The 72,089-nt window shown below is 37.7% G+C and overlaps 2 protein-coding genes and 1 pseudogene across 2 annotated transcripts; 1 reads left to right on the top strand and 2 right to left on the bottom strand.

Moving 5' to 3' along the window:
* Positions 1-24,897: 24,897 nt before the first annotated feature.
* Positions 24,898-43,568, bottom strand: LOC145937889 (uncharacterized). Its single transcript, XM_083041249.1, has 10 exons — positions 43,328-43,568; positions 33,753-33,940; positions 33,492-33,558; positions 29,375-29,455; positions 28,931-29,059; positions 28,638-28,694; positions 27,707-28,045; positions 26,540-27,588; positions 25,759-26,034; positions 24,898-25,141 (listed from the first exon to the last, which is right to left on the bottom strand). Exons 1-9 carry the CDS (start codon positions 43,566-43,568, stop codon positions 25,948-25,950), a joined length of 2,238 nt encoding a protein of 745 aa, XP_082897375.1. The 3' UTR covers positions 24,898-25,141; positions 25,759-25,947.
* Positions 43,569-48,840: 5,272 nt separating this feature from the next.
* LOC145937014 (uncharacterized) lies at positions 48,841-49,416 on the top strand. Its single transcript, XM_083039748.1, has one exon. It carries the CDS (start codon positions 48,841-48,843, stop codon positions 49,414-49,416), a length of 576 nt encoding a protein of 191 aa, XP_082895874.1.
* Positions 49,417-65,684: 16,268 nt separating this feature from the next.
* Positions 65,685-69,147, bottom strand: LOC145937890 (uncharacterized; annotated as a pseudogene).
* Between the last annotated feature and the right edge of the window lie 2,942 nt (positions 69,148-72,089).

Raw genomic sequence — 72,089 nt, forward strand, 5'->3', positions numbered from 1 at the left:
GTCTCCTATATTTACCTCCGCGTATGGCATCGCCCTCGCGTTGGTCTTCTCCTGATCCTCCTTAGATAGATCGTCTACTTCGCGAATTATTTCTTTCGTCCTCATAAACGCGATTTTCTTATCGGGTTCTACGTCCTCCTCCGCTTCACTCGTCTCTTCCCTCGTATCGATAGTCGCTACTTGTTTTCGCTGAGCAAGATCGTTTTTGACCGACACTTGTTTGAATGCTTTCTTATCAGCGCTCTTGTCGTATTTGTTGATCCCTTTATTGCCCATTTTACCGACACTTTCTATTGGTTCTGAGGTTTTCGCGGTATCTGGCGTATGTTCCGTATTTTCACGTTTCCCGTTATTAGCTTGATAACCCGTATTGGGTTTCGCGCTTGTTTGATTTCGCTCACTCGTGTTTGCGAATCGTTTGTTATTTACCCTAACCCTATTCGGATATTCGGATTTAGTTTTCGGCGTACGCGTACGGCGTTCGGCGTAGGTTTCGGTACGCGGTTTTTGCGCTTGTATCCTTTTACGCTCGTAATCTAATTCGTCTAGTAGTTTTATAAACTCTTCGACTCTCTTTACCGTAGTCGGTCTAATTTCCCTAGCCACGGTTTCGCCAAAATGCCTTTTTACGCATCTTATGACTTCGTGATCCACCATTGGCGGTGACAAATATTTGGCTTGCTTGGAAACATTTAACGCGTATTCCGACATCGAGATCGCGGAATCGTATTTATATTTCCCGTTGTATACCTCTTCGCGGAATCGCGCCTGTTGTTCCTCGCCCCAAAAATAGTCTCTGAACGCTTCTTTAGCGTCGTTTATATCGTCGGGATCGCGGATCTCATGCCAGCTGGCTGCCGCGCCACGCATGCACCTACCAAAGTAGTAGAGCTGGTCACGCTCGTCTACCCCCTCGTACATTACGATATTCTCGAATTTCCGTAGAAATCTGATAGGATTCTGCGCATCATTCCTCCCGGTGAACTTTAGTTCCTCGAACGGGTTCTTCAACCAACCCCCCTCGGTAACTTAGCTCGTACGATCGTATTTTCACCTATAGTTACGAACGGGCCCCTGGAAACTTCTTCATCGCTCGACGTTGTGTCGCGGACCCTTTCAGTCTCGGCGCGTCTCGCTTCGGTCGTGTTTCCTTTACCTCGAGCCTCAATCGCGTCTAGTCGGTTACTAATTGACCTCAACACTGTCGATAACTTATCGTCCGTCGATTCGTTACCGACCATGCCCTGCCTGACTCGCATGATACGGTCAGTTCCTACCTTACCGACTGTTGGATCGGTTTGGTAGTTATCTACTTTACCGGCGTGCCCGCCGGTCAAGTCCCTTCCTTCTTTATCGACTCGTGACTTTGGAATTGTCTTGGATGACTCTGTCATCATCCTTCCTAACCTCCCTGTCACTTTGTTTAACTGTGCACGCAGCATATCTATTTCCGCGCACTTGACACCCAACATCTCTTCCGCGCTCAACGTTGACTTCGACCGCGTCGTTACTTTGTCGCGTACTTCCGTATATCGCGACGTAATCTCATCATTCGCGTCCGTTTAGGTAGTTTTCCTACCTTTAACACGGTCGCCAGTCCGTTTTTCTACACCACGGACAAGACCTCTGGATCTCCAGAATGAGAACCCCTTCACCAGATGAGTACCGCTGCTGCGTAGTCTACCTGGTCCACAGACAAGACCTCTGGATCCCCAGGATGAGAACCCCTTCTCCAGATGATCACCACTGCTACTTAGTTTACCTTGTCTACAGACAAGACCTTTGGATCCCCAGGATGAGAACCCCCTCTACAGATGAGCACCCTTACTGCTTCACTGCTCGCGGCTACTGCGTAGTTTCCTTTGTCAGAGACAAAGGCACAAGATGACGTCATCCAACTGTCACCTTTGTTCGTTATATGCAATGACGCAACACTCGCGTCACACACTTTGTTAATAATTAATCGCATTAATTATTGTTTCAGGATCCACCAGGATGTAACGGCTTCCAGTCTATGCGTCAGGGCCTGTCCAGGATTCACCGAAGACGTCACCACGCACAGGATTTCGGTTTATGGATAAATAAACGAGCACTCGATTTTATATTATAAATATATAAAATATTTATTTTAATTAAATATAAAATAATACCCTTCACATCTAAACAAAATAAAATATACTTCACGCACAATACAAAATAAAATCTCTTTGGTTAAAATTGCACGACTTGACTCATGTGTCTTTCCGCGTCGGTGGTCGCGAGAGCAAGAGCCCGGAATCCTCTCTCGGCTCTCCCTATATAGCCGAGCCCCCACTCTGCGTCGTCGAGAGCTCCTTGCGCCTGCGCATTCTACAAGTAACGCATACGCTCCTTAAAATCTAGATACATATTATATCGTTTGCGCTTATTAGATATAAATGTTTACAATCCAATAAACGCTTAATGTAACGCAACAAATAATAATTAATAATTAAATATAACTAAATATAATATGGTTATCTCCTCAATGGTAAGTACCATTGATGGTAAGTTCGAGTGTCGGTAAGGTTACCGACTGTGCTCGGTCGGTAAGTCGGTAAGTTTTGTTGTGTACATTTTACAGTCGGTCACTTATCGTCCGTCGGTAAGTGGTCAGACTCGACGTGTAAAATATTTTTCCTCGGGTCGGTTAGTTACCGATCGTCGGCTGTCGGTAACTGTTTATCTTCTGTCACTTAGTTACCTCAGAAGAAGTCTGCAGCGGCTGACCTCTTTCCCTGGTCCCGGATCTGGTCTGTCGGGACCCCTTCGGCCGTCTTCTCCTCTGTAGACGGGCTTGGCGGTTGTTTGGCTGGCTCCTTGCTGGCTCCGGCTGTGACCATCCTCTCCACCCGGACCTGCGGTTGCACGGTAAGGTAGGAGCTGACCATATCATGCGAGTCAGGCAGGGCATGGTCGGTAACGAGTCGACGGACGATAAGTTATCGACAGTGTTGAGGTCAATTAGTAACCGACTAGACGCGATTGAGGCTCGTGGTAAGGGAAACGCGTCCGAAGCGAGATGCGCCGAGACTAAAAGGATCCGCGATACAACGTCGAGCGATGAAGAAGTTTCCGGGGATCCTTTCGTAATCATCGGTGAAAATACGATCGTACGAGCTAAGTTACCGAGGGGGGGTTGGTTGAAGAACCCATTCGAGGAACTAAAGTTCACCGGGAGGAATGACGCGCAGAATCCTATCAAATTTCTACGGAAATTCGAGAATATCGTAAAGTACGAGGGGGTCGACGAGCGTGACCAGCTTTACTACTTTGGTAGGTGCATGCGTGGCGCGGCAGCCAACTGGCATGAGATCCGCGATCCCGACGATATAAGCGACGCGAAGGAAGCGTTCAGAGACTATTTTTGGGGCGAGGAGCAACAGGCGCGATTCCGCGAAGAGGTATACAACGGGAAGTATAAATACGATTCCGCGATCTCGATGTCGGAATACGCGTTAAACGTATCCAAGCAAGCCAAATATTTGTCACCGCCAATGGCGGATCACGAAGTCATTAGATGCTTAAAGAGGCATTTTGGCGAGACCATGGCTAGGGAAATTAGACCGACTACGGTCAAAACAGTCGAGGAGCTTATCAAGCTGTTATCAAGACGAACTAGATTACGAACGTAAAAGGATACAAGCGCAGAAATCGCTTACCGAAACGCCAAAGAATAGATCAGAATATCCAAATAGGGATAGGACGGGTGCAAAGAGATTCGCGAACACGAGTGAGCGAAACGGAACGAGCTCGAAACCGAATCATGGGGACGCAGCTAATAACGCGAAACGCGAAAACTCGGAATACGCGCAAAATACCGCGTGTAACGTCGAGAAAACGGAAAGTGTCGGTAAAATGGGCAATAAAGAGATCGCGAAATACGACAAGAGCGCCGATAAGAAAGCATTCAAACAAGTGTCGGTAAGAAACGAGCTCAGCGAAAACAAGTAGCGTCTATCGATACGAGAGAGGAGACGAGCGAAGCGGAAGAAAACGCGGAACCCGACAGAAAAATCGCGATTATGAGGACCAAAGAGTTGGTTCGCGAGATCGATGATCTATCGAGCGAAGATCAGAAGAAATCCGACGAGGGCAATGCCGTATGCGACGGTGAGGTTAGGAGACATGTCTGTAAAAACGTTGATCGACACAGGGGCACAAATCTCAGCCATAACGAAGACCCTGTACGACACGTTGACGGCAAAGAAGATCCCAATGAGGATCATACCAATAAGAAAGTTTTCTCTGGTGGGAGCGTTCTCAGACCGGGGACAGCCGATAGCCAATCGGGTACAGCTAACTTTCAAGCTGATGGATAGGGAGTTTACCTACGAAGTATACGTGGTAAAAAACTTATCATACGACATGATCTTAGGTCACGATTTTTTAACGGAAAACACCGCTACATTGCACTGCGATATAGAGCGGTTCACCGTAGAGTTTCCCTCGGAAAAGGAAGATATTGTCTAGTTGAACGCGATCGACATAGATACCGTGGAGAGGCAATTAAAAATAATAATCAACAACAACGGCGAGTTGTTCGAAAACGTGATAGGGTGCGTGACGCATTACCGACGAGATAAAAATGAACACCGATAGACCGTACAAAGCTAAAATATATCCTGTACCAGAGGTACATAGGGATCGGGTGCGCAAACATTTAGCGGAACTCGAAGACCAGGGTATAATAGAAAGAGCCACGACTCAATACGTCAATCCAGTAGTGATAGTGGTAAATAAATCTGGTGATATTAGGCTCTGCGTAGATGCGCGCGAACTAAATAAAAGAATGACGAATGACCACGAGCAACCTCCGACGATCGACGAAGTTTTCCGCCGAATAGGCAGCAAAAACTACTTTTCGACATTGGACGTGGCCAAAGCGTTCTGGCAGATTCCTTTAACGAACGAAAGCAAGCGTTACACCGGATTCATGTTCGATAACAGATCTTACGTCTTTAAACGACTACCGTTCGGCCTGAAAACGGCAGGAGCCGCGTTTACACGGGCGATGCGAGCGGCGATAGGAGATGAATGCGACGCGTTCACAATCGCGTACCTAGACATTCTGATCGCGTCGAATACGATAGAGGAACATCTGTTCCACGTCAATTACGTACTCAAGAAGTTACGTAAAGTAGGATTTCGGTTGAACTGGGAGAAATGCGAATTTCTCAAGACCGAAATAACATTTTTGGGTCACACGTTCGATAACGTAACAGCCGAGATGAATGAGAGTACCAAAACCGCGATTAGGAATTTCGAGAAACCAAAGAATAAAAAAGCCATCCAAGCTTTCCTAGGTCTTGTAAATTGGGATCGCCGTTTTGTAAAAAATCTATCTAGATTAACTAAACCTCTAGAGAATATGCTGAAAAAAGCGACAAAATTCCAATGGACGGACGAAACGCAGCAAGCGTTCGAGTCGATAAAACAGGCGTTCGAAGACGCGAATAGATTATTCGTGATCGTCCGGGATTAAAATTCGGTATGTACATCGACGCGTCCAAATACGGGTTAAGCGCGATGCTGTACCAATACGGCGACGATGAACCGGAAAATAAATTCACAATAGCCTATGCGAGCCGTAGCCTCAAAGGGGCTGAATTAAACTACACGGTGACGGAGATAGAATGTCTCGCATTGGTGTGGGCCTTGAGAAAATGGCACACTACGTTGCTAGGCCGACATGTTAGAGTTCATTCCGACCATCGCGCGCTTAAATTTATAAACGCATGCGTGGACGATAGTTTGCGAATCGCGAGATGGATCGCGTTCCTAAACGAATTCAATCTCGAAATAATACACGTACCGGGAAAAGAAAACAAAATCGCGGACACACTGTCGCGTAATAATATCAAAAACGGTTACGTAAAGAAAGAGGAGAAAACTAAGCGTATCGCAGCGATAAGCAAACCGAACGACGACACCGAGACGTCGAATTGGTGCGAAATGATTGCGGAAGCGCAACGGGCGGACGAGGAACTGTTGAAACAAACTCGCGAACGTCCGGAAAACTTTTTAGAGCGCGAGGGTTTGATTCGTTTAAATTTGCATGACGGAGATCGCGTGATAATTCCAGAGTCGATAAAATGAAAAATTATCAACCGGGTACATCATTACCTACTGCACTTCGGCACCGACAAGGTAACCGACTTTGTGGAGAGGTACATGTCAATCCTAAATCTCGAAAGAACAGTGCGAGACGTAGTAGTGTCCTGTGACGCGTGTCAAGCTACTAAGTATTATACGAGACCAACGAGAGGTACAGAATATTATAACTTACCTCTGAAACCAGGCCAAACAATTTCGTTAGATTTATTCGGGCCACTTCCGCAAACCGCACGCGGAAATAAGTACATCCTAGTATTAATGGATCAGTTCTCCAAACTAACGAGACTTTTCCCTCTGAAAAATCAAAAACTAGACTCGATTATGGATTGTTTGCAATTAGAGTACTTTCCAGAGGTCGGTATACCGGACGAGATACTGACCGACAACGCGGGTCAGTTTATAACTAATAGATGGCGAGAGTTTGGGACGGAAATAGGGTTTTCGACCCGAAAGACGTCGCCATATAACCCTCAGTCCAACCCGGTTGAGAGGGTAATGCGCGAATTAGGACGCGTAATTAGACTTTACTCCCACGAAAAGCAAACCGGATGGGATAAAATTGTAAAGAGACCCGATATCAACATCAACGCAACAACACACCGGAGCACGGGTTACCGACCGGTGGACCTACACCCAGGGTACGAAGAAGTTCTTTGGATCGACCCCAGGTTCACATCACAACGCAACGTCGACCCCGAAGATGAGGATACCGACCGAGCGGAAAGGGAGGATGATCTGGAACAGAAGATAAACAAAGCAACCGCAACACTCGAGAAGAGGGCAGCACAGCGGAAAATCCAAATCGACAAACACGGTGAGGCGAAAGCTTACCAACCAGGCAGCAAGGTGTGGCTAAAACTCCACCGCAGAAGCAACGCCAGCCGTCGGTTAACCAAGAAGATACATCTCGTGTTCGACGGACCATATACCATCCGACAGGAAATCCGACCGAACGCATACGTATTGGAGGATGAAGATCAGAACGAAATAGGAACATTCAACTCCAGACAATTAAAACCGCATCGTGAGGCAAAATTAAAACCTCAAATACAAATAAACATGATGAAGCACGAAATACCGACGAAAGGGATTAAGCGATAGCAAGTCAATAATTTCTTGATCAACTTAAATGAACAAGAAAAAGAACTTACCTGGAGCGAGCCGGAAGGAAACTCAACGCCGAGAGACCTGGAGATCACAGACGACGAAGCAGAGACGTCAACAGTGAGTCAGGAGGTCAACCAGCAATCCCTGAAAAGAAAAAGAAGAGAAAAGATTAGCGAGAAGGGGATGCGCCATATATCAAGAATAACCAAATTGATGTACGGAAACAAGCAAATTCCGTTCACGATGGGTCTAGTAGAAGGTCAAGTGATGAAAATCTTGATGGGCACACGTGGAGAATTTAATGTGATCACTAAAAAAGCAATCGAAAGAATCGAAAGAGATGGACACATCCTGGAGAGAATAAAAAATCCAGAAAACATCCCAGCTTATCTAAAAAGAGAGAAAAAGATCAGAATCCGAGCAGTTCCAATAAAAATGGAAGCCTACGGAAAAAAATTAAATGTAGAAGCAATGATCCTTGAAGGAGACGAACCGTGTCTCATGATTGGAAGGATAACGCGAAGAGAATTAGCCAAAAGTCTCAATAAAATCAGAAGTGGATCGATAGAAACACAACGCATTAACGAGATGAAGCGAACACATATCTTTGGAGTCCAGGGGAGCAGACAGCCAAGATGACCAGAAGGATGACCAGAAACCCGGAGGAAGCCAATGTCAATCCCAAAACGAAGAACCACCTAAAAAGAAACAAAAGGTGCGCGATAGCAGAGTCACTCCGATAATATCGGAAAATTTATTTTCCGACGGTGAAAAAAGTGCACAAAGCAATAAAAATGCTGAAAAAGACACAAAAGTGAAAATAATCAGCAAAAAATTAGCAGACACTCTTAGAGACTTTAAGAATAGTCGTAAGAAACCGAAACAACCCGAAACTAATCGGAATTTAATTTTAAATAACGTAGATTTAAAACACGATATAGAAAAATCACTAGATTCTAGTGATAATATATATATAAAACAAGAAACGACGAATGAAGTCGAAATAGTCGACGAATTATTCATCAAATTCGCCGACAGAAACAATAATATTAACACCTATCGATAACGAGATAGAAAGCGGTGCAATGGCGACGCTAAACACCCAAAATTTAAAGAAATTGGTTAAGAACAAAGATAAATGCATAATTTTCGAGAATTCAGCCAAAATTAAAGAAGTTATTAAAGAAAAATCACTAGAATCTAGTGGAAAATTAGAAATATATAATTATGTAACACAAATATACGATTCCGAAAGGAAATATACCAACAATCCACTAACAAATCATAAAATAGTGAATATCGATGTTAAAAATAATAATTTAACGTTTAAGAAGATAAACAACATGAAAAACTTAAACAATAAGTTAGAATTAAGCGAAAAATCGCGAGAAACTGTAAAAAACACGATTTTTCAAAAAGTCACTAGCCTAGGGGAAAATATTAATGAAGCGAACAATAAAGATGAAACTTCAGAACACACCCAGGATAGATGGCAGAAGGACAACGACCGCAGCCACATGGAAACAAGCCCTGAGGTCAAGATCCAATATGGCCGTACCAAAGTGACAGCTAACACAACGTGCTACGAAGTGTCAAAGAAATCCATATAAATTATGGACAAGAAACAGCAATCCAGCTCCGTACAAAAGTTGTACCAAGAGGAGGACGCAGAATATGAGAGAGCGCTACAAATAATTAAACTAAAAGGCGTCAAAAGAAGACGAGACGCACGGACCAAAATGCTGAAAAAGTTCACGGACACGGAAGAAGAGTACGCGAAATACACACCTGAGGAGATTGACGAGCTCATCAACACGGAGGCTGAAAAGTCAAACAGAATCAACGCCATGATCATTTCAGTATTAAAGGCACAAGGAGTATCGCAAACTTACTATGACAAATCAGTCATATAGGACGAGAACAACCTATATGAAGTGCAAACAATCATGGAGGTGAAATTCCTCAAGAATAGAATAGAAGAAGACAGAGCATTCAGTGCGGAAACCAAAACCATCGATCAGATACCGACCGAGGGACAAACCAAAACCATCGATAAGGTACCGACAGAAAAAATACATAACTCACCAAAGATAATAAGTAACATTAAAATAAAAGACGGTGATAAGAAACACAAAATAAACAAATCATCAATAAAGATGACTGAAAGCACAATACAGTCAATTAAAGAAAATATCTCACCAGCCAAGGACGAGACAAAGAAACGGAAGCTAACAGAAGACAACCACCAAACAAAAGCTCAAACAAATAAAGAGCTTTGTCACGACATAAAGTCGCGACAAATCCCTTTAGAGGGGAATATGAAGCCGGAGGTGAAGCTAATAAGGATTAGCCCGCCAATCAAGGAAACAGCCAAGAACGAAGCCGGAACGTTCAAGATACCGAGGAAACCGAGGAGCCCGATCAAAGCGCCGGAGTCACCAGCACCGTGTGCATCGAGAGACCCACGGATAAACCGAGGTCTTGAAGGGGCAGATCGGCAACCAAGGGAGAAATCAGCGACCGACGAGTAAAATAAGTTAAGTTTAGATTATCATCCGTCGACTCGGGAATAACCGACGGCGGGTAATTGCCGAACGAAAGGCAAACTTTAGTTTTTAATTAGCTATCAGGCTCAGCACCGACTGAACCTACCAACGGCGGGTAATTACCGACCGAAGGAATAAGTTATTTATTTCTATTTAGCTCAGCACCGACTGAACCCACCGACGGCGGGTAATTACCGACCGAAGGGAAATTTTATTTTACTTTTATTTTACCACCGACCGAACTTACTAACGGCGGAGATAATTAGTTTTAAAATTATTAAACTTACCGACTGCCGAGGTATGACCAAGGCAGAATAGAATAAGTTAGACTAAGTGAACACACCAGAGGCGTGTGAGAGAATGCGCAGGCGCGAGGCGAGAACCCAGAGTGGGGAGCCAAGCATATAAGCGAGAGCGGAGAGAGACTCGAGGCTTTTGCTCTTTCGAGTTCGGGTAGCAACGCGACGCGAGACGCCCGAAAATAAAGTCCGTGCAATAAAAAGTTGTGATGCGAAACAGATGCGCAATAGCTTGCATGTATTAATTTTGTTATGTAATCAGTTTTATGTTTTAAATATTTTAAAATAAATATTTTAATATTTATATATTTAAATATATATGAGTGAGTGATTACTTAATAAACCTAAATCCCGTACGTGCTGACGTCCGACGAGAAAACCAGGGCAAGCGACGACGGTGGAAGGAAGCTGCCACATCCTGGTGGAACCTGAAACAATAATTAACACAGTTAATCATTAAACAGTGTGGGACACAAGTGTTGCGTCATTACGCGAAGGAACAAAGGTGGCGGTTGGATGACGTCATCTTGTGCCTTTGTTACAAAGACAAAGGAGACTACGCAGCAGCCGCAAACAGCGAAGCAGTAGAGGTGCTCAACCGAAGGGATTCTCAATCTGAGGATCCAAAATCTTGTCCGTGGTACGGAAAAACGGACTGGCGACCGTAACAACAAAGGTAGGAAACCTGTGTTTTCTTCAATCCCTTACTCTCGACCTTTTTCGTCCGGTCACAACCTCACGTGGGCAAACCCCTCCGCTGAAAGACTCATCAGGCGATGGAGGGTGGCAACGGAGAAAGAAATTCTATCCGATCACCAATACGTAGAATTCTCCGTTGTCGCCTAGAGAGGTCATGGTCCGCCAAGCAGAAAGGAAAACAGATAGGAAGCTGTGGGCCCTCAAGAAGATGGATGGAGACGCATTTATGGCGTTAATACACGGGGCCCTTCTTACGAGAGGGGCCACGGACGAATGGAAGCTTAAGGACAAGCTGGAATGGACACTGGGAACGGTAGAGGAGGCATGTAATGTCTCCATGCCGAAGACTAGCTTCCGGCCATCAAAAAAGCGTATTGGTGGTCGGAAGACATAGCGGAATGGAGAAAGCTGACTATAGAAGCCAAGAGAAGGGCAACTAGAGGCAGACACAGAGACGGTCATGAGGAAAGATGGGCAGAATACCGAGAAAGGAGGGATAATCTCAGAAAGGAGATAAGAAAAGCAAAGGCAAGATCCTGGGGGGAGCTGCTCTCCTCCCTTGACAAAGATCCGTGGGGACGTCCGTATAAGATGATCTTAGGAAAACTTAAACAAACGGCGTCCCCGCTGACGGAGTCAATGGACCCCCAATTCGTCGAAAGAGTCGTTGACGCTCTGTTTCCCTCGATGGAAGAAGGACTCAACGACCCCATTCCGGAGAGGGAAATAGAGTGGAACGAAGACGAGTTGGGGGTCACGAGGGGGGACGCCATCGGAAGAATAAAAAACGGAAATGCACCCGGTCCCGATGGCGTCCCTGGCAAAGCCTGGGGTCTTGCATACAAGGGCCTAGTTGACGAAATGAAGGAGATGTACATCTGCCTGTGGGAGGGAAAATTCCCCCCAATTTGGAAAAAGGCGAACATCGTCCTTCTTCCGAAGGAGGGCAAGCCGCGGGAACAGCCCTCCGCGTACCGGCCGATATGTTTACTGGACGAGGCGGGGAAGGTATTGGAACGGATAGTTTGTGACCGCCTCGTTCGGCACTTGTCCCGGGAGGGTCCTAATATCAACGAGGACCAATACGGATTCCGGATCGGACGATCCACCATTGATACAATCAAGAGGGTTCACTCGATCTCGGGGTCCGTTATGGAGGAGGGCGGGGTGTTGCTAGCCGTCTCGTTAGACATCTCAAATGCTTTCAACACCGTATGTCGACCGGAACGCGAGGAGAATAGAGAGAACGGTGTCGGGTGGTGTTCCACAGGGATCAGTGTTAGGTCCATTGCTGTGGAACATCACATATGACACTGTCCTACGGACTGCCGTCCCCCCTGCTACGCAGATGACACCCTAATACTGGCCGGAGGAGGAAACTGGGGGGAAGCCGTCGCCAGAACGAACATGGCGACAACAAGGATCGTGAGAACAATTCGGGCTGTGGAGCTCAAGGTGGCGCCCCAGAAAACGAAAGCAATATTCTTTTATAATAGAAGACATGGGGCGCCACCAAGAATCAATTTAACGGTAGCAGGCACCTCCGTTTCAGTGGGAACCCATATAAAATATTTGGGTCTCCACCTAGATAGCCACTGGGCCTTCGGCGAGCATTTTCGCCGCATAACCCCCAGAGTGGAAAAAGCGGCCATGGCCTTGAGCCGTCTGTTGCCAAACCTTGGGGGACCAGCGGAAAGTGTTCGCCGATTGTACGCCGGGACTGTGCATGCCATGCTGCTGTACGGTGCTCCTATTTGGGCTGAGAAGATGGTGGCCACCCGACGCCTGAAGGATGCCCTAAGGCAAGTCCAGCGTAGGGTGGCCAACCGAATATGTAGAGGGTACCGTACGGCAAGCTGGACGGCAGTGGGGGTACTCGCTGGAGTGTCCCCAGTGGACCTCCTCGCCCGCATGTACTCGGATGTATATAACCGAGTGCGAGAGCTACAGCGGGCGGGGATCATAGTGACGGACAGCACCCGGCGTGCAATAAGGACACAGTCTCGACGTGTCCTGATAGAAAGATGGGCGGGCCTGTTAGAAGACTCTAACCTTCCAGGCCGCAGGACAGTCGAGGCTGTTCGTCCATGCCTGGTCCAGTGGCTAGACAGGGACAAAGGAGGTATGACGTATCGTATGACACAGATGTTCACCGGTCACGGATGTTTTGGTGAATATCTGTGTCGAATAGGAAAGGAGAGGTCCACAGCCTGCAATCACTGCGGGCACCACTTGGACACGGCCCAGCACACCCTGGCCGAGTGGAATGGCGAGAGGTCGGAGCTGGAGGCGAAGATCGGGAGAGACCTCTCCCTCCCGGCCGTGGTGAAAGCCATGGTCGGGATGGAGAGGGGATGGGCAGCGGTTTCCTCCTTCTGCGAACTTGTTATGACGCAGAAGGAAGAGGCTGAGAGAGAGCGGGAGAGACGGGGTAGGAGGGGGAGACTTGTTCTCACCCCTGAATCCCGGGAGGAAAGGGACGACCCCTCCTGGCTGCCTGGGCGAAGAAATCGCCGTGGCGGGGGCCGGGGGAGGGTCGTTCCCCCCACCCCAGATAATACTGTGGTAAAATGAGGTTGTCGGGGGGGAAACTGGAGACTAAGTCTCAAACTTCCCCCCCCTACGACCTCTCGGGAATTGGGGGTGTGGGCGATCGGGCCTCGCTTTGGCGGGGTCTGCTCACCCTAGCCCCAAAACGGGCAACCTCCTCGATTGCGGCCGAATCCTAACTCCCAAGGGAGCGGAAGGAGCCGCAATCGTGGAGGCCGGAGTGGGGGGTCGCGCGCCTGCGGGGGTTGGGTCTTGGCCCGGCCACCGGGGGCGCGCGGCTTCCCCCTCGGACGGAGATGCGGCGGTGGGTGCCCTCTTACCGGGAGCCGCAAGGCACCGGGGTGAGGGCATCGCCGCCGTAGAGAGAGTTCCCCTCCCTCAGAGGAGGGCTCTCTGGCGAGAGCCTCCGGGGCTGACTGCCAAATCCAACTCCCCTTTGGGGGTGGAAGGAGCACCAGTCTCGGAGGCGGGGGGGGGGGGGCCCGGCTCGAGCGGGAATACTCGAGCCGTGACCCTTCCCCCCAAACTCTTTGGGAGGGCGCGGCGTGGGGTCGGTGCCGTCCTGCGCCGCAACCGCGAAGTCCGCACGATGGCGGAGGGAAGGGTCACTCCTGTGACTCCCCCGAGAAGGAAAAGGCAGGGGGTGCGGAGTAGGCATGGGATACCAGCATCCTCCGCACCCCCTACCTAAACGTCCGAGAAAGACACCCGGTGTGATTTTAGTGCGGTAACCCTCTGTCCCTTATCACGGGGAAAACCTCGGTTCTCCCCGGGATAAGGAGAAGGAATCCCACATAACTCTTGCTCTCTACCTGGGGGGCAAGGGTACCTATCGAAAAATACATTCAAAGACAAAAAAATGATCACTTTATCAATGACAATATTTTCATTTTTCTTCAAGTTATAAATATTTGAAATTTTCGAAAATTGTTAAAATCAATTTTCTTTTAAATGTGTAACTCGGAAATCGATAAAGATAAAAATCTAAAAAAATTCATGGAAGCTACTTTCAATGGATACAAAAGCATTTAAAAAATGAAACAAATAAAAAATGGTCGGAGAAAAAAGTCATTGATTTGGCGTGGAATGCCCCATATATACATATGTGTTTGTATAAGTATAAGTTTTAGTAATAAGTTAACGTTATAGGTATGTATAATTTAATTAAAATTTTTACATTTAATGTTATTAATTATCTAAAACTTGTAACTGATTAGCATTCTTTAGTTTTCAATAAATCACATAATATAATTCTCTCTTTTTCACTTTCCCTCTCTCTCTTTCCCCCCACTTTCTTTCTCTCTCTTGCTTTCTTTTTCTTTCTCTTTCTTTTACTCGGTGAAACTTAAGACTTAAAAGTACATGATGCGTGTATCAACATACGTGTATCAACATAACAAATATAATTAAACTACATTAAGACGAATTACACACACGTTTTGTATGTAATAAAATATCAATTTTTTCTTAAACAAATCCTCTTAAAAAATATGGATTCAATATTTAATGCATACATTAGATTTTGCTTCTATATAAAATAAAGGTAAAATGTTGTACGTTTGCATTTAGTTACTTTATTTGGTTTTTCCTAAAACGTTTTATTCCAGATACTTTCGGAGAAAAACCTGATAATGGCGATGATATTTTCAAGCATATTATTAAGTAATTTAATATTTTTTTGCTTGCGGATTTTCTTTCGATGGAATATCGAATCCATTAAACCTACCAAATTTTATAATATTAGAGCATTATAAAATCAACTTGCATTATAGGATAAAATATTTTCTATGACAAATGCAATATAAGCATATATATTAACATCCTTCATGAAGCACAATGCATTGAAATGTGCAATGTATAATGGATATAGTATTAACATAATCCAATAAGATTTCAGAAAGAACCCCGCACACAATACATAGGATTTTGGCTCTCAGTGGAATTGGCTGAATTTTTGATATATTGTAGTTTAAGACATTTTGATCAAAAGATGTAATAGCCTCAAAGCTAAATAATAGATAGTTACTGAGTTACAACCAGTCAAACAACTCGCAAAATCCTAATTTTTCGTGTTGATTGGCTGTAAATCAGTAACCATCTATTATTTAGCTTTGATCTTATTACATTTTTTGTTCAGCAGATCATAAACTACAACATATGAGAAAACCTGATCTTACTAAGATTCAATTTTATATGATTAGTACGGGATATTTGAACTTATATAAAACTCTAGATGAAATTGAATCCCAGTAAAATCAGCTAATTTTTTCACATGTTGTAACTTATGATTTGCTGAACAAAAAATGTAATAAGCTTAAAGCTAAATAATAGATGGTTACTGATTTACAGCCAGTCAAACACGAAAAATTAGGACTTTGCGAGTTGTTTGACTGGTTGTAACTATCCATTATTTAGCTTTGAGGCTATTACATCTTTTGATCAGAACGTCTTAAACTACATAAAAAATTCAGCCAATTCCATTGACAGCCAAAATCCTATGTAATATGTGCGGGGTTTTTTGTAAGAAAGAAAATATAATTATTTATAAACCAGAACTATATATTTTTATGACAGTTAGACTCATATTGTGTTAAGTTTATTATATTTTAGGAATAAGATATTACCGAGACATAACATTTAAAATTTAAAATTTATTGGTATTGTTATAGCCCTAAAAGCTATACTATATTTATATACTATTATATTTATATATTATATATAATTAAGCAATTATATTGAGCAACCACAATTAGAGTGCATACCCGCGCAAAACGCCGACGCAGCGGGTCTCACGCAATCCGAAAAACGAGGCTAACGCCGACTAAGCGATTACATTTCAAAATTGCCAAAATGCAAGCGAAGCGTCCCGTTAACCTCCTTCGCTTGCATCTAGATCTTTTGATTGCGCGTGTCGACCCAATTATCTAATACAAAAAGGATCCATCACTAACACTCGGGGATCAATTCGAAACAATAACGTTATACGTATAAACCACGTCGACACGGAGAAACGACAAGAAGTGATTACGAGTATCGTTCGAGGATACACTCTAACGCGCATTGTAATACGCGAGTGCCATTGTAAGAAGACCGATTAAATCCTGGAAATCTATATTAAACACTGTATCACGTCTTCGGGCGTTAATTCCCTGGATGAATCCCGAACTTCCCAGTTCCTATCCGGCCACGATCCCTTCAAAAATCTCGTGCCTCTCACGGACACAACAGTATTATAACTGATAATGAAAGTTTCAAATCTTTGTCTTTAAAGGTCTTAAAGGAAATTGAAATTAAAAAGTAATTGATAAATACATATATGTATAGTAAAAGTGTTAAATAAATGTTAAATTGTTAAATACATTGTAACTGTTATATAATATTCGTATTTGTATTAAATGTTGTTGGAAAAATCTCTACATCCCTAAACGACCTCTTCCATATTCGTTCTAGCTCCCACTCACCCGCTATCACTCGCTCTCTCATTCTCTCTCTTTCTGAACGCTACTGATTTCTCACGCATTCTCTCTCCCTCTTTCCCACGGCCGTGACCCACAAATCACGGGCTATCTCTCTGAGGTAACTAGGTCAATCAAGGAGCAACACATCAATGATCGTGCGCACATGTCGCCTCGAAAAGGATCTCGCTATCATCGGACAGTACTTCATTTCCGGGTCACAACGAGCGGTTCTCTCGCAGCTACACACGTGTGAACAAGAAAATGAAACGGATCAAAAGGTGAATATCAGGAACTCTACAACGGATCAGAGTGCAATTCTCGGACACTCTCTATCTACAAGGAACGGTTATCGGTTCTCTCTTTACAACTACGGACTACGACAAGGACATATCGTGAACAGATCAAGTGCGTGTGATGCTCGGTGCGGCCATTACCGGTCCCGTTGATCGGCACGTGTCTTAACATTCCTCGAACTTCTCAATAAGTTTCATGTGATCAAGACCAAAGACATTTTCTTTTCTTTTGTTTATTGTTTCTTTTGTTAACTGGCAGAAGGCCAGTATTATTATTGCCTAACATTATAGTTAAAATATATTAGAGGTTTTTTTTGTGTGAATTAAATCATCGCCTTTAATTTTGTCTGCCTATCTTTCCGCCTTACTCCAACCACCAGAATCTAAACGGACTCTTCCTCAAACAAATGTTATCAAAACAAAATATATGTATATATATATATATATATACCTATATATATATATTGTGACGTGATAGTTTTCATTTGGGTAAATTGTCCGTCACAAGGGTCGCCAGACCCGACCAGGGGTGATTTTGGGACCTCTGCTCTCTTTAAAATAAGAGAGAGAGAGCGATTCGAGCGCGGAATCGGACGCGATTCCGCCGCTGCGCGTTCCGGTTGCGTGCTGCCGTAGCCGATAAGATTTCTGGCGATTGCTACGGCAGCTATTAGAAAAATTAGCGACGGTCGAGGGGGAAGCGACGACATCTCATCCGGAGGAAAAGCGGCGTAACGGAAAGAAACAGGACGAGGGGAGGCCACGCCTTACGGAACACGCTAGGTGAGATCGCTGTTAAACTATTACGACCTTAAATACTTTTCGGGACAGTAGTTGCCGCGTAAAAATTGACTTCCATCTCCTCTTCCCTAGGAATCGAGAGCTGAGGAAAGGGGAAGGCCACTCCGCGCGAGAAGTGCGCAGGAGCCCCGCCACGGAGTTACGGCAAGGGACCCGATGGCATGCCCGGCGCCCGGACCCGGATGCGATCCACGATCGATTGAAGACTCGCGGCGGACGACATCCGGTGTCTGAGGCGGCCGGAATCGGGCCCCCCGTAAGCTGCCGAAGGAATTTCCCGCCCGTATCCAACGGGAATGGAGGGACGAGCCCGGAAAAAGAAAAGGGCGCGGAAGTGAAGGGCCGCCGCAGCGACCGCGGGGATCCCCCGGGCCGCCTCGCGGCCCTGATTACGGGAGCGCCGCCAATCGGCCTAGTTCGGCGATACGGCGCCAGCGTGTCTCCGGCGAGACTTCCGCTCGTCACTGTCGGGCGAGACTCGTGAAAGAGCAGAGGTCCTATCGACAAGAAAGGAAGCGCGAGAACGATATAGAAGCGAGAGTGACGTCGCAGAGGACGAGAGCTGGTGAGACGTCGTCGTCATCCCCGACCCGTAAAGAAGGTAGATTGTTCGAGCGAGTCGCACCGAGGAAATAGAGCCTATTACGAAGTAGTTGCCGAAATGGCGGCTGACGCCACGTCATAGAATCTCGTGATACCTTTTGTAACGGCCACCGGTGTGACGACTCGTTCGAACCCCCTTATTTCGCGAAACTCTCTCTCTTTTCGGCTAGCCCACAGTCCGAGCTATAAATTAAGGAATATTGTACCAGTCGTAGGGTGCGTCGCGATGTAATATTTCCTCGTTAGCTACCATCTAAAATTATACGATCGGTGAGCTCGGAAAAACCGGAAATTGTGCGGGTACTTTGGAACGTTGTCGTAATGTCCCCCTTAATGAGGGCGGTACGCGAAGTCCGCCTGACCCTCCCCGCGATAGTAATTAGAGCGAGCGAGAAATCCCGAATTCGATACTCGCGCGAATAGCGAAGACCGAGCGGATCACGTGCGCGGCGTGTGGACGTTGATATCCCGGCGCGCGGTCACGAGTTTTCTACGTAGTATCGAATTCCGGGCAGTGCGTGCGTTTTATACGCGTCTCGGCTACGACGATATCGATGTCCGATAATTTCGGCGTGACTCGAACCATTGTACTTCCATTGGATTTGTACCCAGGCGGTCGTATGCCGACCGTATGTTAAGAATTGTTTTGACAATGGAATGCATATGCGTATGGTCGTACCTATCGCAATACAGACCATAAAGGCCTGTTCTCTTTTTGTTAAATATACTCTTTCAAATTTCTACATTTCTTGTCCCGTTACTCTTATACTCCCGCTGTCGCAAACGAACCCTTTCCGTCGCCTGAGCTGTCGTGCCTTTGATCGTCGCGATCTCTTGGAGCGGGTAATCGATCGGGCCGTTGCCACATTCGAGACGTACGCGTCTACCGCGTCGCGGATTTCCCGTTGAGTAGCGGTACGGTTTTCCGTACCTGGCGCCCAACTCAAGTCAGATAGTGAGAGAGTCCCGATTACTAAAATCAAACTAGAGACGATCCGAACATTCCAAGAGGTCGTGTCGCCTAAAGCCCCGCGGATATAACCATAATTAAGGTGAAAAATATCGGTTATAATATATATATATATATATATATATATATGTATGTCAAAAGGTAGTTTTCAGGACGCATCTTAGACATATGATTTCTATGGATAATAGTGTAGTAAATAATGTTTAGAATACTTTTTAGTCAACAAAAATCAGTATTTTTGAATATATATTGAAATTTGTACGGAATGGTGGTTATCAGGTCAATCTTATTTTTAACTAAAACGATAAATTTTTCTTTATTTAACATATGCATGTTATTGATTCGATATTTATTAATAGTTTTTGATCAATTTTGCATTATACGAAAAACAAATTGATAAAATATATGTAATTTTCTTATAAGTCCTTAATACTGCCATTTAATTAAATTTTTATTGAGGCAAAAGGCAACTTTCAGACTCTTTATTTTCTTAAGAAAAAATAGTGATTAACTTATCCTATTAAATTTTTTTTACTCTCACATAAAAATAATGTCAATTAGAAATATTATAAATAATTAAAGTGTATTATTAATTAAGAGGGAATAGAAATTACATGTAAAAAAATGTAGGTACTAAAATCCACCATTTCGTCAGAATTAAGTTAAATGCTGAGGCAGATTTCAGGTCTTATATATTCTAAAATACTTCAAATATAATTTTCATTACATTCTTCAGACTATTGTTTAAAAACAAGAATAAACAGTTAGGAAAAATCATAATTAAACTTATTTTTATGAAAAAGAAAATAAAAAATTTACTAAATTAATATTAATATTATAAAATAGTTTCTCCTCAGAATATAAACAATCTAAAAAGACTCAGAGTATTATTTAACAAAATTTAATAATTTTCGAAATCTTTTGCCGAGAATTAATGATTTGATATCAGCCACATATTATAGACTAAAAAACTACTGTCATATATAGACCTGAAAACTACCATTGCCATATGTAGACCTGAAAACTACCAATTGAAAAGAATAATATAATACTTTCAACATTTACACGTATTCCAAAACGTGGTTAAATTGTTATTACATGTTTAATTTAATGTTTGCTTAAAAATATGTCGCCGTATTAGTTTAACATGATCCAAAACATTGATTCTGCATATCGGTCTTAGTAAATCTGCGGAACAGAATTGGATTCAAATGACGAACTTATGGGAACTGAATTTTGTTTAATAATTTTAAAAATTATTTTTCTCGTGATGGACAAATATCTATCGAACTAGTGAATCAAACTGACATAAAAATTTAGGTCATCCATTGTCGAAAAATCGACGGATCGGAAACTGCCATTCGGCTGTTATGTATAGACCTGAAATCTACCAATTGAGCAAAACAATATAATTCTTACAGCGTTTACGCGTAATTCCAATACCTGCTAAAACTGTTATATGTTTCATTTAATGTTTGCTTAGAAACATGTCTCAGTATTAGTTTCACATGATCCAAAACGTTAATTCTGCACATCGGTTTAGTTAATCTGCGGAACGGAATCGGGTTTAAATGAAGAATTCATAGAAACTGAATTTTGTGTAAATAATTTCAAAATTACATTTTTCCAGATAGACAAGTATCTATCGAAGTAATGAATCAAACAGACTTAAGAATTTAGGTCATCTATTGTCGAAAAATCAACGGATCGGAAACTGGCATTCGGCTGTTATACATAGACCTGAAATCTACCAATTGAGCAAAACAATATAATTCTTACAGCGTTTACGCGTAATTCCAATACCTGCTAAAGCTGTTATATGTTTCATTTAATGTTTGCTTAGAAACATGTCTCAGTATTAGTTTCACATGATCCAAAACGTTAATTCTGCACATCGGTTTTAGTTAATCTGCGGAACGGAATCGGGTTTAAATGAAGAATTCATAGAAACTGAATTTTGTGTAAATAATTTCAAAATTACATTTTTCCAGATAGACAAGTATCTATCGAAGTAATGAATCAAACAGACTTAAGAATTTAGGTCATCTATTGTCGAAAAATCAACGGATCGGAAACTGGCATTCGGCTGTTATGTATAGACCTGAAATCTACCAATTGAGCAAAACAATATAATTCTTACAGCGTTTACGCGTAATTCCAATACCTGCTAAAGCTGTTATATGTTTCACTTAATGTTTGCTTAGAAACATGTCTTAGTATTAGTTTTACGTGATCCAAAACGTTAATTCTGCACATCGGTTTTAGTTAATCTGCGGAACGGACTCGGGTTCAAATGAAGAATTCATAGAACTGATTTTTGTGTAAATAATTTAAAAATTACTTTTTTTCCAGATAGACAAGTATCTATCGAATTAATGAATCAAACAGACTTAAGAATTTAGGTCATCTATTGTCGAAAAATCAACGGATCGGAAACTGCCATTCGGCTGTTATGTATAGACCTGAAATCTACCAATTGAGCAAAACAGTATAATTCTTTCAGCGTTTACGCGTAATTCCAATACCTGCAAAAGCTGTTATATGTTTCATTTAATATTTGGTTCGAAACATGTCGCAGTATTAGTTTTACGTGATCCAAAACGTTAATCCTGCACATCGGTTTTAGTTAATCTGCGGAACGAAATCGGGTTCAAATGAAGATTTCATGGAAACTGAATTTTGTATAAATAATTTTAAAATTACATCTTTTCCTGATGGACAAGTATCTATCGAAGTAATGAATCAAACAGACTTAAGAATTTAGGTCACCTATTGTCGAAAAATCAACAGATCGGAAACTGCCATTCGGCTGTTATGTATAGACCTGAAATCTACCAATTGAGCAAAACAGTATAATTCATTCAGCGTTTACGCGTAATTCCAATACCTGCAAAAGCTGTTATATGATTCATTTAATATTTGCTTCGAAACATGTCGCAGTATTAGTTTCACGTGATCCAAAACGTTAATTCTGCACATCGGTTTTAGTTAATCTGCGGAACGGAATTGGGTTCAAATGAAGAATTCATAGAAACTGAATTTTGTATAAATAATTTTAAAATTACATCTTTTCCTGATGGACAAGTATCTATCGAAATAATGAATCAAACAGACTTAATAATTTAGGTCATCTATTGTCGAAAAATCAACGGATCGGAAACTGGCATTCGGCTGTTATGTATAGACCTGAAATCTACCAATTGAGCAAAACAGTATAATTCTTTCATCGTTTACGCGTAATTCCAATACCTGCGAAAGCTGTTATATGTTTCATTTAATATTTGCTTCGAAACATGTCTCAGTATTAGTTTCACGTGATCCAAAACGTTAATTCTGCACATCGGTTTTAGTTAATCTGCGGAACGGAATCGGGTTCAAATGAAGAATTCATAGAAACTTAATTTTGTGTAAATAATTTGAAAATTACTTTTTTTCCAGATAGACAAGTATCTATCGAATTAATGAATCAAACAGACTTAATAATTTAGGTCATCTGTTGTCGAAAATTCAACGGATCGGAAACTGCCATTCGGCTGTTATGTATAGACCTGAAATCTACCAATTGAGCAAAACAATATAATTCCTACAGCGTTTACGCGTAATTCCAATACCTGCTAAAGCTGTTATATGTTTCATTTAATGTTTGCTTAGAAACATGTTGCAGTATTAGTTTAACGTGATCCAAAACATTAATTCTGCACATCGGTCTTAGTTAATCTGCGGAACAAAAGCGGATTTAAATGACAAACTTATGGGAACTGAATTTTGTTTAATAATTTTAAAAATTACTTTGTCTCGTGATGGACAAATATCTATCGAACTAATGAATCAAATAGATTTCATTTCGGTCTTGTCAAAAAGTCAACGGTCTGATAACTGCCATTTTGCTGTTATGTATAGATCTGAAAGCTGCTGTCTTATAAGATCTTTAATATTTTTGGCTTTCTAAACACTATCGACATACTTTACAAAGCTCTTCTTTTGTATGTTTTTTTATGATTTATTTCAGAATGTTGCATTATCGGTTTAAATGATCTATGATGGGCAAATCTCTATCAATGTAATTATTTAAGGAAAATTAATAATAATTTTTATTATTATGAAAATGTTTAACCTGTCTATGTTTAATTTTAATAGTCTGTTTCTTTGCATTGAATTCTATAATATGCTAAAATGCTCACTAATACATGAAAGAGAACGGACCGAAAGAGAAGAAAAAACTATTCCATTCTGTTTTTTTTAATATTATGCTAGAGAGAAAAAGGAATGTATCATAATTAATCAAATATGAATTTAAAAAGGAAATATTTAATATTTTTTTGTGTACAATTTCTTACATTATACTTAGGATTTCAGCGTGTAATTTAATTCTTTTTTTTATATATTATTATTCTACCCTTTTCTATGCAATTCGTTTTTAGTATCCGCATTTCTAAGTCTTTTTTTTTAGGCAACAAGAAAGACGATCAAATATTTAAATCTTGACTCTGAATAAAACATATATGTATGTATTTTTAAGAAATTGGGAAATATTAGATATTTTGAGATTGTAAGTAAATTATTAATCAAAATATTAGTTAATTAGTAATGTATTATATATCTTATCGTATCTTATCGCATCTGTTACAAGGTAAAAGTAATCACTAAATAATAAATAATAATATTTAACAATAATTAATAAATATTTTTCATAAAATTTATTATTAATACACACTCAAAGTTGTACTTCTTTTTTTGAGGTAATACATTATAGGGATTTTGTTATAACAATATCTTATAAAATATAATTTATTTGTTATACCTATCACATAACAATGCATTTTAACTTTTTCTTAATACAGTCTTATCACTTGTATCACAGTTTTATATAGCACTTTAAGGAAAGAATCTTTTTTAATATTATAATAGTTTGCAGATTTAACAACAGAAAATATTGTACTACATTGTACTGTTTAACATACATAAAAATCTTATCTGGTATAAAATTTTTCTATTAACTGTAATACATTTTGTAATCTTATATCTATTACAACAATCTCTTCATAATACTGTAAATTCTTTCATAGTTTGGAATATTACCGGAATCTTTTTTTCAAAACTAAATTATTGCTTAACATACTAATAAAAAAGACTAAAAGTTTAGCCACATATATTATAACAAAATTTGCATATAAATGTACTTAAACTGTATTTTCTTAGTTATATTTTAAAACCAAATTACAAGAAACTTAATTTTATCATGTTAATTGTATAAAATTTATGCAAAAAACTCTTTTATTAAGCACGTTAATATATTTAAAAATAAAATAAAAATTTATAAATTTTTTATCTAAATATTTTTGATTTAAGTAATTTTATACTTCTAGTTATTATTATTTTGAGAATATTTAATAATAATTTATATTTAAATTTATATTAAAAATATTTCTGGGAAGATAATATATTATAAAAATTAATTAAATCTTTGGAATTTTTGTTTTACCACTTATAATATTATGAAGCCATGTCTTTATCTGCGGCACTGTGCGTTTTTGTAGACATGAATGTTTTTGTCTTAAAGTCTCAATATCTCTTCCAGATGGTAAGCGTGATTTTTCTATTTCTTGAGAAAAATCTGTTAATATTATTTGAATTTCTTTTTGCGTCCATCGCTTCCTTTTAGTTGGCCCAAATGGTGATGCTAGCAATTATATTATTAATTTATTGAATAACTTAGTACAACTAATTATTATATAAGAAACATATGTATAATTTATAAAATAAAATATTAGTAATATAAAATGTTTTCTTAATATGCAGTCCAAAATCAAATGCAGGAAAGATTATTAGCACATTCTTGAAATCATTTTAAAATAAAAATCTTATGATATTAAAATCTTTAGGCTAAAATAGTTTTTAAATGAGAAGCATTTAAAGTCATTCAATCATCTTTACTATTGTACGATGTACAGTTGACTGAATAGCGCAATGACTAGCTAACTTTTAATGTTTTAAAACTTATTATAGCCTCGATATTTTGTTATAGGATTTTCATCTCAAAATGATTTCAAGAATATGCTAGTAACATTTGATACGTTTACTCTGGGACACTTTGCATATTAAAATAATGTTAAAGTTATTAGTTAAGATAAATATTAAAGAAAAAGTTATCATTTTAGTAATTGTAATAATTACAGTTACTATTTTTTTATAGAAAGAGAGCTATTATATATTATTAATATATTATAAATGTAACAGAAATTACAAAATAAAAATTTTATTATATAATGCAAAAAATTATTTAAAATATATGCTTACTGCTTCGTTTTTTCTTAGGTGTTTTTGATGATGGTATATTATTGTTAATTTCAATATCATCAAAATGAGAGGATTCAGATGAGTCATTTAAATTCTCAGAAATAAGATTTTGCTCAATTTCTCCATCTTCATTGTCATTTTCCTCATTAAAAATAGCTAGATTTAGAAGTCGGGAGAATCTTGGAATATCTAATTCAGGAATTGACTGTCGATAATGCGATTTGTGTATGCTTTTATCATGACCCATAAAGTTTGCCAACTCTGTAACTTCCGATTCTGAAAGATTAAGTGTGATGCATTTTGTGGCAATATGTTTTCGTAGTTTGGTGCCTCGTAAAGTAAGAGGTTTTGCTGCTCCACATTTTGAAGAATAGTCTCGCATAAGAATGCACGCTTTCAAATGCTTATATCGATGTTTATCGTATCCAGGAATGCCAAAAAGGTAAGGGTTTTCTGATTTTATTTTTGCATTTAATCTATGTTGCAGTAATAATTCGATGCAATCTTGTAATTGTGAATGCAACAATACGGGAACTGTACGACCTAGTTTACCTCTAATATCAAATGTAACGAATTTTTTAATAGCCTAATGCAACAAACAGAAAAAAATACATAAAAGAAAAATTATTATAGAATAAATATAATAAAAGTATTTTAAATTTTATGCATTAAAATTAATAAAATATAAATAATTTAAAGGAAGAAAAATATAAATTATTAGATATAAAATATATTTTAACGCAATAATTTATTTATTTAATAATTATTAAAATAATATTACCTCTTTTCCAGCCTCTGATAATGAACTGTACACTTCGGAATCTGTGTGTTCTCCTACACTTTTATAACATTTGTAATCTTCTATTAGAACTTTTTCTATTTCACCTGCTCTTCTTCTGTTATAAACTTGCATAGAAATAAGCGTAATTTTTAATAATTCTAACCATGTACTGTAATTATAAGATTTAATAAGCTCACTATACAATATGTTTCTTTCTTCTTTTAAATAATTATATAATTTCTGTATATCCTCCATATTTGGTAATTCAATTTTATTATGTCTTTTATTTTGCGTTACAGTTTCCTCTGCTATTTTATTTATTGTTGCTCCATAATCTTCTTCTAAAAGTTTCAAGAAATTTTCTACCTTTCTTAAACCCTCATTATCATCTTTTTTTATATATTCAGTACATAATATGTTTCCTAATTTTTTTAAGAGCGTACCAAGTCGTGTAGCGACAGACGGTGTTTTAAATTTATTAGTATCAGGATTAAATTGAGCTACATCTTTAGCAGCTAAAATGCATGAATCATAATTGCATGGTTGATATATTGAGGCAAAATTAGTGATATTTGAATTAAATTTCTTAATAGAAATTAAGTAACGACCTAAAAGTCTTAATTCTGCTCTTATCATATCATGGTGGCGTTGATTCCTAAATTTATTACATAATTTATTTGCGCGAAGTATCACTAACTCATCATATCTTATTATTCTACACACATTGTCATCTCTCATAATTGGGAAGATTACTTTTCTAACCATATCACTGGCTTTAGTGTGTATCCGTGCTTGTACTTTTCTACCAAGTACCATAACATGTCTGCCAATACTTCTTTTGTTGCAATTTTGAAAGTGATGTCTTACATTATTTTTTGTATAAAAGCCCTTACACTTTGGGCAACAAATATATTCTGATGCAGGTTTGTTAATTTTCGAAGGTCTCCGAGATACTATCAATTCTCCTGTATTAAACTGCGAACTAGTATTATATATAAAATTACTTTCTTTTCTAATAGTCTCTATGATGGCCTTTCTTTCTGAATTACCTAAGAAAAATAATATAAAAATAAAAGAAAAATAATATAAACATTTTTTAATAAAGATATGTATAATGCAACATTTGATTCAAAATGATGTGTATAGATTATTATATATTATATTTACCTTTAGGAAGCAAAATAAATTTTTTTACCTCTTCCTCATTTTTATGGACAGTCTCTAAGTGTCGTGCGAATTTAGTTTGTAATTTTTTGCAATACTTGCAAAAATATTTTTTATTTTGTCCTTTCTCTTGAGATTTAAGCACAATAAGATTTGTATCATCACAATTTGCTTTTTCTTCATAAGTATATTTCGAGGTATTAAGACTATCATTTGTAGTATTAGACTTTTCATTTTTATCAAAGCTTTCAGAAATAGAAATATTTGATTCATCATCTGAATCATTGGAAACATCATAATCTGGATCATTATTGTAATCCTCACTGTCTTCATAAATATTGTCTGAAATCAAAATGTATAATTTTTGATGTAATACGTAATGAATATACATTAATGTGTTATATTAATGTATAATAGATATATATATATATTAATGTGTAATAGATATATATATATATATATTATTTTCAATATCAATAATTATATCAAAGATACAAAAGAGAAAAATAGAATACTTAGAATACTTAAAATACTTAAAAATAAATTTCAAAACTATTATATATGCTATATGTTTATAGAGAGCTTTCTATAATATTATTAAAGTTATGAAACTTTTTAATTGTAATTATTTATAAACAGATACCTTATAAGTTCTTCAAAAAGTTCAATAAAATAAAGAATTTAATCTAATTTATTAAATTATCTGTTTGATTAATTTATCTTTATTTATAGTTCTTAAGGATTTTTTAAAGATTTTGCTTGTGTATCTAATATCAAAACTTTGGCATGACATTATATAACAAAATATACATATAACTATACATATTAATCTATTAATAATACATTATATTAAAATAACCATATTATGTTCGTTATAAAATTATATGTAACAACGTTTAATTTGGAAGCAAATAGATATAAATTGTATTGTTACCTTGTTGGTTAACTGTTGTTATTTGACAAAGTTTTAAAGTTTTATTTTGAATATTGTCTTCTGCAACATTAGAATTAATACCTACGAGAATAAATCATAATAGATTAACTAGTACATACATACTAGATTAACTAATTAGCAATTATTTTTTAACTATAATAATTAAATAAAAGAAGTTTCTCTCTCACACATATACACACTCTCTTGTATAAATTCATTATATCCATATAATTTATGTGACATATGACCACTAGTTTACATAAAAACAATTAAATTATTATACAATACTTTACCATTGGAGTCATTTATTATTTCTGTCACTTCATTATATTGAGCATTTATTTCTGCTAAAGTAATAAAAGATGAATTCAATATATGTTCCAAAGAGATATCCTCGTTCATAGAAAAATTAATATTTAAATCTAAAAAATAATTAAAATTCATGATAAATTTGCTTGTAAATTAAAATATTTAATTAATATTGTAATATTAATTAAGCAAGTTAACTTCAAAATTAAAATAATAAACTGAATATGAATTATAAATATTATTTTGTAGATAGGCTGTTTCTTGTTTATTTAAAATTTAAAATTTCCAAAAATTTATTCAAAAATACAATTGTAACAAAATTAGTATTATTATTATCAAAAATGGATATAGAATATTTATATTTATATGTAATAATGCTTATCATGCAGTTAAACATAACATTTCAATATTTAAATTAGTTATATTACCTGTATTATCAATTGTTTTATCATTTAGTATTTCAAAAAGATTAGTTTGAGAAATACTTGGTTGAACATCTAAAAAAAGAACTAATTATACCAAATAATGTTATTATTTTTCTGTGCATGTCATTTTTATGAAGAAATAAGTTTATATAAACATGAATCAAAACGCATACCTTGTTGATTACTTTTTTCTGGAGATATTTCAGAAATATTTGGTTGAATATCTAATAAAGGAACTATAATTATTCCAAATGATTGATAATTAATATTTTTATGAAAAGAATATTAAATAAAAGATAGATAAATATCTCAACTACATACTACTTTTCTACGCATATTACTTTTATGAAGACATAAGTTTATATAAATATGGATATCAAAGCGCATACCTTGTTGATTACTTTTTTCTAGAGATATTTCAGAAATATTTGGTTGAATATCTAAAAAAGGAACTATAATTATTCGAAATGATTGATAATTAATATTTTTATAAAAAGAATATTAAATAAAAGATAGGTAAATATCTCAGCTACATACTACTTTTCTACGCATATTACTTTTATGAAGAAATAAGTTTATATAAACATGGATCAAAGCACACACCTTGATTACTTTTTTCTGGAGATATTTCAGAAATACTTAGTTGAATATCTAAAAAAGGAACTATAATTATTCTAAATGATTGATAATTAATATTTTATGAAAAAATACTAAATAAAAGATAGCTAAATATCTCAGCTACGTATTGCTTTTCTACGCATATTACTTTTATGAAGATATAAGTTTATATAAACATGGATATCAAAGCGCATACCTTGTTGATTACTTTTTGCTAGAGATATTTCAGAAATATTTGGTTGAATATCTAAAAAAGGAACTATAATTATTCCAAATGATTGATAATTAATATTTTTATAAAAAGAATATTAAATAAAAGATAGGTAAATATCTCAGCTACATACTACTTTTCTACGCATATTACTTTTATGAAGAAATAAGTTTATATAAATATGGATCAAAGCACACACCTTGATTACTTTTTTCTGGAGATATTTCAGAAATACTTAGTTGAATATCTAAAAAAGAAACTATAATTATTCTAAATGATTGATAATTAATATTTTATGAAAAAATACTAAATAAAAGATAGCTAAATATCTCAGCTACGTATTGCTTTTCTACGCATATTACTTTTATAAAGAAATAAGTTTATATAAACATGAATATCAAAACGCATACCTTGTTGATTGCTTTTTTCTGTATTTCTTAACAAATTAGTATCAAAATCTAAAAAATAATTTATATATTTTTAGAAGAAATAAAATTGATATAAAAAATAATATATTGATATAAAACTTTTTGTCACCTTCATTACTTTCCATAGAACTTGAAGTGATACTTAAGTCGATTCGTTTTAAATATATTTTTGGTATATTATTCCTCAGATTTTTAGCAATTTCTTCAAGAGCCATATAACTTTCTTAAAACAATATTTGTATACAAAATTATTACTTAACAAGTATTACCCAGTAAGTAACAGTAATATAACCTCAATGTTATAATTTCTCACTAACTGTTACATAGATAGAAGGCATATTACATTGTTGCAGTTACAATAATAGTCAGTAGAAAATTATAACATAGATGTTATGTTATTATTTAGTATTTAATGTAATTTAGTTAGTATTTAATGTTTACTGGATACATAGATATAATTACATATATAAAATTTTACATAATTTTATCTACTTACTACTAGATATTATCCATCCTCTGGTTTTTCTTTTTTTTTACGCATTATTTTATAATTATTTTTATTTTTGCTCAAAGAATACATTGTGTAACACTGTGTCTCACAAATTAAAAGAGGATATTTTACTATCTATTTCTTAGGCTGCATTCAGAAACTACACTCAAAACACAGTGACAGCTATAACGCGGCAACACTTGCTACGCGGCAAAAAACGATGCGATAGTCAATCAACTTACAATTTTTCCATAAGTATTTATTCTTCTAAGATCGACACTTAGGCCCGTATTCATAGTCCGTTCTTATATTTAAAATCGTCTTAAGACCTCGTTCAACCAATCAAATGGCCGCATAGCATCTCTTGATTGATTGAACGATGTCTTAAGACGATCTTAAATATAAGAACGGATTATGAATACGGGCCTTAATGAGTTATTAGAAGTTCGTAAGGTCTTAATGAATTATTTAAATCATATGGATGTATGAAAAGCAAAAGTATTAAAAGATCTGGCGCAAATGATAGGTTTATATTATATATACAGTAAAATGGTAGTTTGCAGATCAATTAGTTTTTAACAAAAAAATATCAAAATGTTTAAATATTGATCTTATTTTAAAACATCTTTAATTATTCTTCTTTAAAACATACTAAAATTATAATTTTTACTTAATCATTTATTTATATTTGCAAAGATGTCTAACGGCAGTTTTAAAAACATATATAGCAAAGTTGACTAAAAGACTATATATTTACTTTATATAAGATTAACCAAGTAATTAGTACTGTAACTAAATTGTTTATAAATATATACAACATATATAAAGCTTATCTTTTAAATAATAACAACTAAATGTATTTAGTATAAAATTTTTATATTTATTGGCAATTTTAAGGACTTTATATAAAGAAATTAAAGAATGGTAGTTTTTAGGACAGTTCCTAAAAATGCCGATAAACATATATGGCTTTCAGGACTGACTTGAAAACCACCAAGAGTTCTCAAAACTGCCGATGCATTCTAAAAATCGTCCCGAAAGCTACCTCTTGACATACATATATATATATATATATATATATAGGTATATATATATGGTTATACATGCGCAGGTACGTATAATGCATATATTTTGTATGCATAGGCTTTGTTATTATAAATTATTTTTCTTCTGTTTGAGCGTTATTTTTCCTAAATATTGAAAAAGAGAAAGAAATAAAGTTATAGCGTTAATATATATAATATAATTCAATGAAATAAAAAATGTGCGTGCGTGCGTGTGTGCCTGTGTGTGTGTGTGTGTGTGTGTGTGTGTGTGTGTGTGTGTGTGTGTGTAATATACATACATTTCTCTTTGGGTTCTCAAAAGAGCTTGAGCTAACCATTTAGAAATAAATAGTGCAAATTCGGCATCTGTCACCTGACTAAATAGTGTGTGTAATCTCACAGCTTCTGTAAAATAAGGATATCATTTTAATTATTAAATATATTTGCTAATATACAAAAGGCGATTAAATGTCTAAAATATAGTATATATCTAGTATATCTTTCATAAAAATATAAAACTTAAAAGAAAACTTACGTATAATTATTTTCGCAAGAATTAAATCTTTGAATATAAGTTTTCCTTTCATTCCAGCCCAACTGAAAGCACAGCTAAAGCATTCACCATAATTTTTTTAACAATATTGTTTATCATAATATTCATAGTATTTTCGCCAACGAGCGTTAAAGTGTTTAGCTGAAAAAATTAATAAATTTATAAATAAATAATTCATAAATAAATAATTCATGAATAATATGAAACCAGTAATGATTGTACGTGATGAATTAAAATGCATGATCTCGTAAAAGATGTATTTTAGAAAAAAATGTTTGGGATAAAAATTTTAGGATTTAAAAAATATCTTTTTTTCTACAGATCTTATCACATTGATCTTGGATGGCGTTACCAAGATCAGGGCAAGATTATTTTGAATTTTTAAAATAGAACCACTATATTTTTTAATATAAATCGATTTCTCGCAATATTCTGTATAAAAAATTATGAGGGTAACATGGTCAAAAAGTGAATATAGTTCACAAGATATTTCATTATTTATGTAAGATTATATCGAATTAAAGAACAAGATATCTAGTAAACTTTACTTTTTGACCATCCTACTCTTATTTTTTCTTCAAATCCATAAAGAATATTCTCCATTCTTTCCATTTTATATAAAATTTTGTTCAATTTAAACAAAGTTTGTTTTTGGAACTCTAAAACAAACAATTTTTTTATTAAAATGTTGCATTTGTATTAAAGTAATAACAACAATAACAATAACGCAATGTCTATTAATTTTGATTGATAATATTTAGTTTTTTCACTTACCACGGGTAGAAGAATCTTCTTTAACAAAATTCTTTTGTATAGAATCCGTGACATCTTTGTCTGAAAGCTACAAAAACAGTAACATTTATTCGTTATAAAAATGGCATTTATAGATGTTAGTATTTTTAGAAAACTTACTGCATTAATAAATATATTTTTTTCGTGTGCTACATTTTCAATAGGCTGCATAATTTTCTCCTGTACTGTATTGGAAACATATGTTTCTATTTTTGGAAAATTAGGGAGTTTTTTATTTTGTACTCGATTTTCTTTATTTGCGACCGGCATTAATTCCTCGTCCTCCGAAGAAGAGGACAATTTTCGTTTTGCTTTTAAACGTCTCCTTTTTTTGTCCCGTTCTTTTATTTCTTCAGATGACATATCGGAATTATCCACGTTGGATGTGTCCTGAGCTAATATTAATTTTTCCATACTTTTCTCATAGGTACCTAAATGATTTAACATAGTCATAGTATATAGAATGTTTCATTATAATTTCCCCAGGCAAATATTTCTGAAATTAAACGAAATACGAAAAAAAGTTTAAACAAAAGTTGTAGGATTTTGAAGAGGAAAGAAGTTAGTGCTATTGAATTTTTTCCTAAAAGGCGATTTTCAAGATCATTTGAAAATCATTTAATGTTTTTTTTTTTTAATGGAACTACCTAAATTTTTTTATATAAATCAATTCCTCGTAATATTCCTCGCAATATCTCGTAAATTATTCACTTTTTGGCCATCTTACACTTATAACTTCTTGTAGTTAATATTGCGAGGAATCTATTTATATAAAATATTTAAAGTAGTTCCATTTAAAAAATGTTAAAATAGTCTTCAAATAACCTCGAAAATCACCTTTTAGGAATAAATCAGTAGCTTTAACTTCTCTTTCCTTCTCCAAATATTACAATTTTTATCTAAATCTTTTTTTTGTATTTCGCTTTTATGGCATGTATAATTTCAAAGATATTTGGGGAAATTAAAATAAATTTAATTTCCTGGAGAAATTAAAATACCCTGTATAATAATAGAAATAAGCTAACACACACACACAATTTTTAACTCATTTACTCATCTGCTACTTATTATTAACTCATTTGCGCTTCCAAAAATTCTTTTTATTGGTAATTCTTCCCAGTCACACTGCTCTTTAGGCATTTCTTTTGTTATAATAGCTTTATTGATCCGAAATTGTGTTTTAAAATGAGTGGGCCAAATACATGTTTTCTTTGTAGTATTAAGCCATACTTCAGGTATTATTTGTAGCCCGTCCGAAAACTCCACAATCATAAATTTTTTATTGACGTCCACCATACTTATAAGTAATGTTGAGTTTGCTTCTTCAATCTTTGGATATAGCCTACGTTTGTTTTCTACTAGCAGTACTAAAAATCTATAATATACGTAATGTAAACTATAGATTTCCAGTACTGCCAGTAGGAAACAAACGCAGCCATATACATATTGTAATATTGTAAGAAATATACCCTAAGAACGTAGGTTTAAAAAATGTCCATAGGACATCTTTAAAAAAAAATGTCCACAGGACATCTTTTGAACCTGCGTTCTGTTGGGGTAGTCATGTCAACGCACGAAACTATTTTAAATGAATTAGAGGAAATATTACAAACATATTAGGTTCATTCCCGTAAGGAATTTTTCAGGCTTTACATTTTAATTCTGTAACAGGATAGGAATAAATATTATCATTTATTGTCATTATTTTAATGCTAAGGTCGTCAGAATTGCAAGGTAATTCATATAAACTTTTCACATAATTAAAGTTTTTTGCCTATTAAATAAATATCACCATTGTTGCTTTTAACTATATTAAGAATACATAAACCACTTAAAAAAAAAAACAATTATCACTATCCTTTTTACAATTTATATTTAACTCTTTACTTGACAACTGATAATACTGTGATTGAATATCGTAAATATCTTCAGATATTGGCCCATTTTTATGTAAATTCGTACATGAATATAATTGATGATTACTAATATTATTTTCTGATGCTATAGAAAAAACATTTTCAATTTCACTATATCTTCTGATTAATTGTTGAAGTGGCTTTTCATTTTTTCTTATTGATCTTTTTATTGATGACATAAAATTTTCGAAACGGAATGCGCTAAAATTATCTAGTGGACCAAAGGTTCTTACATCAGAACATAAATGCAAAAGATTATGAACATTATGTGAGACATACTGCTTACCATATAATATTTCAAAAGAAATAACAAAATTACTGAGCAAAGCTTCAGCATAATTTATAAATCTATCATCTTGACACAGTCTTGGACTCGTAAGTATCGTTACAGCTACGTGAAGGGTAATGAAATTATTGTATATATCTCTTTTTAATATGTTTTTTAATATAACTGGTCCTGTATATAAAAGAAAGTTTCTAAATTCCACGGCTTTCCACAATTTGACGTCTTTCAAAGATCTAGGCTTTCTAACAAATTCGTTTGGTGTAGAATTTCTAATTGAAATTAATAAATGTGATATTTTATTGATTGATCTTGAATTTAAACGTACAGAGAATGAGCCTTTTATCCAAAGAAGTATCATTTTCTTAATAACTCCCAAACACAAAAGGTGCATATAGTCTAATGGAGTATGTGATATAGGTAAAAATTGTGGAATATTATTTAAGATAGAGTATTCCGTTTGAAAATCTTTATAGCCGTTAACAGCGAATAATTCATCTGTTCTTAAATGACACGGAAATGTTGTATTTGGAAAACAAGTTCTACCATGTATATATTTCCCTTTAATTATACATTTTGTACAACTATAAAATCCAGTGTGGCCTTTTATACACAAAGCGAACGCTTTTGCTGGTGCATCACATATTAAACCAAATAATTTAATTTCTATTACTTTATCATTTTCGCGATAACCTTCATTTATCAAACGAGTTAAGTCATTTACTAAGCTTTCTAGAAAAACATTAGAATCTCGAGGTTTTTCATATCCGAAATAAGTTCCAACAAGATACACTGTATTATCGGTCATATTAGAACACAAAATAGGCCATAATGTAGCATGTGATGATTTTCTTAACGGAAGGCCATCAATATTTATAAGTAAATCAATAGATTTTATATCATCACATTTTAATATCATTTTTCTAATAACATTATCAAGACCCCAATGAAAATATTCTTCTTCACATACTCTCATTATATCAGTTTGTCGTGGTGTTTGTAATAAGGTTCGCATTTGTGATGGAAAGTTACAAGATGTATACTTCTGTAAGATTTTTAATAATGCATTACATGCATTTTGAGGGACATTATATGAAACAGCCCATGTAGCTACAGCGTTTTTAAACTCTGTATCAATGTCTCTAGTCTTGTCGGTAGTAACGCTATATAAATTATAATCATTATCTCTTGTAATATTAGTCTCACATTGTTCATAATTATTTGCATATTCATTGCTTGAAGACAAAATTTCATTATCAATATTAACAACGGTGCTATTTATATCAAATACGTCATGGTTCTTATTGTTAACAATTTTAACTACTTCATCTGAATCAGAAAAATCTTCAATACATGTTTGCTTGTTTTGAACATCCCGCAATATCAATATTCGTTTTATCATAAACAATTCTTCTAATATGACGTTTCGATAGAGAACATTTTCTTTTTCGTACGTTGCTATTACTTACAATATTACTTACAATATTACTTACAATAAAAAAAAAATATATTTTTATCTAAAATAAAAAATTACAAAAAATTTAAACCAAATATACATATAAATGACATAAATATATAATACACATAATACATATAATACATAAGACATAAATATAAGACATAAATATACATATAAATGCAATATATAAAATATATAAATATACAAGATATCCAGTAAAAATTGTGCTAATAACGCTCGTGACCAGGTAGAGCACAGTAAACTGAACAGAAAAGTCTTATACCATTTTGCTAAATTCACAATAATTATAACGTTATCAATTAAAATATCAGCCAACGAGCGCGTGGAAAGGCAGGAATCGATAGGCATCCATACCGGTCTATTCTATTGTCTATTATGCCTATCGATTCCGGTCTACCGCTTTCCACGTGCTCATTGACTTACAAGGGGAGGTCGCGGTTGACTCTTCACCGATTTTGATCTCCTTTGGTATGGTGAATCTACATCGAAAAAAAGTTGCTCCGTGTTCGAGCTTTTCGTCCAATGCGCCTTGTAAAAAAAAATTTTTTTTTCCCGAAGTTTAGAGAAATTGTCAGGTTCGTTACGAGGCCTAAAGAAAGACACACTTTCGATCGGTGCCGCTAGTGCAGCGGCAGAGCACAAGAATAGTAATCCCGGGATCCCAGGTTCTCAGAACTTTGGGCTGTCATAATTTTTTTTTTTTTTTTTTTTTTTTAATAACGTATTATTTATTATGATAAATAAATATTCGGCATATTTTTATCGTTAGTTATGCATATATCTCTTTATATATTTAAAATTAATAAAATGATCGTAATATAAATAAAATATTTTTATAGAGAAATATTTTTAGAAATATTTTTACTTTTTAAAGATTTATACATTTTTTCAAATTTTCTTTAATCTAATAATGTTAGAATACACACTTTTCATAGCTTTACAAAATTTAATTTATTACTCATTATTATTTTTTGCTTCAATATGTAATAAATATGTCATAAATATATAAGTAAGATATTTTCTAACCGACCTTCTAGAACCCTTATTAGTAGACAGGATCAGACGACCCTCTCCTCTCCCTCCAACGTTCCTTACACTTTCACAACCAGCGGTTTCATCCAGCGGTTCACAGCAGGTAGAAAATCCGAATTTTGTAAAGCTATGAAAAGTGTGTATTCTAACATTATTAGATTAAAGAAAATTTGAAAAAATGTATAAATCTTTAAAAAGTAAAAATATTTCTAAAAATATTTCTCTATAAAAATATTTTATTTATATTACGATCATTTTATTAATTTTAAATATATAAAGAGATATATGCATAACTAACGATAAAAATATGCCGAATATTTATTTATCATAATAAATAATACATATTATTAAAAAAAAAAAAAAAAAAAAAAAAATTATGACAGCCCAAAGTTCTGAACCTGGGATCCCAGATTACTATTCTTGTGCTCTGCCGCTGCACTAGCGGCACCGATCGAAAGTGTGTCTTTCTTTAGGCCTCGTAACGAACCTGACAATTTCTCTAAACTTCGGGAAAAAAAAATTTTTTTTTACAAGGCGCATTGGACGAAAAGCTCGAACACGGAGTAACTTTTTTTCGATGTAGATTCACCATACCAAAGGAGATCAAAATCGGTGAAGAGTCAACCGCGACCTCCCCTTGTTAGATATTTTAATTGATAACGTAATAGTTATTGCGAATTTAGAAAAATGATATAAGATTTTTCTGCTCAGTTTACTGTGCTCTACCTGCTCATGAGCGTTATTGGTACAATCTTTACTGGACACCCTGTATAAATGAGTAATCAAATATACAGGAAGCGCGGAAAGTTCCGGAACGGTTTAATATTTCGGAAAGGAAGCACTTTACAAACAAATATTTCAGACAGAAATTGTAATGCTTATAAGAACCCATTTAGCAGTTTGAACGATTTGATCTTATATGGCATTGCCAAGGTCATATAAAGATCTTGAATTTTTTAAATGTAACTACTATATTTTTTTTATATAAATCGATTCCTCACAATATTCTGTATAAAAAGTTATAAGGGTAGGATGGCCAGAAAGTGAATAGTTTATGAATATTTTATATTTATACTTATATTTAGTTTATAAATATTTAATATTTTATACTTTACTTTTTTATAATCTAACATAAACTGAAATATCTCGTAAAATATTTATTTTCTGATGGTTTTACCTTTATACTTTTATGCATAAAATAATCAGAAGAATCGATTGGTAAAGAAAAACAGACAGTTGTTTTTAAGAAAAATATGTATGTAGTTGTTAGTTACAAATTACATATTTTATCTTAAAAACAACTGTCTGTTTTCCTTTATCAATCGATTTCTCTCATTATTTTGTGCATAAAAGTATTGAGGTAAGATCATTGGGAAATGAATATTTATGAGATATTTCATAGTTTATATTAGATTATGTCAAATTAAAGAATTTTGTGAGGAATCGATTTATATAAAAAAAATATAATGGTTCAATTTAAAAAATTTAAGATATTCTTGATGACTTGAACAATGCTATCTAAAATCAAACCGTTCAAATCACTAAATATATAGGTTCTCTCTCTTAAACTCTACACAATTTTTCTGTCTAAAACATTTTTTTATAAAATGCTTTTTGTCAAAATACTAAACCGTTTTTGTTAACTTTTTGCGCACTGTATAAATATATAAATAAATAATTGTAATTTAATTGCTCAACAAAAGTTAACATAAATGTACCTAGCAAATACAGATATACATAAAATAAAGTAGTTGAAATTGTGCACAAACATTTGTTAGTCTTCTTTTACATATAAATCCTGCAGAATTACACATTTTTCATAGCGATGCAAGATCTATGAGATACAATCATTGTAAAAATCGACACATAGGCTCTTTCAGTTTATAGAAGAAGAAACTTATTAAAATTTTATTAAAAATTAATAAAATTTATAAAAATTTTAAATACGTTAATTTTATAAATGAATAAGTTTTTTATAAATTTTATTAAAATTTTTAATAAAATTTTTATAAAATTTTTTTAAAAGAATGCGTGTCAATTTTTACAATGATTGTATTCAACAAATCTTGCATCGCTGGGAAAAATGTGTAACTTTGTAGGATTCATATGTAGAAAAAAAGTGTATATCGGAACATGCCCAAAATATGATGTTTCAGAGATTAAGTATTATTATCATTATTCCATATAAAATTTCACAAAAAAACGGAAGTAGAAATTAGTAATTTCAAAGTAATCTCAAAGTAAATTAGTAATCTCAACTTTAGCTAAAACAGAATGTCTTCAAATCTTGTAAAAAAATTCCCTGAGAATTTCCTGATCTTTCATGTATTTTCGTTGAAAATTTCAAATAAAATAAAAAAGTAGATGCAGCTTTTTAAAATAAGTTTTTTTTGTGTTCGTTTTTTAATGTTTTCTATTCATTGCAATTGCAAAGTTATTAAAAGTGCAGTTTTTCTAGCATTTAATATTGATTTATTAATTGTAAAATTAATTTAGACAAACAATTTAACAAATTTTCAAGGTTGAACAAAATTTTCTAAGAATACTAAGTTTTCAAGATTTTTCCCAAGAGTATACTCTATAAAAAGAATGATTTTACTTACCTATATTTTGACAAGATAATTGTGTATTTTGTATCGTTGCATAGCCTGTGAGCTCAGATATTCTAATTCCGTCTTTATAATTTATCTTTCAACCTTGGACACAGAATTCCTTTTCCAATGCCTTTGTATAATAATTATTTTTATCTGAAAAAAATTACAATAAAGATTATTAATTACGAAAAGAAGGAAGTAGAAATCAGAAAATCAGATTATTTCAAAGTATAATAATTGATCTTGGCTAAAAAGAATCATTTTACTTACTAGTCTATATATTTGCGCAAGATAATTTTCATATATATTACTGCACAGCCAATGTATATCACGCAATATATATCTTTTCTGATATCTTTGTTATATTTTTAACAAGAGAAAGTTACAATAAAAATTATTAATTACAAAAAGGAGAAAGTATAGAAATTAGAATCTCTAACAGCACACATATAAAAATGTTCCAGCAGGGTGTTCTCTGAATGTCTTTCAAACATCTTTCGAATATGCTGTTAGAGATATATCAATATAAACTTCAAAGTAATAAAATAGACTAAATAAATTGGTTAAAAAGAATTATTTTACTTACTATTCTATATTTACACAAGATAATTATCACTTTATCCTTTTTTATCACTGATGCGCACCCATATTACAGAGAGATTTATGTGCATATCACAGAGCAGATATCACTTCCTTCTTTAATGCGTTCGTATAATAATAAAGTATTCAGATAAAGTATTTTTATCTGAAAAAAATTACAATAAAATTATTAATTACAAAAAAAGTAAAAATTAGAAAATTAGAAAACCTCAAAGTATAATAATCGTCTTTGGCTAAAAAGATGAATAATTTTACTTACCTATTCTAAATATTTGCACACTCTGTAAATCTATAATTGTTATCTTTATACATATATAAAACGCACAACTATTATATAATTATTAAATATTATTAAATTAAATTTACACAATCAGTGTCCGGGCCAGCACGCACTAACATAACACAACACACAACCAGTGAAATTGGCGGGATTTCTTCCCGCGCATGCGCGGTAACGCGGTAGTGACGGCGGCAGTGAATACATTCCAATGTTTCATACGATAAATAGCAATCATGTGTGTATATTTGATGTATATTTGGCTGTTCTTCCGAATGGGACACTTCGAGTTGAGGGTAGCCCTTTTGCGTACTGAAAGTAGATACCAAAATAACGTATTATATAAAATTTCAGTCGCGGAAAATTATTTTTTCAAATGTTTTTATTTAAAAGTTTTCTTTAAAAATTTTCTTTAAAAAAATTGGATACCGCATGTGCGAAGATCCACGCGCTGCCTACCGGCGTGGAGGGTGCGGGAGGGGGGGCCGAAGGCCCCCCTTGCACCCCCCCCCCCGTGTGTGTGGGAGTGTGTGTGTGTGTGTGTGTGTGTACATACGTTTCTGATATGTGTGGATCTGTCCAATGGCGTGGAGCCCCCCCGAAGGGGGGGGGGGGCGAAACTCACTGCATTCACGCATGTACTTTGCAAGTTTCATTTATTTTTAATTAATTTTTAATTCTTTTTTTTTCCAAACTTTAACCAAGGTTAACCAGACTTTATCCAAAAACACAAACTGATAATTACAAAGTATTCTCTGCTTTAACCAAAAACACAAACTGTTAATTATAAAGTATTAATACTGTTATTGAGTTTAATTGAGGTTTTACTTTTAGGTAAAAACTGTTGAAAAAATGATTTGCCGCGGCTAAAATTTTATATATTATGTTGTTATGGTATCTACTTTCAATACACTAAAGGGCTGTTCCGAATTCGAAGTGTCCCATTCGGAAGAATATCCCTTTTATAATAATAATAATATTAATATTAATATATAATAATTCTTTTATAATAATATTCTTAATATAGATGGAAAGAGGAATTATTCTAAAGTAAACTATATATTTTTTTAATATTTAAAATAATTTTTATTCTTAAAATGAGTATGTGTAATATTGATAATTGTGTGTGTTATTAAAATTAAAAATTTAAATTTAAAATATATATAATAAAAAATATATGATTACTAATAATATGATATAAAATATAAAAATAATATAATATGAATATAAAAATATGAATATAATATAAAATATATAATATGTCTGCGACAAGCAGAGGTGTGACGGCGGCTGCGAGGCAGTGGTGGGTGGCGGTGGCAGCCGGGTGGAACTCCTACATGACAGAAATTTTTATTAAATATATTATTATTTATTTTATTAATCATTTTATTATTTTAATAATTTATAATTGAAAAGAAATACTTACAAGTATTGCACACTGGATACATATTCCGTGTGTATAATTGGTCCAGCGGAGCCTAGCACCCGCTGCACCACTGTCCCAGCAGTTGGTCGAATCGCGCCGTTTTGTGAGTGCGCACGACGTCAACCTCTGCGTAGAGATCTTGCGATCGATAGAAGCACCTCGCACACAGCTTGACACCACCCCATGGACGATAATATATGTGTAACGTACGCATTCTCGTACTATCATCCATGGAGATGATGTCCGCTGTGCATAAGTTGTGCACTCTTGTATCGCGAGTAACGCCGTCGCACTCACTATCACACCCCGAATCGTTATTGGGCTCAATTTCCACATCCGAGCCCACTTCAACGTCCGATCCGTCCTCAACCACCTCATCCACTTCCATCACATCATCATTCATCACATCATCCACCACATCTTCTTTATCCATCACAATTTCTCTATCCATTTTTAAACAGTCTGAAACTTTATGACGGGACACATATTATAATGTTGTTCCCCTCTTGATTATTAATACATCTCTCTTGTTGTAACTGGAGTATCATGTCTCGGCTAGCTCATCACTTTTTAAATCTCCAGAGAACGAAGAAACAGTTTTGTCAGCTATATCTTATTGGGAAAGAAATAATTAAACATAGATTAACAATAAAAATACTTTATTTGTTACAAGCATCGTGAAGAATATCATTTACAGCACAAGTTAATAATTCACAATCAATAAGTGATTCGTTGTCAAACATAGGGCTTTCACGTATCGCCTTTGCAGCATTGCTCGCATCGCGGATATTATCACGTTGTAAAATATTTACAAATTGATTAAATTTTTCAGTAACACTATGCGTATTTTCACACAGCCAGAAATACATATGATCTATACATTTTTCGAAATTGAATAAATATTGTAACGTTGACGGCTTCATATACAAAGTATTAGAAGATAATGTAATTTTTATAATTTTTGAAGTAGACATGTTAACCACTTCAAGTATCAGATCACAAATCCATAGCAGTTTCAATAAGTCGCTCAATATCCGCTTGTTTCTGCATTAGCGATTTCCATGTTTCAATAGGTAATATTATTTGATTGCCTCGATTATCGCCAATAACCAATTCCACATAGGATATGACTCCAACACAAATTCCAATTTCTAAATATTTGTATGATGTTGAGGTCAAGGCGTACCTTCTTCCGAGTATACGGACCGCACGATGAGCACTATAAAAATCATTATTTAAAAATCATTATTTGACAAAAAAAGGTATCGAAACTTACTTGTCACTTGTATTCTTAGGAATTTCTTGTATTGGAACGTAATAATTCATGCTACTTCCGGCGGAGTACATTTTTAAAAGAACCTTTCACATAAGTGATTGATACAATAATAAATCAGTATTACAAGTTTTTAGTGATACAATGCAATGGGGTGGGGATTATTGCTGACGCAATATTATTTTTAACCAATCATCAAAGCGCCGCTGCACGGCCGCGATGACATCATCCTCAACGAAAAATTAGATGTAAAATAATGCAACATATCCAAAATTTCAAGCGCCAATGTATGGCTGCTATGACATCATCCTCAGATGAAATATTAGATATAAAATAATGCAACATATCCAAAATTTCAAGCGCCGATGCACGGCTGCTATGACATCATCCGTACGTGACAAAATCACAATTATCCGATTTGCAATATGTATCACGAGCGCCAATGTACGGCTGCTATGACATCATCCTCAATGAAATATTAGATGTAAAATAATGCAACATATCCAAAATTTCAAATGCCCATGCGCGGCTGCTATGAAATCATTTGTACGTGACAAAATCCCCAATTTTCGATGTACGGCTGCTATCATCTTGAGAAATATTATCATCAAGATGTAAAAGTGTATCGATTTCAAGCGCCGATGCATCAGAGTTGCACGTGACAAAATCGCAAAGTGCATCATACTCGAGTGCCAATGATCTCTACGATTAAATAAAAATCATGGTAAAGAGGTATACTACGTCAGTATCTATGTCAGAGGTTCAGCAAGAGCATCTTGAAAAATGGAAGCAAGTTTAGTGGAGCAATCAGCAAGGGTGAATTCGGTGGAAGAATTCATTGTGTGGGAGCAGCAATGTGATACATACATCGAATCATTGGAAAAACAAAGCCGAATCAAACGCCCACGATTAGCGATCGGAGTTCGACAATCGCTTGTCGCTCAAATTGCTCGTCTGGAAGGGTTGAAAAATTCGGTACGCAGATGTTTTGTACACGCAGGTGCCGGAAGCAGTTCGCGAGACATCGGACTCATATGGCGAGAGATTGATACGGCGTTCGAGAGCCGCATCTTGACTGGTGCGGTAATAAACAGCAATCACATCGAACCTCGTCAATTTCTAGAGGATGCTAAAGACATTGTGATCGAACACGTGCAAAAAGTGTTGCAAAAACATACTAGTGTAAAAGTGAACACTATATTTAATGGCGAGTTTGTGTCAGGCGATAAGCGCGCCAATAAAAGTGTCAACACTAAAAACTATGAAATATTTCGCACCTCCGATTTACGCGAGTGGTACGAACGTTGCGTTATTGAGCCCACGCTAGCATCGTTAGAAGAATTTCAAGAACGCGATAGTGGTTGGGCATTGTCGCGAATAATCAATTTGATTATAAATATAAACAAGTATAATCCAATGCGCGCAGGATGTAACATTAAATTGCCGCGAGAAATAATGAACAAAAGAGCAGTAGTGAACGTGCAATCTAAAGACAATGCGTTTCGCGTGGGCGGTGGTCGCTGTTCCATACCCCGCCGAAAGTCATGTTTATCGGGAATCTTCGTATCCCCATTACACAACAGTGCTGAATCTGCAGGACATTAATTTCCAATGATGTTGAATCAAATAAAAAAGTTTGAACTAGCAAATAACATCTCCATCAACGTGTACAGCATTGAGAATGGTATCATCCCAATACGTCTTTCGGAGCAAAAGAAAGACACATCAACTTGCTGTACGTGCAAGACAGCAACAGCGTTGGACATTTCGCCTGGATCAAGAATCTCTCCAGGCTTGTCAGCTCGCAATTGAGCAAACATGATCACAAGAAACATATCTGCGATCGGTACGTATATTTATTGCAATAAAATTATATATCATAAAATAATTATAAAGTGTTTATAATTGTTATTATCTTTTACAGATGCTTGCAATATTTCGGTTCGGAGGACAAGCTGCAATCACACGCGGTAGACTGCGGGGAGATGAATGACTGTGCTATCCGGTTACCGAGCGATAAGGACAAGTGGCTATCGTTTAACAACTACACCAGGAAAGAGCGACTTCCATTTGTGGTGTATGCCGACCTCGAATGTGTTTTGGCAAAGACCGAAGAGGTTAAAAATTATCAACATCATCAAGTATTTAGCATCGCTTATTATGTACATTGCTCGCACATTCATTATCTGCGTATCACTCTCATCGTAGCGCCGATTGCGTTTCATGGTTCGCCGAACAACTTAAAAATTTAGCGCAACGTGTAAAGACTATTTTAACCACAAATGTTCCCATGGTAAATTTAACATCTGATGAGTGTGAAAAATTTCACAGCGCAACGCATTGTCACATATGCGAAAAATCGTTTGTGCAAGATGATACACGCGTACACGATCATTGCCATCTGACCGGGCGGTACAGAGATCCCGCGCACTCAAATTGTAATCTAAATTATAAAGAATCATTCTGCATTCCGATAGTTTTTCACAATTTATCAGGTTATGACGCACATTTCATTATCGAGGATATAGCTACAGCGTTTGAAGGGAGCATCGAATTACTTCCGATAACAAAGGAAAAATATATATCATTTACAAAAACTGTCAAACTCGAACGAGACGATTCGAAAAATCATATTAAATTACGTTTCATCGACTCGTATAAATTTCTCACAAGTCTTGACAAATTGGCATCTTTTATGGATAAAGACAAACTCAAAATTCTGCAATCAGAATTTCAAAATTTATCGACCGAAAATTTCAATCTATTGACACGGAAAGGCGTCTTTCCATATGAATACATTGACTATGTCAACAAGTTGCAAGATACGCGTTTACCACCGCGCGAATCATTCTACAGTTCCTTGACCGGTGACACAGTATCCGAGAGCGATTACGCGCACGCCGAGAACGTCTGGAAGCACTTCTCCCTTCGAACGCTAGGCGAGTATAGCGATCTATATTTAAAAATTGATGTCTTGTTATTAGCAGATATTTTTGAAAATTTCCGCGATAGTTGTATTAAAAGTTATGGGCTTGACCCCGCGTATTACTATACTCTACCCGGGTATACATGGGATGTTAAAACATACAAATATTACGTTCGAATTGCTTATCGATATCGACACGGTTATGTTTATCGAACGGAGTATACGCGGCGGTCTAAGTCAATGTTCCAATAGATACGCGCATGCTAATAACAAGTACATGCAGTCGTACGATACATCGAATCCATCATCGTATCTCATGTACTTTGATGTAAACAATTTGTATGGATGGGTAATGTGTCAACCATTGCCTTATGCCGATTTTCAATGGGTTGATGACTTATAAAATTTCGACGTATCATCTATCGCGCTCGATTCACCTGCAGGCTAGATCCTCGAAGTAGATATAGAGTATCCACAACATCTTCACGACACGCACACAGATCTACCGTTTTGCCCGACACGCGACAAACCGCCCGGTGCGCGACAGGAGAAGCTGCTCGCGACATTATATGATAAAAAGCGTTACGTCATACACTACCGCAACCTATAGCAATGTATGCGACACGGCCTTCGCGTTACAAAAATACATCGCATGTTACAATTTACTCAATCTCCATGGCTTCGAAATTATATTGAACTTAATAAACAATTTAGAACACAAGCGAGAAATGATTTTGAAAAAACTTTATACAAATTAATAAATAATGCAGTATTTGGCAAGACGATGGAAAATGTGCGTAATCGGGTTGATGTAAAACTTATCACACATTGGGAAGGAGGATACGGTGCAGAGGCAATGATTGCGAAACCAAATTTCCATAGTAGAAGCATCTTTTCGGAAAATCTTATTGCTGTAGAATTACGTAAATTCGAAGTAAAATTTTACAAACTGTTATGCCCTTGTGAGGCACAGGATAGTTAAGGGATCGTTACCGAATTAGAACTGGGAAGCTCGGGAACGTCAGGGGGAATCTCACTCCCTTTTGTGGTTTCACAATATATTTAATGTAAATAGTCAGTTGTACAAAGTGTGTTAGCGTCTTGGGATGACGCAAATTAAAATATGCTTACACAGTTGTTGCGTAGATCACTTGTTCACAATCTTGTCGTGGTTTGTTATTAATGTAACTGCGCTTTGCTACAGCTTGACTGAGACCTCGAGAGTTGTCTCAGAGTCCTGTTTATATCTAATAATTGGGTTACCAGTCACAAGCGAAGGAGGTTAATGGAACGCTTTGCTTGCGATTTTGGTAATTTCTTAATAAGCGCAGTGCTTACTCAGCGTTAGTCTCGTTTTTCTGATTTCGTATGTTTGCCGAAATTCTTATTGCCTCAGCGCTTTTGCAAGCATGCGTCTTACTTATTTTTGTGTAATATATACTAAATTAATAATAATTATATTATATGATTTTAATAATTATAGTTATAGCTTTTAGGGCTATAACAAAACCAATCTATGTCGGCATGTGCATACTCGACATTTCCAAAACATGTTTATACGAATTTCATCACGAGTACATGTCACCGCTATATCGCGACAGATGCAGGGTAATCTACACCGACACAAACAGTTTAATATATCACATCGAATGTGAAGATGTGTATAAGAATATGAAGCGCGACGTAAGCAAATTTGATACGAGCGATTATGCTGCGGACAATGTGTATGGTATACCGCTCGTGAATAAAAAAGTACCGGGTCTTAGGAAGGATGAAAATAATGGCGCGATAATGACCGAATTTGTAGGGCTTAGAGCAAAAATGTACGCTTTGCGAGTGGATGGTAAGAAGGATACGAAAAAAGTAAAAGGTGTCAAGAGTAACGTTGTCGCGAGAACGATAACGTTTGACAATTATACACGGTGTTTGAATGAAGAGATTGAAATGCCACGTCAGCAGTCATGCATAAGATCCAAGCTGCATAAAGTATACACCATTCGCGAGACAAAAATTGCTTTAAGTCCGTACGACGACAAGCGGTATATCATACCTGAAAGCACCGAAACATTACCCTGGGGACATTATAAGATACCACTGTAAATTATATTTTTGTAAATAAAATTATATTTTGTTATAATATTTATTATATATTATATATTTATTGTACATTATATTTTTATTGAATATTATATCATTATTATAAATTTATTGTATAGTTATGTATATTTATGTATATTAAAATAATTTTTACAATATATTATTTTTATGTATCCAAGAGTTGTGCGATGTATCAAATCCCAGCCATTTCACGTAAACCTCATTTCCTTTTTTGCGTATCACCTTTTCAACGAGATATAAATCTGGGTTAGCGACGCGCAATAGTTCGTATTCGTAGAATCCCCCGGCGACGGGATCTCCGCGCGCATCTTCGAGTAGATATGTTACGGGATTAGTTTTCTGTACTTTGATGATTTTAAACACGTCAGTCGTCCAATTTGGTGTGTAACCTTTTTCAAAAATAGTCTTGTATTTATTCACGCGTACCTGATCGCATATCTTAAATTTTGCCGGAGCTGCAATCTTTATGTTGTTATACACCGTTTTTAAAAGTTTATCTGCGATCGCGGGAGTAACGTCGATAGGTCTCATACGGATAGTGCGATGTTTTCGCGCATTATATTCCGCAACGAGCCGAGGTAACGCGTAGACCCATTTGTAATTTCCATTAAGCGTAAACATTTTCCACATATTGTTCTTTAAAGTACGGTTAAATCTTTCCACGACCGAGGCCTTCATGACAGAGTACGTCGAATAATGATTAATGTTATGTTTCTTCAAGATTTTTGCACATTTGCGTTGTAAAATTCTTTTCCTCTATCGGTTTGAAAATTTTCCGGACATCTTCCACCGTCTCGAATTATCTTTGAAATCGTTTCCGACATCTCGCTTCCGCCTTTACTCTTGAGCGGTACAACCCACGCATACTTGCTCAACACATCGATAACAGTGAGTATATAATTGTAGCCTTTATTGGATCGAGCATAAGGACGCATCTCGACCAGGTCAGCCTGCCACAGGTCATCATATCCGCGTACTATGACGCGTCTACGTGAGAAATTTTTTCTCGCTGAAGCATACAATTCATCCACGAGAAGCTGCTTTTCAGAGGTGTTTGACATGATTCATCCACCTTTATGCATCTTTTGCTGACTCAGTAGAGCGTGTTGTATTACGAAGCATTCTCTCGTCCAGCGTTAATAATAGCGCCTGCATATTCCTTTCGAGCCTGATTATTTTTTTCTCAATTTCTTTCTGTTGATCTCTCAATTGCTTGATAACAATGTCCACATATACTTTGTTGGCGGCATCATTATCTGCTTCCGGTTGCGCTACACGTTGTATCTTGCGCGACCTTGCGTCAAAACCTGAGGCTGTTCGACACAGAGCGTTATCACGCACGTAATTTCTCAGTAATGTATTACATCGATAGTATGAATTATCCGGCGTTCCCAACGATAGTCCAAATTTATTAATCGACATTTCACCAACATCAACAATAATGATAGAATGACTCGTATCGTGGATGTATAGCTTATTTTATAATAATACCAGCCTCGTAAAGTTCCTCGATAATCGACAATATTTCATTGCCGTGGGCATTGTTGCCGGCTTGACGCGAAGCTTCAAGCAACGGCAAACGATCTACCAACTCATTGGGATCATTCCAATGCACGTAATCAATCTTATTATTGTTTAAGGTCATAGCACGCGGTATACCTTTTCCAAATTTTTTACCAGCAAATAATGGGGCGATTATGTATTTATACTTGTGTCCCTTGTTACCTAATACAGGTTGTTTCACATTGCAAATTCGTCTATGTGCATTTGTTGTTATTAATATACTTTTGTATTTCTGCAAGTCATTCTCGGTGTATATTTCATCGTCAGGAATTCTCTTGAAAATTTACTCATAAAGACCTGCTGTTCCCATGTATTTTGTTCCATTAACAATTATATTATCATTTATATCGACATCGAAATTTTTATCACCGAGCATCATTCCTTTTTCGGTAAATTTAACACCGTATACGTAATCCATCTTGGAATGTTTATCTTGACTCAATATAGCGGCCACATATTTTTGGGCAAGTGGACCCAAGCGACTTTGCAATGAATTTTGATCATCGGACGTTTGTAATGAATGTCGCGAACTGATGTCACAAGCGATTCTCGTGTAGTCTAAAAAATTTCCTCGGTAAACGTCTTATCGAGCAATATTTGCCTCGGCTGTACATCTTGTATCGGAGTAGAAGTAGCTGCATCGGATAATTGTTGCATTCGCCTGCGTTTGAATCGCTTCGGAGTAGAAGTTATATCGCTCAATGATGTATTTAATCGCTTTGTTTTAGCCTCTTTTTTCTCTCCAAGCATACTCAATGATTCAATCTTTTCTTCATCAGACTCAACATCGACTGTATTTTCGACAAGCTGTTTCAGAGGTTCGGAGATTGGTTTAAAATGCCTCTCCAATCCATCGTCCTCCTCCATTTTACCAGTTTTCAAGGAACGATATTTTTTACGGATTGAGTCGCTCGTTTTCACAATCTCTCTCACAATCTTTTCACGATCGTTATTCATCATGTTACGTTCAATAAAGACGTTGTTCGATCAATGTGTTGATAGCGACTAATTGTTTTGCGGTATTGCAAATCCATTAAATCCCTTTCTGTATCGTCCATTAGTCAGTGGACTGTCCTTGTCAATCACCGCGAATCCATATTTGTGTTGCCAACATTTCTGACAAAAAGCGCGAAAATTATCGTAAGACATGTCTGTATTTACATGATCATTGTATACATGTTTCAAGTTTGTCCCGTCTTGTTTAAATAAAATTAATAAATTTACAATATAACTAAAGGTTCTCGATAATTAAAATTAAAATTAAATAGAGGAAAGGGGCTTAGAGCCAATGCTGGATGTACGTACAGAAAATCTTTATTAATTCAAATTCTTTGAAATTTTAATTACCCGCGGGCGTCAACATGCGGTTTTATAGATTCTTCGATTTTATCAGATTTTTTAAATTTTTATATTTTTTTATATTTTTACATTGTAATACTTATAGTTTAATGGATATTGCCATGGAGATATCATGCTTGATTTGTCACTGAAGATGGCCTGATGTAGGCTGAAACGTTTGAATTTCAAAGAATTTGAATTAATAAAGATTTTCTGCACGTACATCCAGCATTGGCTCTAAGCTCCTTTCCTCTATTTAATTTTAATTTTAATTATCGAGAGCCTTTAGTTATATTGTTTAATTTTAATTACCCGCGGGCGTCAACATGCGGTTTTATAGATTCTTCGATTTTATCAGATTTTTTAAATTTTTATATTTTTTTATATTTTTACATTGTAATACTTATTTGAATACTAGTTTAATGGATATTGCCATAAAGATATCATGATTGATTTGTCACTGAAGATGGCCTGATGTAGGCCGAAACGTTTGAATTTCAAAGAATTTGAATTAATAAAGATTTTCTGCACGTACATCCAGCATTGGCTCTAAGCTCCTTTCCTCTATTTAATTTTAATTTTAATAAATTTACATTGTCGCGTATAAGATGCTTGGGTATTTTGGCGTACGTTTGACAAAGATAGAAACAGTCGACGCTCGTGTGTCGTCCCATTGCAAAGTACTCTCTTATCGTATCTTGCTTGTCGCACTCCACGTCATCAAAGATAAAAATGGAATTCGGAAGCGCCTCACTCGGTGGAATGACATCGCTATTATTAGAGAATGTAAAATAACCAATTTCTTCTATCGGTGATAGCAAATTTTCCAAATATTGATATTTTGGTTGTTGAAGCGATTTCGAGTATACGTACACGTTATCGAAGCAAACGCCGTGCTTTCTATCAAACTAATCAACGCGTTAGTTTTACCACAATTTGCAGGACCGCAGATGATACCGCGTATAGTATTTGGTAGCATGTTTCCATGTCTGCGTATTTCTTTATCCGACATTAACCGCGTTTTGTCATCGAAATTTGTAACTTTGATTATCGTCGCTTGCCGAACGAACCGCATGTTTGCTCTCGAATCAGACGAATGAGTCATGACGGGTCTATTTATAGCGATGCATCGGGTGAAAACAGCTCAGTATTGAAAATGTTGCTCTATCTGTCGGTTAGGACTGATATTCTCGAGCTTACTGCCGAACAGTTGAAGTTTATTCCCAAGATTGTTTTACTGCAAAACTTTGGCGATTACGTGGAACTATTGTGGGACAAGCTTCCGGAATATATAAAAGCTGATTCGGAGGTTCAACAATATCGTCGATGCATGCGACATTATAATTTGCCGTGGCAACGAACACATATCGACGGTCCAGCGCCGTTGATAAAAAATTGTGGCGAATGTCGGCGAGAATTGTAAAGAGTAGTGGTCTGTTTAATCGTGCTATAAACGCACTTCCTATCGAATTACATATTCCCGGTTATCAGTTTTGCGGTCCGGGGACTCATTTGGAAAAGCGATTGGCTAGAGGTGATCGAGGTATTAATCCATTGGATGCCGCATGTGGCGAGCACGACATTGCGTATTCTCGAAGTAACGCCCTCAGAGAACGACACGTTGATGATAATATACTTGCTGCGAAAGCGCGAAAACGTATTACTGCGAGAGATTCGACTCTTGGTGAAAGAGCAGCCGCTACGACTGTTTGGGCAGCTATAAAAGCAAAGACAAAATTCGATATGGGGAAGAAGACGAAAAAATATTTGAAAAAGAAGAAGAAACCAATTCTGCCTGTGGCGATGCGTGGTGGTATCTTGCCAATTTTACCATTGTTGGGAGTTCTCGGTTCGTTGGCCGGTGGAGCAGCGGGAGTCGCAAAGGCTGTGCATGATAGCAAGGCTGCGCAACGTCAGCTTTAAGAAATGCAACGTCATAATCGCTCTATGGAAGGTCGTGGAGTTTATCTCGCTCCATACAAGCGTGAACAGGGATTCTCAACTAAGAAAAAAAAAAGTAAAAAAAAAACGCTAAAAATGCCTGTGGGTGTAACAACTAATGTACAATTGCAACAACTGGCAAGACGTATGCGTATACCATTCTTTAGAGGTGTTTTCATGCGCAATAATTTACCAATAAGCGGTATACGACAAAATGAAAGCGGTATTGTAAATTTGGATGACGTTGATGGTTCCGGTACCCATTGGATAGCATATGTAAAGAGAGGAAATCGAGCAATATATTTCGATAGTTTTGGCAATCTTCAACCACCCAAAGAATTGGTGCAATATTTAAATGTTGCGAAAATAGAATACAATCACACATCCTATCAAAATTATAATCAGAATAATTGTGGACAATTGTGTTTACGATTTCTTCAAACGACTGATATAAAGCCTGTCAATCCATCATCACGATTCAGTTTGACAACATGTCGCTAACACTAACGTTGACTGGCAAAAGTAGCGTTCTCGCTGTAAGCTACTTTCCAGCTATAGATTTATCGAATGGTGATTATGAGCTCGGTTTAACAGATTTTGAAACTTATCATACGATACCGAATGTAAATTCTAAGAATAATAAATTTTACTTTGATAACGATGACAAGAAAATTACGATACCCGAAGGATCATACGAAATACAAGCTATAGATGAGTATCTGAGACGTGCAATTTCACAATATCCTTCCAATAAAGAGCAGAGTGAAGATTTAATAGTGCGCCAATCATAATACTCTAAAGAGCGAAATCAAATGCATCTATAGAATAAATTTTAGTAAACCAGACAGCATTGGATCGCTGTTGGGATTCTCGTCGAATCGTATATTGCAACCTCACAAATGGCATGATTCGGATCTACCTATAAATATTATTAGCGTGAATATTATCCGTATAGAATGTAGCGTCACCACTGGTGCGTACAGTAATGACCAGCGCGTACACACGATACATGAATTTTCACCGAGCGTGCCGCCAGGATATAAGATATCGGAAACGCCTGCACAGATCATTTATCTCCCGATCGTCGTACGGAGCATTACTGATCTAACGATACGCATTGTTGATCAAGAAGGACGATTGTTAGATTTTCGAGGAGAGGAAGTTACTGTAAGATTGCACGTACGGCGTCGACAAAATTAGCGTGTGATGCTCGTGCTAAATGATACGGAGCACGTGAGAGACAATAATTTTACGAGGGACATTACGAGGGACAACACTTTTGCGAGAGCAACTGCGGCAGTGAGCAACAATAATCAGAGATCTCGTTACACTAAAAAGAAACTCAGCGCATTGAATCGCGAATTTTTAAAATCATTGGGATTCATCGTACGAAAAGATGATTGATATTTTGAATATTGGTGGTGAACCAGTCTTTGATGATCGTATCGTCAAAGTTGAGACACATACGTACAATCCATATGCCAACTCATCGCTTGGACATAGCGATGAGATACGGATACCTATACACCACCAGGATTTGTACACGTTACCGTGCGACATACTTTCTGTATGTTGAGGGAAAGTTGACGATATCTAAAATAGATGCAAATGAAACGCTGGCATTGGCAAATAACTGCGTTGCGTTCATGTTTGATGAAATTCGATATGAACTCGATGGTGTGGAGATTGATCGCAACAGAACCGTTGCATTTAAAAATTCTCTCTTTCTTCTCTCACGCTCGCCTTCGCTTCATCATCTCTCGCAACATCTCTCTCTCATGCATATACGCCTCTCGCTATCTCTGTCTCTCGCGTTCGCCTCTCTCTCTCTCTCTTTCTCTCCTAAGCGCTATCTCTCGCGATCCCTAGCCTCGTAGTCCCTAGCCTCGCGATCCCTAGCCTCTCGGTCCCTAGCCTCTCAGTCCCTATCCTCTCGGTCTCTAGCCTCTCAGTCCCTAGCCTCTCGGTCTTTAGCGTCACGTTCCCCCTTCCCCGCATGACGTCATCCTCCGCAAGGACCAAGCAACTATTGGGAACTATACGTATAAGAGCTAGGGAACTGTTTACGGGTGGGAGAGAGTGTGGATTGGAAATGCGTGCAAAGAAATTACATCATAATTTAAACTTAACTCTTTTATTTTTACATATTTTTTTCTTACATATTTTTTTCCTACATATTATGAACTAAAAACTAAAGCTGCCAGCTCACAATCGATGAGCTGATGCTTGTTGAAGGCGTCGCTAGCGTGTATTACATTTAATACTTTATTATCCTTTATAGTGGACGCGATATTTGAAAATTGCGTAAACTTGATATCGACTGTATTGGTAATTTTAACCAATCGGTCAAAAGTTACATGGATCGAGATCGAACATACGGTGTAACGTCGATTCGATCATCATCATGCATACACTTGAAGATTCAAGACTTATTAACTTGGCGTCGTTAATCGTACGAACTCGCACTGTTAGTGGTCCAAGGCTTATAAAACTGTAGGCATCTTTAGAGTCGTTTCGAAGCAGATTCTGAATATTGTAACGTTGCTCGTAGAGTCCCTTCCACGCTTCGAGAGATAGTATCAGTTCCTCTCCTCGATGATCTCCTATGGCGATTTCCACGTAACTCGGTGGATCCACTTTGATACCAATTTCGAGGAATTTAAATCCCGTAGCTGTCAATGCATATCGTTTACATAGTATACGAACCGCATGAGGCTTTAATGAAAAGCTGTAAAAATGAAATTAGTTTAAAAATAAAACAATTTGTAAAAAAATATAAAGACATAAAAATAGAAAAATAGAAAAAGTTAAACTTACTTGTCGCATTTGTTCTCAAACGATGGAGTTTCATCACAATTCCGTATGTAATTATTCACATGTCTGCCCGAGCCGCTGCTTCTTTCGGTGGAGTACATTTTTTTTTCTACGTTATTAAAGTGAAACCATCAGTACGAACGGTTAACGCGACACTGATCGTATAAAGAAATTAATCGAGTGTTGTACATGACGCTTATTTTTAAAAGTAGTGGGGTAAATGTGGTGGCAGATTCTAGAATACTATTGGCGCTATGAAATTTAGGAGAAGGGGAAACGGCGCTCGGATAAGAAGAATTCTTAGAAACGATTCGTGAGGAAAGGATTGGGGAAGGGGAATAAGAGATAAAACACATTAATGTTTAAATATTTTATTTTTCCAAATCTTGCAATTCTTTCTGGCGTTGCGACCACCAGTTAAATATTTTGAATACATTTTGTAATGCGCAATTCTTAACATGTTTTCCACATCGCATAGTGTTTTTAACATCTAGATTATTTAGAGACTCGATATCGTCGTAATCAGCATCCAAGGTATCAATAATGAAACCGTTTCCCGCATCATCCAATATATCGGCTAACCATTCTCGCTTTTCAAGTCCTTTTACATATACGAGAATGGATTCTTCTTCTTCTTCATGTGGTCCACCAACGATAGCTGTTGTAATCAAACGCTGAGCCATGCTATATGGAACGTTTCCATCTTCCCATTGTAATCCATGATGATTTCGAGTCAACCATGAGGCTTGGCGTCTCTCAGATTTTATGAGCACACCCCATGGTACAGGACATGCGAAAAAATAATGTGATAAAATAAATCCTCTTCTCAGGATTGCCGCTTCTTTTACAATGAACTGTTTATTGAGGATAAACCCCTGTAGATCCACAAACGTTGGTACGGATATGACGAAATCTCTCTCTTCGATGTATCAGTTTAAAAAGAAGAATGATAACCATCTCATAACACTTTGATTTATATTCTGCTATGCTTCCCCCTCTCTAAATTGTTGGTGCATTTAAGTGATTTTGCGCACAACGTTGGTCAACGGGTTGTACTGGATCACGCGATCATGTATGATGAGACAGTACGCAGAGGTATTCATCGGCACGTTTTTCTTACACTCAAATTCCAATCTCACATCCACGGTTGCGCTCTTGATCGATTCGTTTTGTCGAGAACAATCGATGATTACGAATGGGCCGTTACGTAGAAACATTGAGACGGTGAGACTCGCTCGAGATACTCGTATCCGTAATAGTTTTTGCAGAAACGCGCATACGTGTCGTACAGAATCGATCATCTGTTTTTATCGAAGTCCAGATTCATGTCGTCGTACGGATAACATTCCGAGTTCAGATAGAGTTTCACGTTGGTCAATTTACAATCGTCGAATCGACTCATATCCTCAGACATGACATTCTTCCGGCCTGTCTGCAGAGCAAAGATAACGTATCGTCGTTTCTCCAGCTGAGTCGCGGTTTTAATGGCCCACGAATGCTTGGTTGTACGCTGCAATAGCGGAAACTCATACAGATCCCACGAGCGAAAACCCATGCTGAGGTAGCGTCCGCTTTCCAGAGCGCGCAGCATAGACAGCTTCTTAATCTCGCTCAACAACACGTGTGGCATTCGCCATTGTATCTTGAATATGTTGATCACAGGCTCCAGCGTCGAATCTCCAACCAGACAATTGATGTCGTTGCGCGATTGTATTAAGATCAACTCGTGACGAGCGTTAATCACCACTCGTCTGTAATCCTCGCAAAATCCCAATAACATGTAGAGCGACACGCAAAAATTGAAGTTTCCATTCACAGTAGTCGGATCACTCCAGCTGGCGTTTCTCATAATCACGCTTCTATCGGATGATATCGTTACATAGTTTTTGAGCAAACTTGTTATTCCCACGTTTCTGTTGCGATCAATCTCCACGCCATCGAGTTCATATCGAATCTCATCAAACATGAATGCGACGCAATTATTTCCCAGTATCACATCAGATCCTTCGGCTGGTCTATTTATCCTTAATTCTCCTTCGATGTATAGAAAACTGTCAAATGGCAACGTATACAGATCCTGTTGTTGTATGGGTATTCTTATCTCATCACTGTGTCCGAACGTGGTGTTGGCGAACGGGTTGTACGTGTGAGTCTCAATTTTGATGATGCGATCATCGAAGATTGGCTCTTCCCCGATGTTGAGGATGTCAGTCATTGTTCAGATATTTCGCACCGCGAATCCCAAAGATTGTAAAAACGCAACGTTTGATGCGTTCAGTTTCTTTTTCTTGGCGCAACCGGATGATTGGATATTAGCGAATGTGGACGTTGTTGTTGTCGCTGGCTCCGTAAAGATTGTGTTATCTCTCGTGTCTTTCGATCCGTTCAACACAAGCATCTCATACGCCGCACACGTACGTTATCGCTGTCATCGTCGTACGTGCAATCTAATGGTGATCTCTTCTCCTCGAAAATCAAGCAATCGTCTGTCCTGGTCGACAACGCGTAACGTTAAATCCGTAATGCTCCGCGCGACGATCGGCAAGTAAATGATGTGCGCCGGTGTTTCCGATATCTTATATCCTGGTGGTACCCTCGGTGAAAATTCATATATCGTATGAACGAGTTTGCCGTTGCTGCATGCGCCCGCGGTCACGTTACACTCTACGCGGATAATGTTCACGTTGATAATGTTAATCGGCATGTCTGACTCGTACCATTTTCGCGGCTGCATTATACGGTTCGAGAATCCCAGCAGCGATCCAATGTTGTTAGGCTTGTTAAAATTCATTCTGTAGGCGCATTTGATCTCGCTCTTCATCGTATTGTAATTAGCGCGGAGCACTATCGGGTATTCTTCATCTTCAAAGTCACCATTGTCAATGTGTTTTTTATCGTCATCACGAACAGCGTGTCGCGGACGTTTTCGTGAAATTGCATGTTTCAAAAACTCATGTATCGCTTGCAGCTCGTACGATCCCTCGGGAATCGTAATTTCCGCGTCATCTTTGCCAAAGTAAAATTTATTATTCGAGGAATTCACGTTCGATATCGTGTGATAAGTCTCAAAATCCGCTAGACCGAGTTCGTATTCATCGTCGCTCAAATCTACGGCGGGAAAGTAGTTTGCCGCGAGGACGCTACTCTTTCCAGTCAGCGTGAATGTCATAGACATATCGGCAAAACTGTTTAACGAATACTGAGTTAAATAATGCAATGTCCGTCTTTAAATTCACGTGTATCGACCGTTCGGAGAAACTGCAAACACAATTGTCCACAGATGCTCTGATCATAAGTTTGAACAGGTGTGTGATTGTACTGTATCTTTGTCACATTCCGCCCGAAATATTCACCAATTCATTCGGTGGTCGAAGATTGCCAAAACTGTCGAAATATATAGCGCGATTCCCCCTCTTTGCGTACGCCACCCAATGAGTACCCGATCCTTTAGCGTTATCCAAATTTATGATGCTACTCTCGTTTTGATATATACCACCGATCGGTAGCGAATCACGCATGAAAACACCTCTAAAGTATGGAATGCGCATACGTTTTGCCAGTTGTAGCAATTGTATGTTGGTAGTTACGCCCTGTGGCATTTTTAGCGTCTCTTGACGTTTCTTTTTTTCCCTTTTTTCTCGTTGAAACTCCTCGTCCGTGTTTGTATGGAGCGAGATACAATCCGTGACCTTCCATGGCGCGATTGTGACGTAGGATCTCTTGCAACTGATGTTGTGCAGCTTTTCCGTCGTTCACTATCTTTGCTACACCAGCCGCTCCACCAATCATGGATCCAAGCGCGCCCAACATTGGTAGAATTGGCAATATGCCACCGCGTTTCGATACCGGAAGTATCCGTTTCTTCGTCGTCTTTTCCTTTGTCTTCGTCTTCGTCGTCGTCTTCAGGCCCATACCGAGCTTCGTCTTGGTTTTCATCGCTGCCCAGACAGCTGTGGCGGCGGCTCTTTCACCAAGAGTCGAATTTCTCTCAATGATACGAGTTCGCGCTTTGTCGGCGAGTATCTTATCCGCCACGTGTCTCTCGGTGAGATCGTTGCTCCGAGAGTACGCAATATCGTGTTCACGGCACGCCGTGTCCAATGGGTTGATACCTCGATCGCCTCTGGCTAATCGCTTTTGTAGCCGCGTGCCCGGACCACAAAACTGATAGCCGGGGATATGGAATTCGATTGGAAGTGCGTTTATTGCGTGATTGAATAGTCCTCTACCTATTTTTTTCGCTGACATTCGCTGCAATCCTTCATCATCGGCGCTGGACCGTCGATGTGCGTTCGCTGCCACGGTCGATTGTAATGTTCGAAACAGCGGCGACAGGCCTGAATCTCTGGATCCGTGTTCCAGAAGCTTGTCCCACACGTAGTGGATGTGATTTTCACATTGCAGTAAAACTGCTTTTGGCACAAATTGCAGCTGTTTGGCGCTTAAACCGTGAATATTGGAAGCACTTGTTAGCAGAACAAACATTTTTTCGTTACTGAGCGATTCGTGGTTCCGCGCAGCTATAAATAGGCAAGCGTTCGATTCAATCGGGAAGTGGGAAAATGAGATTCGTGCGACAACCTTTGACGATACACGTGACGAATTGCGACGACAGATTACGCTCGGTGGGGGACAACGTGGAGATGCGCAGACATGGTACGATGTTGCCGACTACTATACGCGCGATCGTATGCGGCCCCTCGAATTGCGGTAAAACTAACGTCTTGATTAGTTTGATAGAAAGCCCGCACGGTGTTTGCCTCGAAAACGTGTACGTGTACACAAAGTCACTGCAACAGCCGAAATATCGGTATCTAGAGAATTTGTTGACGTCGATCGAAGAAATCGGCTACTTTACATTCTCCAATAACAGTGACGTCATTCCACCGATCGAGGCATGTCCAAACTCGATTTTCATCTTTGATGACGTGGCGTGTGACAAGCAAGATACGATAAGAGAGTACTTTTCAATGGGACGCCACTCGAATGTTGATTGCTTCTATCTCTGTCAAACGTACGCGAGAATACCAAAACGTCTTATACGCGACAAAGCGAACTTACTGATCTTGTTTAAACAGGACGGTACCAACTTGAAACACGTGTACAACGATCATGTGAATACCGACATGTCGTACGAAGATTTCAGTAAATTATGTCGTATTTGTTGGCAACAAAAGTATGGATTCCTAGTGATAGACAAGGACAGCTTGCTTACAAACGGGCGATACAGAAAAGGATTTAACGAGTTTGCGATACCGCAAAACGATTAGTCGCTGCCGATATTCTGTCGAGAAGAGTGAAACGCGAGCACTCTGCAGACATGGCTGATAACCATAACATTCGCGAGCGTGAAAAGATTGCGAAGGAAATTGTGAAAACGAGCGAATCGATCCGTAAGAAACATCGTGCTTTAAAGACTGGTAAGATCGATGACGATATCGCAGTCAAGACTCACTTTAAACCTATTATCGAACCACTACAAAAGATTGTCGACAACGCGAGCTTGATCGTAGTGAAATACGAACCTGAGAGTAAAGCTGACGTGAAAATTAAAACGTTACCCGCTGTTAAGCGGTACGAGGAGGAGGAGGAAGATGTGACACCGAAAAAGAGAAAACGACCAAACACAAATCGCTCATCGACACCACGTACATCGGACGGATTTTTACTGGATGAACCACCGATAAACTCTACACCGTCCACCTCTACACAGTCCGCGACAACGAGAATCCTACCATTTACAGTACCCGAATCACTCACAAACGAAAATGTTTTCGAAACCACAAGCAATTCACTTGAAACATCCGTTCGAAACACGTTACAAACATCGGAAGGTCAAGAAATGTTGCGAGAGCACTTCGGACCACTGGGACAAAAATACATGGGCGCTCTCCTCGGTGGCGATAAAAAAAACGAGATCGATCACGTATATGGTGTCTATTTCGAAAAGGATGGAATGTTGCTCGATAACAAACGATTTGACATGGATAAATATGATTCTATAATTATAGACAAAGTAAAGTACATTGGTACACCTGGATTATACGAGCTAGTCTTCAAGAGGATTCCCGATGACGTTTTTACACAGAAGACGATATGCAAAAATACAAGAGCATATTATTGGCCACGAACGCGCATAAACGGAAATATGATGCGCAAGGTCAATTACGGAGCAACAGGGGATACAAATACAAACAAATAATCGCACACCGTTGATGTCGATCGAACCAAAAACGAAAAAATCTGGAAAGGGTGTATTCATGCCTCAAGCGATGACGTTAACCGACAATAAAACGATTACGTGCACTGGGACGACCTAAACGAGCTAGTGGATCAGCTATGATTGCTCAACGCTTCACGCAGAGCTGGCCACAACGCTCACGACAACGAGATCTTATCAATCATCGAGGAACTTAGCGAAGTCGGCATTATTATAAATAAAACGGGGTCTCGGCAAAACTAATCAGTTGATCGGCGCCATTCGCATCGAAAAATGCCTATCAACAAATTTGGATTATTCGAACGGAGAAATGTTGCAATAGTCCTGGCACAAGCGATCATTGGGATAGATTGGTGAGAAGTTACGTGCGCGGAAACGCTTTGTGTCGCGTCGCTACAGACTATAACGCGAGATCGCGCAAGATTCGTCGTGTAGCGCAACCTGAAGCTCACAATGATGCTGTCAACAAACTGTATGTGGAATTCTGCGTTAAAAGATTGATGAATCAACAGAAAGAATCAGATGAGAAGCTGACTTCGTTCGAGAAGAACGTGCGAGCATTACAGACTGCGATAAACGAACTTCAACGCACGGCTAACGCTAACTCAGAAACGGCTATCAACCTGAATGACCAGCAGTGAACGGGTTAGGAGCGGCTATCGAACGGTTATCGAACATCTACGAAGGGTTATCGAACAGCTACGAAGGATTATCGAACTGCTATCTAACTACAATGAGTGGCAGTGGTAGTGAACGATCCAGAAACTGTTGTGAACGGCCTAGCAACAGCTGCGAACGAGCCTACCAACAACTCAAGCAGGGCTGCGAACGAGGCTATGAACAAGTCATTAACGGCTACATGCAAGGCTACAAGCAACTCAGGAACGGCTGCGAACGGATCAGGAACGGTTGCGAACGGGTCAGGAACGGCTACGAACGGGTTAGAAACGACTGTAAACAAGGCAGCGAACGAATCAAGAACGATTTTCGAATGGGTCAAAAACCGAAGTAAACAACGCAAGAACGGCTCAAGAACGGCTGCGAACGGCTCAAGAACGGGTCAAGAATGGCTACGAACGGCTCAAGAATGGCTACGAACGGCTCAAGAACGGCTACGAACGGCTCAAGAACGGGTCAAGAACGGCTACGAACGGCTCAGGAACGGAAATGAGTGATAAAACAAACAGCAGCAAACGACGATCGGGAAAAACCGACGAAGCGATGAAACAACATAGTTTGGAGAGACGGCAGTTGGTGAACGAACTGCACGCGCCGGCAAGAAAAAATTTTCCCCGAAGACATGTCATAGTACGATGATCTGTGGCAAGCCGACATCGTCGACATGCGTCCGTATTCTCGTTTCAACAAAAGTTATCACTACATACTCACCGTCATCGATGTGTTGAGCAAGTACGCGTGGGCCGTACCACTAAAGAGTAAAGGCGGAAGCGAGACGGCTGACGCTATCACCGAAATAATTCGAAATAGCAAGAGATCCCCGATAAACATTCAAACTGATATGGGGAAGGAATTTTACAACGCCGACGTGCAACGGCTTATGCGGAAACATGACATCAATCATTATTCTACATAATCGGTATTGAAGGCATCGGTTGTTGAGCGATTCAATCGTACGCTGAAGAACGACATGTGGAAGATGTTTACGCTGAATGGAACTTACAAGTGGATCGACGTGTTGCCGCGACTCGTATCGGATTACAACGCGCGCAAGCACCGAACAATCGGCATGCGAACCGTCGACGTCACCCCCGCGATCGCTGATAAACTTTTAAAAACGGTATATAGTAACATAAAGATTGCCGCTCCGGCGAAATTCAAAGTAGGTGATTCGGTACGCGTTAGCAAAGAAACAAGAAACTTTTCGAGAAGGGTTACACGCCAAATTGGACGACGGAGGTGTTTAAAATTATCAAAGTGCAGCATACTAATCCCGTAAACTATCTACTCGAGGACTATCGCAATAAATCTGTTGCTGGAGCGTTTTACGAGTACGAGTTGCATCGCACAAATCATCCGGACGTATATCTCGTGGAGAAAGTACTGCGCAGGAGGGGTGACGATGTTTACGTGAAATGGCTGGGATTTGACAATTCACACAATTCTTGGATACATAAGGACAATGTGATTTAATTCATATAGGCTGTATTTATTTTAAGAAAAATATAATGTGTACAACATATAAAGTATTTGAAATATAAAAATATATGAAATACAAAATCTTTATTAATACATCCTTTCCAATAGTTGTTACAATATGAAATACATACACATATATCACATAACATTATATTACACATACATTATATTTCATATGGGTATCCGGTAATGTCCCCATGATAATGTATCAGTCGAATCAGGTATGACACCGCTTGTCGTCGTACGGACTTAGAGCAGTTTTCGTCTCGCGGACGGTATACACTTCATGCAATTTCGATCTTATACAAGACTGTTGTCGCGTTATTTCAATCTCATCATTCAAGCACTGCGTATAATCGTTGAATGTTATACTACGCGCTACTATGTTACTTTTGACACCTTTTGCCTTTTTGTGTCCTTTTTGCCGTCCACCCTTACAGCATACATTTTTGCTCTAATCCCGACGAATTCGGTCATTATCGCGCCGTTGTTCTCATTCTTCATCAAGCCCGGCACCTTTTTGTTTGCATGTTGTATACCGTACGCGTTATCAATTGGATAATCGCTCGTATCGAATCTAGTGATATCACGTTTCATGTTCTCGTACACATCGTCGCACTCGATGTGATATATTAAACTGTCGGTGTCGGTGTACATTATCTGGCATCTTTCACGATAGAGCGGTGACATGTACTCGTAGTGAAATTCATACAGACACACTTTCGATATGTCGAGTATGCACATACCGACATAGATTGGTTTGTACAATTTTACTTTATGTTTACGTAATTCAACGGCGATTAGGTTTTCCACAAAGACGTTCCTGCTATGGAAATTTGGTTTTGCGATCATCGCCTCCGCACCGTATCGTCCATCCCACTTTGTCAATAATTTTACATCCACATGATTTCGAACGTTTTCCATAGTTTTGCCGAATACCGCATTGTTCATCAGTTTGTACAAATTTTTCTCAAAATCATTTTTCGCTTGTGTTCTAAATTTCGTATTGAGTTCGATGTAATCGCGGAGTCATGCAGATTGAGCGAATTGTAGTATACGATGTATCTTTACGATACAAAGACCGTGACGAGTGCACTGCTGCAGATTACGGTAGTGGATGACGTAACGCATCTTATCGTACAGAGTCGCGAAAAGCTTGTCCTCCCGCTTGCCTGACGGTTTATCACGCGTCGAACAGAACGGTAGGTCAGCGTGCGTGTTGTGTTTACTTTGTGGGTACTCCAAATCGACCTCGAGAATATAACCTATGAGCGAATCCGGAGCGATCGCGCTAACGTCAAAGTTTGAAATGTCTTCAACCCGTCGAAATTTGGCGTAAGGCAACGGTTGACACATTGCCCATCCGTACAGATTATTTACATCGAAATACATAAGGTATGACAATAGTTTCGATGAATCGTACGACTGCATATACTTGTTGTTGGCCCGCGCGTATCTGCCTGAACATTGACTCAGACCGCCACGTATACCCCGTTCGATAAACATAATCATGTCAATGTCTGTGAATAGTTCGAAATTTATGCGTGTATGTTTTAGCATCGCGTCCCACGTAAAACCGGGAAGAGTGTAGTAGTACGCGGGGTCGAGTCCATAATTCGCGATGCAAGTGTCGCGAAAGTTTTCAAATATATTTGTCAACAACAAGACATCAATTTTTAAGTACAGATCGTTGTATTCGCTCAAAGTTTGAATGGAGAACTGCTGCCACACGTTGACAGCATGCATGTAATCGCTCTCGGATACTATATCATCGGTCAAGGAACTGTAAAACGATTCGCGTGGTGGTAAACGCGTGTCCTGCAGCTTGTCCACACAGTCAATGTACTCGTATGGAAAGACACCTTTTCGCGTCAATAATTCGAAATTGTGAGCGGATAATGAGGAAAAATTGGAACGTACAATTTTTAACTTATCCTTCTCGAGGAAGGGTGCCAGTTTGTCAAGACTAGCACTGAGAAATTTGTGTGAATCGATGAATCGTAATTTTATGCAAGCTTTCCGATCTTTGTTGTCGTCGTCGGTACTATTGACAGTCTTTGTAAATGAAATGTATTTTTCTTTTGTTATTGGAAGCACATCTACGCGTCCTTCGTATGCGGTAGCTATTTTTTTGATAAAATGTGCGTCACAGCCGGATAGATTGTGGAAAACTATAGGAATGACATAAGAATCTTTGTAATTTAGGTTACAGTTTGAGTGCGCGGGTCCCTTGTATTGCCCAGTCAGATATATCGCGTACTCGATTATCGTCCTGCACAAACGGTTTCTCGCAAATGTGACATTGCGCTGTGAAATGTTTCCCACTCGTCTGATGTTAAATTTATCATGGAGACATTGGTGGACAGAATACCCTTTATGCGATGCGCTAATTCCTCAAGTTTGTTGGCGAACCATGCGATACAATCGACGTTGCGATAAGATCGATGTGGATAATGTTTCATCGTACGAGCATTGCACATAATACCCGACGCTAAATACCTCACGATGTTGATAATATGACGTGTGTTTTGGTTGTGTTTTCTTCAGCACACACTCCAAGTCGGCGTACACCACGAACGGAAGCCGCTCCTTTCTGTTATAGTTGCCGAAGCCGAGCCATTTATCCTTATCGCTTGGTAATCTGATGGCGCAGTCGTTCATTTCTCGGCAGTCCATAATGTGAGCCTCCAACTTTTCGATCAAACTAAAGTAGTGCAAGCATCTGTGAAAAAAATTACAATTTAATTTATAATTTTATTTACAATTATATATAATTTGCAATAAATATACGTACCGATCACAGATATATTTTTGACCATTGTGTTTGCTCAGTTGCGAGCTTACGAGGCGAGACAGATTTTTTATGTATGCGAAATGTCCAATGTTGTCGTCCTCCTCCTCCACGTACAGCAAATTCACATGTTTTTCTCTTTTCTGATCGGCGAGTCGTATCGGAAGAATTGATAGTTCCTTCTTCTTCTCGATACTGTATACGTTGATTCAGATGTTATTTGCCAGTTCAAACTTTTTTATTTGATTCAACGTCATCGGAAACTCAATGTTTTGTAAATTTAACACCGTCGTATAGTGCGGATATGACGATGTTCTCTCAATATATTTGTCAGCTGGATGCAGTGCAGCCACCACTGACCACGCGAAACATGCATTGTCCGTTGATCGCACATTAATTACCGCTCTCTTTGTCATAATTTCTCGTAGCAATTTAATATGGCATCCCGCGCGCATAAGATTGCACTTGTTGACGTTGACCGTAAGATTGAGGATTCGTGACAACGCCCAACCACTATCACGTTCCTGGAACTCTTCCAGAGACGTTAATATAGATTCGATGACGTGCCGCTCGTACCACTCGCGTAAATCGGACGTAAGAAAGAGTTCATAATTTCTAGTGTTAATACTTTTGTTGGCACGTTTATCACCCGTCACAAACTCACCGTTAAACATGGTATTTACTTTTACGCAGTTGTGTATTTTTACAACGTCTTGCACCTTGAGTACTACACTACTAGCGTCTTCCAAAAATTGTCGCGGTTCGATATAGTCTGCGCATTAATCACCGCATCGGTTAGTATACGATTTTTAAATGCGGTATCGATCTTTCGCCAGACGAGTCTTTCCACGGTTCTGTCGTCACTGTAATTTGTATTCAGGGTTGCCATCCCCTACCACATACGGGCCAAAGCCCTTCGGGGAAGTGGGCCCCGTCCCCCTAAACTGGGAGGAGCTCCCCGGGGACTGGGGAGGCTCCCCAGAGACCGGGGAGCATGTGTACCCGATATGACTCGGGTACGGGATGTTGTTAGCATCCCTCGCAAGACTATTCTCTTGCGAAGGGCGAGCCCTCTCGCCACGGCAAGGCCGCATCCCACGAGAGGGACAATCAACCACCTTCGAACCTCAATCAACCACGTTCGAACCTCGATCAACAACATTTAAAAATTATAAAAATGCTGTCACATACTAAAAATAATATGTGCACGTGTGGAAATATAATACTTGCATGCGTATATGGTAGAGGAAAAGATGAGAGAACAAAGAGAATATTATTTTAATAATAAAAATTTATTCAATAAAAGGGTGTGGTAATTCATTGCGATGATTCGACCACCAATTAAATGTTTTAAATACATTTTGCAAAGCACAATTTTTTACATGCTTTTCAAAACGTAAGCTATATGTGTAGGATTAGAATTATTTTAAAAGTAATATTAAATCGCGGGAATAATTATCTCATAAGCGAACCGATAATACCGAATATTCGTTTCAACCGTTATTTGTTCGAGACAAACTCTGTAGTATAATAGCAACGTAAACAAAACAGTGTGGGTCGACTCGCTTTGTTTCATAAGGCAAATAAATAAAAGAGAATAACTCCGAGTACCTTGACGAAGTCAACAGACAAAGCGGTAACCGAAAAATCAAGAACGTTCTAGAAACCGAAGCGAAAGAAATAAATACATCCGATTCACCGCCACGGCGGAGAGTCCTTGCTCGTTTTCGATATTGCTAAGATCGCCGAATCACTTTGTAATTGAGTCAAATATATTCTTATTTTATCGTATAAGGACTTAGAAAAAATATTCATTGCTACCGTTCACGTGTTCCTACAATTTTGGGGGCTCGTCCGGGATTGACGTGAGTTGACGCTGCGAGGGCAGTGAGCGGTCGCGACGTAAAGTCGAGAATTTCGACTAGTACCAATTTTTTGTGAGTTTCTGAGGATTGGCTGACGAGAGAGAATGGCGAGTGCTGAGCAAGATGCAAATAGTTTCACTGTCAACGAACTAAAAGATATACTTCGAGCGATGAGCTTGTCGACTCAAGGCGTGAAAACTGAGCTAATTGCCAGACTTTTTGAGAAAGATCCAGCGGGCAATTGGATGTCGCGTGTGCCGAACGAGACAGAGGAGGTGCAGCACGGGAGTAACGAGAATGGGGATAAACCGAGCGTGAATGATACCGATGTCGAGTATCTGCAGCGAGAAATGGAGCTGTGTCGGAAAGAGAAGCAACTGATGGAGCGAGAGCTGCAGCTAATGCGACGTGAGAACGAGCTGCTGAGACGCACGCAAAATGTAAATGCTGACGGAGGCGAGCGGAGAGACAACGCGACGGCGAGAAGTCCAGCGATTCATGAGACCAGCGTAACGAACATCAACGCAATTGCGGGCCTGTTGGGATATTTCGAGGATGATAGCGGCACATTCGAGGCCTGGGAGAAGCGTGTCGGATCCCTAAGAAATGCTTACAATTTGACGGACGATTTAACAAGGATTCTGATCGGAGCGCGCTTAAAAGGCAGAGCGCAGGAGTGGTTTCATTCCAACCCGACGTACACTGAGATCGCTGTCGACGAGCTGTTACTCGAGCTGAAGAATATGTTCTTTCACGAGCTGGGAAAGGTACATATGAGAAAACAGTTTGAGCAGCGTATCTGGCGTATAGATGAAACCTTCAATGAATATCTACATCAGAAGGTGATCATGGGAAACCGAATTAAAATCGACGAAGACGAAGTGGCTGAGTACATTATCGAGGGGATTCCGGATCCAGTTTTGCGAGACCAGGCACGAATGCAACGGCTGCGGACGAAAAAGGCGTTGCTCGAGGCGTTCGAGAGAGTGTCGCTGCGAGGGAAGAATCAGTCCGGAGTCCAAGGAAACGCGAGAGAGCGGCGCGCCCAGGGACGTACCGAGAGAGAGGAGTCGGCGATGGCAAGGAGCGCGGTGCGATGCCACAATTGCGGGACGCAGAGACATCGTGCGGCGGATTGTCCGTCTAAAGTAAAAGGTACGCGATGTTTTGAGTGTAAAGAGTTCGGGCACATCGCGGCTAATTGCGAAAAAAGAAAAACTAAAATCAACGAAGTTAAAAATATGCGCGATATTTCGAAACCGGAACGTAAATATTTTAAAGACGTGAAAATTAATAACGAGAATCTGGTCGCTTTGATCGATACAGGTAGCGATTTGTCACTAATACGCGAGGATCGATACGAAAAAGTGGGATCACCGAATCTGACACATCGGGAAATCGTGTTCCGCGGTATAGGCGCACAAAATTTTAAAACGATAGGGCAATTTAATATCGAAATTAAGATCGACGACGAATGTCTTTTAACAAGCCTATCGATAGTGCCGAATGAATTACTACAATACGATTTGCTTTTGGGGACCGATTTGATAGATAAAATTAACTTATACGTCGAAGAAGGAAAGATCACGGTGCCAAAACCTTGCGCGGAGGTACGAGCAGCGGACAACCTCCCCGAGATCTTTAAAATCGAGTTAGCGAGAAAGTACAGCGATGTCGATTTATCTCATCTAACGAGCGAATATAAAAGTAATGTAAGCGATATGATTAATAAATATCACTCTAACAAAAAGTGCGAGATAGAATACAAAATGACTATTGTGCTTCGTGACGACGAACCAGTTTATCAGAGTTGTCTCCGTCGGAGAAAGAAAAAGTTAGCGCACACGTAAACGAATGGTTGACCACGGGCATTATTCAACCTTCGCTTTCAGACTACGCGAGTCCGGTAGTACTAGTAAGAAAAAAGACGGGAGAAACGAGATTATGTATCGACTACAGAAAATTA

Source organism: Prenolepis imparis, unplaced genomic scaffold (assembly GCF_030444845.1).
Source record: "Prenolepis imparis isolate NDT839.2.m4 unplaced genomic scaffold, iyPreImpa1.0 SCAF_6, whole genome shotgun sequence".
Classification (NCBI taxonomy): Eukaryota; Metazoa; Arthropoda; class Insecta; order Hymenoptera; family Formicidae; genus Prenolepis; species Prenolepis imparis.

Bases quoted from the DNA above. Each gene is read 5' to 3' on its own strand.
- LOC145937889 (XM_083041249.1), bottom strand. From the start codon at position 43,568: ATGGATAGAGAAATTGTGATGGATAAAGAAGATGTGGTGGATGATGTG. The intron at 28,695-28,930 runs GTAAAGTATTGT...ATGTTGCAGAAG, and splicing joins AATAATAAATGACTCCAATG to ACAATATTCAAAATAAAACT. The intron at 27,589-27,706 runs GTAAATATAATA...TATTTTTCTTAG, and splicing joins ATTTATTTTGCTTCCTAAAG to GTAATTCAGAAAGAAAGGCC.
- LOC145937014 (XM_083039748.1), top strand. From the start codon at position 48,841: ATGTGCATACTCGACATTTCCAAAACATGTTTATACGAATTTCATCAC.